The sequence below is a fragment of the Pygocentrus nattereri genome, chromosome 19 (assembly GCF_015220715.1).
Source record: "Pygocentrus nattereri isolate fPygNat1 chromosome 19, fPygNat1.pri, whole genome shotgun sequence".
Classification (NCBI taxonomy): Eukaryota; Metazoa; Chordata; class Actinopteri; order Characiformes; family Serrasalmidae; genus Pygocentrus; species Pygocentrus nattereri.
The window spans coordinates 30009636-30081724 of NC_051229.1; positions in this window are offsets into that span (position 1 = coordinate 30009636).

Genomic DNA, 72089 nt, shown 5'->3' on the forward strand with positions numbered 1-72089 from the left:
TTGTGTGGCAACAGATGGACAACAGTTCGTAACTGTAAACTTACAGTTTAAGTGCTGATAGAATGACCAGTGTCCTAATTTAGTTAGTGTGGGTATTGTGTTTTGAGTGGGAAATATGGGAAGGCAATAGAAGAGTATATACAAACTGAAGAGATGTTATATAATAAGAATTCATTAGACTGAAAAAAAAAGTAGTTTTTTTTACACTATCTATGCTTTTTTTTTTTTTTATCTATACTGTAAACTGTCAAAAATAATAAAATGTATTTCTATGTATCCCCACTTCTATATAAAGAAAAAAGGGAACAGGATGCTAATAGTCATTAACAAACAAAAGATCCCCAGTTTAGCCATCATTACTTAGATCCTCCAGGAGCAGTGAACAGATTTTACTGAAACGTGCACTGCTAGAGGGTCACTGGCCATTTTTATTTATTTTTTTTAGAATTTAGGGTATTTGGACGGTCCACTGTAGATGCTTTGTAAATGCTCAGTTTGTTTTTAAGTGTGCCCCATCCAAACCCACCCCAGTGCCCCATCCCCACACACCCACCTCAGTGCCCCATCCCCACACCCACCCCAGTGCTTCCATCCCCATCCACCCACCCCAGTGCCCCATCCCCACACACCCACCTCAGTGACCCATCCCCATCCACCCACCCCAGTGTTCCATCCCCATCCACCCACCCCAGTGCTCCATCCCCATCCACCCACCTCAGTGCCCCATCCCCACACCCACCCCAGTATTCCAACCCCATCCACCCACCCCAGTGTCCCTCACACCCCAATCTTTACTAATTCTATACTAATTTAAGGATTTACCTAGATTCATTCTTTCAAACTAGGAACCATTAAGAGCGACTGAGACTTTGTTTGTTTTCTTTGTCTCTGAACCTCTGCCAAATATTACTTTTATTAATTAATGTTCCTGTTTTGCCAAATAGACTCTCTAATGACATCTGACAAATTTATTTTCCTCTCATTTTCATTGGCATGAAGCACAAAGATAGAAGAGCGAAAACTCTGATGTAAACAATCTGATGTAAAATAGTATTAATGCCACGTTGTACTGAACATGTTACACTGTCAGCAAGATATGCAATGACGGAGGACCAGAAGGTCCACCATGGTGTCTGTCTTGACATTAAAGCTCATATCATAGGCTTTAGGTATGTCGTGGCCTATATGGCTCACATGATTCGTTATTGGTTATTGGGATATGGTCTTGTTTCATGGAAAGAAAAAAAAAAACAATAATGACAATAGCATTAATTCTGAGCAGTAATGAGTGATCAAGGCCACATCTGTCACATTTACCATCAGTGGCTGAGCCTGCTTCGGTCTCATATCCATTCTCCTCTGAGATGTCAGCATTGTATCAATTTCCAATGTTAATATATTCAAAGCACGACAAAGCAGAGTCCACTGCCTTTCTGAGAGCCGCGTTCCCACCTGATGTGTTCAAGTATGTGAAACGCTTCGTTGTCAGCATTCCAAAAGTAGGCTTGACTGCAAGCACGGCTTTCAACAACCCATTACTGAAGATGATTTTCTCCAGACATGCCGTATAGCATAATAAGGGTGTAATGAATAGCAATTTTCTACTAAGGGACACCTGGTCGAGGCAATATACTCATAAATGTGGATGTAGATGCAAAATTAATAAGTCGCATGTTGCCGACTTTCACATGCATCAATTAACCATATGGGTGGCACGGACATCATTACTCAGCTTAAACAGATGACGCGAGGGGACCTTAATGATAACCTAATAATAGCATGACTTAATGGAGTCGAATAAAAAGTATTCCACTCTCCAATAATTCAGGCATTGATGCCTAGACTCTTAAAAACAATAAAGGCTTCAAATAATGTTTATTTAAAGAGTTTTAATTCATTACTTGTCATGTCGTACAGCACCTTGTAGTCTGTAGTATAGTGTTGTATCCTTCAACCTTATAACCTCAACAGAATTCACAGTTTTATATCATTCATGTTTTCGTTCATCATAACAATCGGATATCCCTGTGGTGTCAAGATATCCTGACAACCAGTCAAGCTGCTGACCTGCAGGCTGAAATATAGTGTGGTGGTGCCACCAGACTTAAGGTGTACATTAATTGAGAAAGCAAAAAGGAGCACATGGAGAACTCAGATAATGCTATGCACCTCTTTGCAGCCCTTATTTAGTTAACTCATGATATTCTTGGGCCATTTAGCCATTATTTAATAGTTTTGTTTTTATCTTTATATACCACATTAAAAAATGTATACCGGGTAAATGTGTAACGGGGAAGGTGGACGCGGACACATGTGCTGAGATAAGTGATGTTTATTATGGGCAAATCCAGGGTCATAGTCTAAACAGTCCAGGGTCATAGAGCCAACACGGATTGATCAGAGGACAGAGACCACAGAAACCAGAATCAAACAAGCAGAACCAACAACAGTACATAGACCAGTACAAAGACCAGTGACCAGACAGGGGAAAACACAGGCTTTAAATACATGAGGAACAGACGGGAACACAGGTGGAAACAATCAGGGGTGGAGTCATGAAAAGAGGGGGCTGGACTAAAAAAACAAAACAAAGAACATGTGGGCTGAACCAAAACACGACACGAGCACATGGACAAGACTGGGTGGGGCCAATCGCGACACCCTGCCAGTAATTGATATATTTTTTTGCCTATATGACCTGATCTTTTTTCATTTTAACATACTGTATCATACTGTATACTGGCCCCAAACACACACACACACACACACACCCCCACACACACACACACACACACACACACACACACACACACACACACACACACACACACACACACACACAGTCACAAAACACAGAAAATCAGATTTGGAAAAGTGATTCAGACATTCAGACGCTTCTTCATGTGGAAAAACAAAAGGTATTCAGACAAATGATAAATGCAAGACCAGCCCTAATCCCATATTGGATGTGCGTATAGATGCATAAATATTTTTGTTTGTTTGTTTGTTTGTTTTAACAAATGCATATTATTTTATCTCTTTTTTTACTTGGTCATTCAACACCAAACAAAAACTAACATTTCAAGCCAGCACTTTGGATGCAAGTTGACAGCACCTCTCAACTTGACTACTCTTTAATTTGACGTCTTGAATCAGCCACAGGATTTGATCACGCCGGTGTGATCAGCCAGTCATTAGTAAAAATCATGAGGTGAAGGCATTCGTTGTTTTGAATTGTGCTGTATCTATGATATGCACTGTGTATCTGTGTGCATGTGCTGACATTGTATTTTAGGCTGCCTATTTTTATGGTTCCCCCTGTATGGTCACGTTTGTCACACCTGTTACTTGTCCTGTATGAGCGGTGCCTATTCTTGGCATCAGTCCAGCTATATAATTGTGTTAGCCCAATGTCTTGTGGGCTAGCTGGGTGTCTGTGGTCACGTGCAATGAATAAACTTCACTGCAACAGACAACAGGCCGGCTCCCTGGATCCCGAGGGTTTGATTTTCTACAGGGGGCATCTATAGTTTAACGCTGAGCTTTTGGGGTCATCTTGTTTGAACTGTACTACTTTTTTTTCTTCTTTTTTTTTTCAGAATAAAACACTAACTTTAATTAAAAACACGTATTTTTAAAGAAAGGAAAGAAACTGATGCCGTATGTTAACATTGGTACATGTTCTAAATTGTTCTCCATCCATACAATCCATTTCACGCTGCAAAAGCAAGCCGTTCTGGATTTGTTGTTTTTGTGATGTCACAGAAACACATTAACACACGCTCACATATCCAGACGGTTTACGTGTCCAGGCATTTCAGCCCAGGCTGCTTTTAAATTACGCACAATGATGACAGTCAGAAAAAAATCAATAAATAAAAAAAATCAATAAATAATTTACAAAAATCAGACTAAAAGACAGCCAAAAAACAGTTGTTTAGTCCTAAGGGATGAAGAGTGGCTGGATAATGATCACAGAAATGAGAATTCTGGCTGTGTTTGGTTCGCTCAGGTGCTGAAAGTGGTTTAAACATGTCATAACAAAGGAATAAACAAGTGGTCTTTGCTACTATTGCCAAGGTAGCACTGTCACTAAGACTGTCACATCTGTTTACCAATAATTGTAATAATGTTGGCTTCAATGTAAACTTGCTTGGTCTGTATCCTTTACAATCGTTTACACATTGCAGGCATCATCAACAATAACACACACGTGATGTAATTAAGTGTTATTTACTTCTCACTAATAGCTCACTGGAAAAGGCACAGTTCTGTGGAAAGTATGGATTCTAAACCTTCAAGCCATATTATTTATTTATTTATTTATTTATTTATTTATTTATTTATTTATTAATGTGTTCTGTACATTTGATCCACTCTTTGAGCCATAAACTGATGATTACATATATTTTTGTAGTGGTTTTCTAGCTCAGTAGACATATTATTATAGTATAGTCATTATGTAATAATTTAATATTGTTCCCAATGTACTTGAAAAACTGACTAAACATACCTTCTGGAGTCTATAAAAAAAAAAAACCACAAATCTATATTGTATAAAATATTTTAGAACATATAAGCAGTGGTTCCAAACTTTCCAACTGTGGAAATGTGTATGTAAATAAAGAGCCACCAGGTAGTCTTTATTAAGTTAAGTGATACTTTTTTAATCCCACAAACGGGGAAATTCCACCTCCGCATTTAACCCATCCGTGAAGTGAAACACCACATACACACTAGTGAATACACACACACTAGGGGGCAGTGAGCACACTTGCCCGGAGCGGTGGGCAGCCCTATCCATGGTGCCCGGGGAGCAGTTGGGGGTTAGGTGTCTTGCTCAAGGACACCTCAGTCATGTGCTGTCAGCTTTGGGGATCGAACCAGCAACCTTCCGATCACAGGGCCGGTTCCCTAACCTCCAGCCCACGACTGCCCCCATATTCAAACATATTACAGTGTTATTACAGAACAGTTTACATGTTATTTCAATCTATTATTTAATTTCATGATCTTGTTCGCCAAATTAACTTCTAAACAAAATAATCTTCACAGTCTCCAAATAAGGCAACTAATGAAGAATTCCCACACTTTGTGCTACATTTGCGATGCCCACACTTCCAACAGCACGTTGCTGATTAGAAAGAATGGCTCTGACTGTTACTTCTAAAGATGAAAGTGAAAGAAATCCACATTTACCATGTTTTACCATGTACGGACAAAAGAACACCACTGTATAAGAGAGAATGTGACCAGTGTTCTTTAACCAAACCTCTGATCCAAACCTCAGATATGGTTTGTGGGAAAATGCATAGCCGTCCTCAAACCCAGCCATCAACAAACGACTGTTTCATTTCAGAGGAAGGGTAAGGGTCTTAGTGCCACAAAGTCAGAGAACATCCAGACTATAGGGAATATCCTATCTTCTGTAGGGGGGCTGAGTAAGTGCCCCACTATGAAGTTCCTTCGGGAAGAAAAGTTCCTGACACTGGGTCGATTTTGCTCATATAAACAGTAAAGTAGAAGAACAAGGGTTCCACATTCATGCATCCAGAGGACACTGCCTATCAAAGGTCTGGGGATGCCTTTGTTCTCGAAGTCGTTTTAATACTAGACGTGTTCTCTTTGTCAGTTAATGGTAACTTATTAACTCTTAGACATCTAGATTTATATACTATTTAACTGTGTTTAAATAATTGCATAACCAATGTAGTCACATTTAAACTTCACTTGCATTCTGTATCCACAAGTTCAAGCCTGCATTTTTCTATAGTTTTTTTTTTTTTTTTTTGGTGAGAAATAAAAAAATATATATATAAAAAATTAATAAATAAATACATATTTTTCATATTCTACTCTCCCTAACAATTATATTTCTGTTTAAAAGCAAAAGTTGTGACAATAAAATGTATCTCTATTTTATAAAGAAAATAAAGAGTGTATTCAATTGGTCAAGTTGCTCAGATCGTGTAAACTGGACACTAGTTTTAATGGTTTTTTATTTATAGTTTTTGTTTATTTTATTTTATTTATTGTATACAGACTGTTTTTGTTACTAGATCTTCTTGTAAAGTGTAAAATGTACTGTAAAAAGTGTCAAATGTACTGTAAAAAGTGTCAAATGTACTGTAAAAAGACTTCTTTACGAGCACGGACGTTCACGCTAAAGCCTGAGTAGACTGATAAATCACTGGGAAGAGTGAGTGATTCGGAATTTTAGTGAACTCTCTTGAGGGATGACTGAACCGAAGTCTCCTCAGTAGTGGACCCCGACCGATAAGCTTTGGTACTGTTCTGGACACTGTGCATGCGTTTCCTGGCAGGTAACATACATCAACATAACATTAACTAGAAATCACACAGCTACAATAATAAGGATAATAAGGATATGGCAAATTGTTGGTTTAGGTCATGAAAGGGCAGTGGGCCTATATGAGCATCAGTGGGCTGGAACAGGCCTTGAGAGCCAAAACAATGATGAGAATTTTGTAGTCATTTTTTCATTCATGCGAGTCATTGAAATTTTTGCATATCTTGGCCATAATATATGATCCATCAAAGGCTGTCATGTGGTGAAACTGGCTGAGAAGATGGTTTCTCTCTTGCTGGAACCGAAGTGCTAAATCACAGCTGTCCATGTCTGAGAGTTCACTAAAGCACAACGGCCCAAGCTATTCTCCTTGGATGGAACAGATGGCTTAGTATCTCTCTTCTTGTTGATATAGAGTGATGTTTGCCAATTGTGGTCATCTGTTAGGTCAGGTGTACAGACCTGAACAGTGCCTGTTTCCCTCCAAGCACATCAACTACAGCATTGAGCAAGCATCAGCTTGAAAAGATGCTGTAATTGGCTGCCAGAGAAACATGTTCTAGCCCTGAACCTCCAAGGTTGGCAGCTATTAAGTTATAGGTGAGACCTATAGTGAGTGGAAACAATTGGCAACAGCTGACATGGGGGAGATATCTCGGCAATGAAAACGCACGTACAATCAATCTACTTTACAATATAATCCGTTTTCTTAAAGAAAAAAAAAGAAAAAGGGTAGAAAATCAATTTATTCATTTAAGGGGACAAAGACTATGGAATGTCATTGATTTATTTCTTTACAAAAAAAGAAAAGGAATATTTGTTGAGTTAACTGTTTATTTATTTATTTTACAAACCATTCCATACATTTGTCTGGCACTGGGAACACAGACATAAACCAGATAGAACCATCAGATAGATGCATTCACTAAAACATAGTTTGATAAATACATGTATAACTGTAGTGCCATTACAGTACAGTTGATATGTTATTACAGTATATTAATCGATTCATAATTGAATGTTGTTTCAATAAACTTAAGGTGCTGACTACAAGCACCTATGGTAATTAATGTTGATAATTATTATGAAGTAGTGAAAATAAGAGCATAAAAAAGATCTATTAAGTAGATTTTCTTTCTGTTAACCATCGCAATAATTACATGTTTACTACAGTGTTATTACAGAATATTTGTTTTATATATGTTACCAAAAATATTACCAGAATATATGTTACCAAACATACTTTTTGAAGCCTATTTTGTAGAAATTTAGTCTCTCTCTCTCTCTCTCTCTCTCTCTCTCTCTCTCTCTTTCTATGCACACACACACACACACATATATATATATATATATATATATGTGTGTGTGTGTGTGTGTGTGTGTGTGTGTGTCTTATATAAGTTAAACATATCTCACACACACACACACACACACACACACACACACACACACACACACACACACACCTTCTAAGCCGCTTCTCCTTCTGGGTCTATCCCAGTGGTCATCGGGCAGAAGGCAGGATACACCCTGGACAGGATTAAAAATATCAAATCCAGCATTTTCTTTTTTCACCTCACCTTTGATTAACATGACGTGATTCTAAACATCTGATCAGTAGGGTAATGTTTATATCCTTCATTATAAAAGGGATAAAGAATAGAAGGACAAAAGTGCTAGCCATAAAACACAATATTTGACTGCTTTATTTCAGTACTGTATAAATTACTACAGCATATTTATCATTGAGTATCTTGACAATGTTCCAAACACAGTTAAAACCTTCTGTAAACGCATTCTGTGGAGTATTATTACTACATCGCTCCTTGCTTTCACATTGTGTTTCAACACTGGATGAATTGCTTTTTATAATATTAAAAATAATGTAAATAAAGTTAACAACCGTTGTCATTAATAGACGTTTAGAAAATCATACATTAGTTGTTATTTTTATAACAATATAATACACATGTTATCATTGTTTGTGTGTATATATATATCGTTGCATCGTTGCTGTGGGAAGAAAACCTCGTATGTCCATTTTTGACGTTTTTCAGTTTTTGACGGAATTTGGAGACGCCTGTTGCTCTTTACACTGTGTGTAAATTTCATGATGAATGGACCAAAAGAAACGGCCCAAAATGACTTGGAAAAAATTCTGGTTCCATTGACTTACATTAAAAGTAAAGTAGGTTTTTTCCTTCTCCTGTAAAATTACCGTTTTGGAGATACAAGGTTTTCTTCCAAGAACAGTGACATATATATGTGTGTGTTTAAAAATTAAATAATTTGATGTTCCTTAAGGAATATATTGGACTACTGAATACTGAATAACATGACAAGGGACTCCTAACTTTTGAACGGTAGAGTAAATAAATAAGTAAATAAAAATCATCATCTAGATGTCTTTTTGGCTTCCCTCTCTCTCCACAGCAGACCTTTCTGGCTGTCCAGCCACGTTCATTTCTATAGCGGTAAGGCGGCAGCGAGGTGACAGGAAGCAGACGTGTTTTTCAGAGCCTCTGTGCAGGATGTGCCATAGCCAGGGCTCGGCGAGAGACACCAGAGGAAGCACCGCACGCTGACTATCCACAACAGGCCCAGCTGTGACCCCTATATCTGTCAGTGCCCACCTTTTGTGTTCTAAAAACTCGGAGCCAGCTCCCTTTGGCAGTGACTGCAGAGCAGACACAGTCAGAGGACACAGCTTTCTCTAGGGATAATGGCTAGTCATAAGACATCCAGCTTGACAATGCTCGGACACATTGCATCACATTTTTAGTTACTGTGAATCAGTGGGAGGCCGTATTCCACTCGGTGTACGGTGACTCATGTAGCATCGCTGTGGGAGAAGCTAGATGCTGCTGATTGTCACAGAAATTACAACAGAATGGACTCATATTGAACACATTCAAGTGCGATTAGAGAACAAACTGGAATGAGTTTGTGCCCAGACTGTTATCTCGCTGAGGTCAGTGCAGCAACATTAAATCATGCAGGCTGAAATGACAGCGCATTGTTTGGTGGTTTGTGAGGACATTTTCAGTGATGAACAATGCGTCAAAAACTTCAAACTTCCACTTTTTACAGCTTTGGTTACCTCCTATGCAAGAGTGCCATTTTATTGCGCCAGCATTTTATGATGCATTGAAAAAGACATGGAATAAGATCTTAGTGTTTTAATATAAATTAAAATTGGAACTGCTTCTTTCTTCTTTATAGCTACTTATAAATACTTGCCCCCTTCCAAGTCCCTTTCCAATCCACTTATATTTGAGGATGAAGTACATTGTCGTTTGACTGTACTTGACCTCGTGGATCACTAATGAAGTTCTAGCTCTGGTCCCTTTTCTTGCAAGTCCATTGTAGCTGATCCAAGTTCAGTTCTAAAAAAAAAAAACAGAGCGACATGGTGGGTCTAAATGGATCGATGGAAAGCTACAGGATGGAAAATTACAAGACATAATGCTTACTTACACCAAGTGGGACCATTACTGTAGACTCCTACAAGAAAAGAAAACCTCCAGGCAGCTCCACTTTGGAGTTCTTCAGCTTATAATATTGAACAACTGACCCTGTTAGTTCATGTCTCTGTTCTGGATTCATCATATTGTACTCGTCTTATTTGTGATGAAATAAATTACCTTGATGTCTTGACTTGGGGAACATTTTACTATAGGACGATGTTCATAAGCCAATGACACCTGCATGAGCTCTTCATGAAAGGTGACATAGACCTGCATTCAGTTTTGAAAACTAGACATCATTGGCTAACTTTTGATGACAAATTTGCATATCATCTATGTCACATGGCACTGATTTTTTTTTCTAAAAATAGGTTGTTATGATCACATTTAATTGGGTTTAATTTTACCATTTATTAGATTTATAAGATCGTCATACTATGTCAAACTAAGCTACAAAGTCAGCTGTTAGAATGTAATATTATTTCACTAAAAAAGTGTCACAACAAGAAAACATGGGTCACCTGGCACTGTTATAATATCAACTTGACGACAAAGTTGACAAAAATGGCCTTTATGAAAGAAGATGTCTGTTGAAATAAGCCTTCATGAAGGTTTCTTAAAAACGTATTAGGTCTTTAGCTAACAGAGCGGTATTTAGAACTTGCACAGAACTGTTCGCCTGCATAAATTGTTCTTTGTGTGGAGGAATGGTTTGTCAAATTGATGGAGAAATGTGTTGTACATCATTCTAAATGGTGCTGTAAAGAACCTTCTGAAAAATGGTTCTGTATAACACCAAAATGGTTCTGCAGGTTTTATGATGTCAAGCTTGTAAGAACCATTTTTGGTGCTGTACAGACCCACACACAACACACGCTCCATCAATCTGAAGAACCATTTCATTTAAGCAAAGTGTTCCTTCAGTGTTCATGGTTTCATATAGAACCAGTACTTACTAAGAAAACCCTTGAAGAAAAATCTTGGAACCAGACCAATCCGAGTCATCTTGGGCTGTTTCTTTATGTCCATTTGTCATGAAATTTGCACATAATGTGCATACGTGTGTGTGTGTGTGTGTGTGTGTGTGTGTGTGTGTGTGTGTGTGTGTGATATCGCTGTAACTTGTACAGCAGAAGGAAAAAAATCTACTTTACTTTTAATGTAAGTAAATGGAACCAGAATGTTTTTACAAATATGTTTGGGCCGTTACTTTTGGTCCATTCATGATATTTAAACATAATGTAAAGGGCAGGAGGCAGAGTCTGGGGACACGGGAATAGGCTTGTCCATTACTGAGGCCGAAGTCGCTAAGGTAGTTAAAAAGCTCCTTGGCGGGAGGGCTCCAGGGGTGGATGAGATCCGTCCCGAGTTCCTCAAGGCTCTGGATGTTGTGGGGCTTTCTTGGCTGACACGCCTTTTCAACATTGCGTGGACATCGGGGGCGGTGCCACTGGATTGGCAGACTGGGGTGGTGGTGCCTCTTTTTAAAAAGGGGGACCGGAGGGTGTGTTCCAACTATAGGGGAATCACACTCCTCAGCCTCCCTGGCAAGGTCTATGCAGGGGTACTGGAGAAGAGAGTCCGGCTCATAGTCGAACCTCGGATTCAGGAAGAGCAGTGCGGGTTCCGCCCTGGTCGTGGAACACTGGACCAACTCTTTACCCTCTCCAGGATTCTGGAGGGTTCATGGGAGTTTGCCCAACCAGTCCACATGTGCTTTGTGGATTTGGAGAAGACATTCGACTGTGTTCCCCGGGGTATTCTGTGGGAGGTGCTTCGGGAGTACGGGGTACATGGCTCTTTGCTATGAGCCATTCAGGCCCTGTACAAACAAAGCAGGAGTTTGGTTCGCATGGCCGGCAGTAAGTCAGACTTGTTCCCAGTGAGAGTTGGACTCCATCAGGGCTGCCCTTTGTCACCGATTCTATTAATAATTTTTATGGATAGAATTTCTAGGCGCAGTCAGGGGATGGAGGGTGTCCGGTTTGGTGACCTCAGGGTCACATCGCTGCTGTTTGCAGATGATGTGGTCCTATTGGGGACATCAGGCCGTGAACTTCAGCTTTCACTGGATCGGTTTGCAGCCGAGTGTGAAGCGGCCGGGATGAGCATCAGTACCTCCAAATCCGAGGCCATGGTTCTCACGCGGGAAAGGGTGGAGAGTCCTCTCTGGGTCGGGGATGAGCTTTTGCCTCAAGTGGAGGAGTTTAAGTATCTCGGGGTCTTGTTCACGAGTGATGGTACAAGGGAGCGGGAGATTGACAGGCGGATTGGTGCTGGGTCAGCAGTGATGCGGGCTCTTTACCGGTCTGTTGTGGTAAAGAAAGAGCTGAGCCATAAGGCAAGGCTCTCAATTTACTGGTCGATCTACGTTCCCACCCTCACCTATGGTCATGAGCTTTGGGCAATGACCGAAAGAACGAGATCGCGAATACAAGCGGCCGAAATGAGTTTCCTCCGCAGGGTGGCTGGACTCTCCCTTAGAGATAGGGTGAGACGTTCGGTCATCCGGGAGGGACTCAAAGTAGAGCCACTGCTTCTCCACGTCGAGAGGAGCCAGTTGAGGTGGTTTGGGCATCTGGTTAGGATGCCTCCTGGACGCCTCCCTTGGGAGGTGTCGCAGGCAAGTCCACCGGGGGGGAGACCCCGGGGAAGACCCAGGACACGCTGGCGTGACTATATCGCCCAGCTGGCCTGGGAGCGCCTCAGAATCCCTCCCAGGGAGCTAGTGGAAGTGGCTGGGGAAAGGGAGGTCTGGGCCTCATTGCTCAGGATGCTGCCCCCGCGACCCGAACCCCAGAGAAGCGGAAGATGATTGATGGATGGATGGATGGATGGATGGATGGATGGATGGATGGATGGATGGATGGATGGATGGATGGATGGATGGATGGATGGATGGATGGATGGATGGATGGATGGATGTAAAGGGCAACAGGAGGGTGGTGCGGTGGGTAGCGTGGTCACCTCACAGAGAGAAGGGCCTGGGTTTGATTCCCTGGCCGGGTGACTGGGGGCCTCTCTGTGTGGAGTTTGCATGTTCTCCCTGTGTCTGTGTGGGTTTACTCCAGGTTCTCTGGTTTCCTCCCACAGTCCAAAGACATGCTCCAATAGGCTCCAGCACCCCCCATGACCCTGAGGGAGAAGCGGCTTAGAAGATGGATGGATGGATAAAGGGCAACAGGTATTTTCTAATTATGTCAAAAACTGAAAAACAACAAAAATAGAGAGGTCTATATATACAACATATTTTTTAATGCTTATGTATGTATGTATATATATATATATATATATATATATATACTTGCCCCAGCAGCTGATGGTACGGTTCTACACAGCCATCATAGAGGCTGTCATCACCACGTCCATCACAGTGTGGGGCAGCTCAGTCACCAAGCATGACCTCCACAGTCTGCAGCGCATCATCAGGTCTGCAGAGAGGACAACTGGGGGTAAGTTGCCTACCATGCTGGAACTGCATGCCTCCAGAACTAGGAAGCGTGCAGAGAAGATCTCCACAGACCCCTCTCACCCCGGGCACCACCTGCTCCAGCTCCTTCCCTCAGGCCAGCGCTTCAGCCAGATGAGGATCAGGACATCCAAGCTACAACGGAGCTTCTTCCCACAAGCTATCACTCTTGAACAGTTTAAAATACTTCATATAAACAATATTCCAGCTTCAACTGCACTTCAATACTGGTATATAGTATCAAACTCAACTCCATCCTCTGGAACTGCCGTCTCAAACCAATGTTTATTCCAGCATCTTACCCACCTGCCATATTACTCCACCTATCTGATTGTCTCCTCATTGATCCCTTTCACTGCCACTCTACACCATTTAACTGCTGCTGCACTCAGCACTCAGTACTATGCACATTGTAAGGTTTACAGGTATGAATGTGTGTGTGTGTGTGTGTGTGTGTGTGTGTGTGAGGGATGGTAGGAATGCATGTTTAATTTAATTTTTTTTGTTATATTTTATATTTCGACCTGTCCAGGATGTATCCTGCCTTCCGCCCGAAGACTGCTAGGACAGGCTCCAGCATCCCCCCGCGACCTTGACGGAGAAACGGCTTAGAAAATGGATGGATATTTTATATTTATTTTATTTTATTTACTACATGGAAATGTAACCAAAACCAAATTCCTTGTATTCATAAGCTGCCTGGCCAATAAAGCTTGACGTAATGGGGAGCGAGGAGGCGGACGCATGTCCTGAGATAAGCGAGTTTTATTTTGGGCAAATCCAGGGTCGTAGCCATAATAGTCCAGGTTCATGCAGCCAATACGGAGAGATCGCAGGACAGACATGACGAACAGAACACAGGATACAATCAAACACTAGAAAGTCAAACATCGAACAATCAAAACATCCAGCAAACAAAGACCAACAAACACAAGGGGCAAACACAGGGCTTAAATACAAAACAAGGATAACGAGGGACAGGTGGAAAACAGGTGGCAATGATCGGGGTGGAGTCAGACAACAAGGGGGCAGGACTTAGACTCAAAACAAAGACGAAAAAAGTAAACAAAAAGCACATGGATGAGAGGGAGGAGCCAAGTGTGACACTTGATTCTGATTCTGATTCTGCTATATGTGTATATTTATATCTAAATATATATACAACCAAATTTCCAAAAAGATTGGGACACTCTTCGGATGACAATAAGGAGAAAATGCAATAATGTGCAAATCGCGTGAACCATACTGTTAAAGGTAAACTGAGAAACAACACATTCCAAAAAGTTGGGATGGGGGTCGTGTTTACCACTGTGTTTCATCATCTTCTTTTATCAACACTCTGCAAGCATTTGGGAACTCCTGTAGTGTTGAAAGTGAAATATTCTTCCATTCTTGCTTGATATAATATTTCAGCTGCTCAATAAACGAGGCAAAAATTCAGTTATTTGTGACATAAACCCGACAAGCCCAGCACAGGCCCCCGAAAAACGAAAGCTGCTCCTTTAAATCTGCCTCCAGAGGAGTTACATCATAAGAACGTCCTGCAGGAATAAGAGAAATGGGGTGCTGAAGGAGCAACATCCCCCCAGATTCAAGCACTGTTTAAATGCAACTGCTAAAAATAATAAAGCAGATTTGGACTTGAAGCCAATTTGACATGGTAAAGACCTATAGCTGCTTGTGCTGAAGTGGAGTCTGTGCATGTTTTATGTGTTACTCAGATGTTTCATTGTTCATTTGAAAAGCCTGCAGGAGCCATGCAGTATTCACGTTAACAATGTATTTCCACTAAAGCGAGCTAAATCGCTTCCCTCGCCCACCGCTGGCCGCTTTGGTGGCACGTCGTTAAACCACATGTAGGTTGAGATGCAAAGAAGGAGAGCGAATGCAGAGCTGTGGGCATTTCTGAACCTCAGAGAGACCTGATATCAAAAAAACGATAATGATGTCCCAATATATTCCTCTTATCAAGCGTTATATCTCCCACTCAGATTGTGTGTGTGACTGTGGGTATAACACAATCAGGTACTGGACATGACATGCACCACACTGTCACCTGCATAATATTTATGTGATTTCACTTACTTATTTCTGTAGTGCACATTATATTTTATGGTTGTTTTAGTGTGTCTAATGATATGGCAACACTTTTGCTCTTGTTTTGCCCTTTATTGAACTCTGTGCTGCTGTAATGGACAACTTTTCCTCAGGGATTAATAAAGTGATCTATTTATCTATTTTGCCAGGCCATACATGAGCAATCTGATTGGACATCACTTGACTCATTTGCATAAGGTACATCCAAAGACATTGAGTGTGCATTAGCGGTTTAATGTGTCAGCTATGTGGATATATTGTCATCTTTGTTGTATCCTGGCACGTCAGGCGTAACATCCTGACCACCTCCTTGTTTCTACGCTCATTGTCCATTTTGTCAGCTCCACTTACTGTATAGCTGCACTCTGTAAATTTCCTAAATTTCCTTCGGGATCAATAAAGTATCTATCTATCTATCTATCTATCTATCTATCTATCTATCTATCTATCTATCTATCTATCTATATTATCTATCTATCTATCTATCTATCTATCTATCTATCTATCTATCTATCTGTAGTTCTACAGTTACAGACTGTAGTCCATCTGTTTCTCTGATACTCTGTTACCCTGTTCTTCAGTGGTCAGGACCCCCATGGACCCTCACAGAACAGGTATTACTTTGGGTGGTGGATCATTCTCAGCATTGTGGTAACACTGACGTGGTGGTGGTGTATTAGTGTGTGTTGCGCTGGTGCGAGTGGATCAGACACAGCAGTGCTGCTAGAGTTTTTAAACACTGTGTCCACTCACTGTCCACTTTATTAGACGTTCCTACCTTGTCGGTCCACCTTTTAGATGTAAAGTCAGAGACAGTAGCTCATCTGATGCTGCCCACAGGACGCTGTTGGCTGAATAGTTTTGGTTGGTGGACTGTTCTCAGTCCAGCGATGACACTGAGGCATTTAAAAACTCCAACAGTACTGCTGTGTCTGATCCACTCAGACCAGTGCAACACACACTATTGCTGAGAATTATCCACCACACACATAGTCCCTGCTCTGTGAGGGTCCATGGGGGTCCTGACCACTGAAGAACAGGGTAAAAGGGGGCTAAAAAAGTATGCAGTATCCAGCGCAACACACACTGACAAACCACCACCACGTCAGTGTTACTGCAGTGGTGAGAATGATCTACCACCCAAACAGGACCTGCTCTGTGATTTTGTTCTTAGGTAAAAGAAGAATTTACACACACTCAAGAGCACAAAGGTGTGAATCCATCATCAATCTGGCGTAGACTATTTTTAAGACCTTTCTCAAGAACTAATTTAAGAACGTAGGAACCTAGGAAGACACTGAGGTGCGTTGATTTTGGCTATAAAATATAGTTTTGTACATTTTTAATATACAACAGTATGCAGTGTCAAACAGTGTCAGAACCCACAAAAGAGAATACACACACACACACACACACACATTTTCTAAGCCGATTCTCCCTCAGGGTCGCAGGGGATGCTGGAGCCTATCCCAGCGGTCATTGGGCGGAAGGCAGGATACACCCTGGACAGGTAAAAGAGAATACAGTGCAATATTAAAGAGACCTGGCTGATCAGGTGTGTTTAGGGTGATGTAGGAAATATACAACTTAGATTTTTATTTTATTTTTTGCTTCAAGACAAACAGAAGAAGAAGGAGAGGACTTCATGCAAATTCAGTAAGGAGCCACGTTTTTCTTTGGTGTGCCACTAAAAGACTTGAGGCTACATGCTTGTGAATCACTGTGCCTAGAACTGTGTCAGTTCTATGACTTGTGAACAAAGCTTTAGGAATTCTTGACATATTGTTGCAACGACTAAGCAAGCATGAGTCAGAGGGAAACCTTCTGAAGGCTATCGGTGCGTAATATTCCTTTATGAGCCCCTTTTAAGGCTGTAAGGGGATTTTGTGAAAGAGCTATTTATTGTTTATTAGGCAGATTGTGCAGATGTCACATAGGTATTGTATAGGGCCCTAAAGCCCTGGGCTGCCAGCAGGAATGGAGCTTGTTTAAACTACACCAGTCTCTGGGGCTTCATGTGGATGTGTCTGCTCTGTGTCCTTGGTTTGACAAACCATCAGATAAGAGGATCATAACATTCACGTTTCCTGGTCCAAATGCAGTGGTCTGGACTAAAACTGCGAAAGGAAATGACCTCTTCTCCCTGAACCTCACGTCAGAATGCTCCAACCTGTGCCGGCTGATATTGCTAAAGACAACAAAGAACTCACATGAGGTATGACACAGATGGACGTTGATGCTTAATTGTCAGTTATATAGAGATAAATAGATTTAAACAGGGTTTAGAAAGTACTCAAAGCTAAAGAATGAACCTTTAAATAAAGTGACCAAAGGATAAAGAGAGTGTAGCCTCAAAAGAATGAACTGCTCGATTGAAAGTAAGAGTGAGCAGTTGAAATAAGGAACTTTTAAAATAAAAATAGAGTGAATTTTTGAAAGAATGAACTTTTTTTTTTTTTTTTTTAAACTGTAAAAATTCAAAATAATGAACTAAAATAGAGGTAATCTTTGGGCTATGAACTTATGAATATTTATGAGAACAAAAAAAAAAACACGAATAGTCAAAACAATGACTTTTAAAATAAATGCAGACTTGATCTTCAAAACAAAGTACTTTTGAAATAAAAAAAAAAAAAACAGGAATAATTGTCAAAGCAGTATTTTGTTGTGTTTTTAAATTAGAAAAGGTTTCCTCAAAAGGTGATCATTTTAAAATGAAAAACCTCAGGAACAGTCAAAACATTAAAACAGGAAAGTCAATACCTTTATTGGTATTTTCTCAATAAACCAGGGAATTTTGAAAACAATCAAAAAAGATTTAGCTTTAAAAGAAAAAAAAAATATATATAGATATTACATATTATATAAAGAAAAATAACTATATTGTTACTATAAGGCAGCATAGTCCACCAAGAATCTTTGAAAATAAAATTAAGTTAAAAAAATTAAATAAAACAACAGTTAAATACAACAATACCTTTTAAAATGAAAAAGAGTGAGTTGTCAAAACATTCAACTTTTAAAATGGAAATAGTATCACCAAAATAGCTCTGTAAACATGCTTATAAAGTGAAAGTAAATGAAATACATGTGTGTATAGCATGAAGGGTCAAATCACTGAACTTCAAATTTAAAAGTAGAATCAATTTTTAAAAGACAGAAATTTTAACAAAATATAGAGTGAATAGCCACTGAATCAGCAATAAGCTTTCACAATAATTTGAGAGTGGACAGACAAAACTTATGAACTGAACAACAAAATGTAAAAAAGTATAAACTTTCAAAATAAAAACAGTATAAATCTATAAAATCAGAGGAGCTGTTTAGACTTTCAAACTTTCAAACTTTCAAAATAAAAGCAGAGAAAAGTTTTTTCTTGACCTTTGAACATGAACATAAATAGTAAAAAAAACGTTCAAAATGAATTTTCAAAAGAATTACTGAAGACTTTTAAAACATCATAATTAGTCAAAATTGCAAACGTTCAAATGAAAAGCTGGAGACTTCTAAAGAAGAGAGAAATAATAAACCCTGTTATCAAAGAAAGCAGGGTCTTATGGAAAATGCTCACAATGTTCAATAATGGATTATTAACGTGGAGATAATTGTCTGAGAACAGTATCAATCAACTATTAAAAGTAATAAAGAAATAAACCATCAGCCAGTTTTAAAATCTTTAAAAGCCCAGTGATAAATATTCATTGTGATACTGTGGCTTAAGTGTGTTTGACTGTTGACCTATAAAAGTGGATTCGCTGAGCTTCAGTGAGCGTTTGGCGTTTACTGAGGTTCTTCCTCCAACTTTCAGTCGACTCCACTCGCAACGAAAGCACTCAAGCAAGCGGAATATTCACACTGGCACAACTTGACCCCACCACAGCTGAAATGCTAATGCTACAGACCACATGGAAAGGGTGGGTAATTTCACCGAGGGTCTGCTTACATTATCTCCCATGGAACCAGACATTTGTGGACACAGTTGAGGTGCTGATTTTTCACAGGCAGCAAAGCTAACATAAGTATATTGTGCTTTGCTGAGGAGCTATATTTAGCCCACCATATCTGCCTAATGAAAATATGTTATGATGGCTTGCTGGATCAGGTAATTGTGAAATTTGTCAAGGCTTTAAATGAGGCAACATTATAAACCCATGAACCAAGAATAGCTGCTTCACTGCCATTGGAAAGCACACTGTAGGAAACATGAACTTGCACATACTAAAAAGGCCAATAACACAATGATTTATGTTTGCAAATTATGTTAATAACACTACTGAAAGATTACTGTATGTTTCTGTAGTGACAACTTTAGCTTATTTTGTGCAGAACTCCAAAATTATAGCTAGTAAAAGACTAACAAACACAGGTTTGAACAGTTGTACACAAAAAAGTTACATATTGGGCTAAAACAAGGCTCCGCCTATAGACTAAAATTCTTTATATTACCATAAAGATATAAACATCTGACTTTTTTTTTTCTTCAAATCTTTTGTTAAAAAAATAAGCTATTAATAAATCACAATCATTTCAACCTCACTATAAAAGAAATTTCAAAAATTTGAAATAAAACTAGAAAGGAAAAGTTTGTGAATGAACTTTAAGTTAGTTTGAAAAAGCCAGCAAATTGCATTAAAACGTTCAAATGTTAAAGTGTTGCTAAAATGCTGCCGAGCTAATGCTGCTGTATCTTTCCAGTGTGTTGCTAGGTGCTACCCTAAATGCAGTTCTACCTTAAATTTAGTTCCACCTAAAATTCGGTGTCACCTTAATTTTAATGCTACCTTAAGTTGAGTTCCAATATAATTTTAGCATTAAATTCATTGCAACCTTAAATTTAGTGCTAACTTAAATGTGGTTCCACCTTAATTTCGATTCCATTTTAAATCATGTGCCACCTTAAATATAGTATTATGATAATTGCAGTTCCACTTTAAAATGACTGTCACCTTAAATTCATTATTTGCACTGATATTGCCGTGCATTAGGCTGTAAGTGTGTGAGCCTGTGTTAATTTGAATGTCCAGAACATTCTGCCCATTCATCTCCTAAGGGAAAAATTATCGTCTTTGAACGATACTTTTACAAAAAAATGTACACTGGATTCCTTAAAAAAGCACAACTAGCCTAATCAGGTATGGGCCCTATGATCCCGCAAAGCCTGAAACTGTGAAAAATAAAAATGTTATTTTTTGAGCATATAATAACAATAATGATTATAATAATAAGATTACAAAGAAAAAGCAAGTTGGCTTTTTTCAAACCATTTTAATTTCATTTCATTGAATTTAAAATACGAGAAATTTAGAGGCTAGGGTTTGGGACAGCCAAAAGAATGTACCTAAAAAATGTTGATTTTGTATATATTCAGTTTTTAGATATTTTACTATCTCTAAATAGATAATACTTGTAAATGTCTGAAGTATGAATATTTGTTTACTTTTTTTTTTTCAAATTAACATGGGACTGAAATTTGAGCTAATTCAGTAAATTAGTAATTTAGGTCAATCCATTGATGTGGAGTGTTTTAGCCTGAATAGAGGCTCAATATGGTGAAATGAATAAGATCTGAAGTAATTTATAAATAGCTGCATGAAAAAATTCTAGCATCCCTGGCCAAATTAAGTAAACACATCCTCTGCAGAGATTATACTTAAATATGACATTTTCTAACTAATTTAAATGTTTGTTGTATTTAACATAATGTAAAAATAAAGCATGACATATGTGCCATAACTTTTGCACAGGCCACATTTTATTTATGTTGTTTATAATGCAAATATACAGTAAATGTGCACTAAATTGTGTAGAAATATGTGTTACTTTAATTATTTTTACTTTAAACAAACAATTTGACCGGGGTGCCCACACTTTTGCAAACAGCTCTGGACCTTCAAATCACAGCCTGTTAAATTCTTTGGGATACAGAGAGGGAAGGAAATGGTGATTTAAAAAATGCATCATGATTGTCTGGTACATAAACTTGTAATAAGCTGATTCCAAAGTAATACAAACAAATAAATAACCACAAAAAACACAAAATAAACAATTAAGTAAATAAATACCATTATGATATGATTGTTTTAGCACAAATTGAATACATTTTCAGTTCATATGACTCTTTTACTGCAATCATCAATGTAGATTTCCTCTCGACATATGAATATTTGTTGGATGTGTTTATGATTTTTACAGTCCACCATGCCAAATTACGCATGCATGTGTTTTCATACTGGATGCTGTCTTAAACACTGCCAAAGGGAGTAAAAAATTTAGCTTGGCTCTTCCAACCTCTGCTACAAAGGGAATTTGCTGATGGAACTAGAACAAACAATACAAGCATCGTTCAGAAATAATTATTTTGGCAAATCAAAATGAAATAAATATACAGAATTAACAAAGTAGGTCAAAGCTTTTAGATCGTATACTGCATGTATTTTCTCAAAGGCTGACGAGCTTTACTTTGCATGTAGGAACAATGTTTGCAAGTTCATTCAATATATTGCTTTTGTCGGAAGAAAACCTTAAAAATGTCCAAAATGTTAAATTTACAGGAGAAGTAAAAAAAAAACATGCTTCACTTTTTATGTAAATCAATGGAACAAGATTTTTTACAAGTCATTGCGGGCTGTTTCCTTTCGTCAGTTCTTTATGAAATAAAGAATTGAAATAAAAAATATGAAATGTTATGTACAACATAATTCTAAAATGCCTGTTGTCCTTTATGTCAAAAACTAATGTATATATATATATATATATATATATATATATATATATATATATATATATATATATATAGCACTGTGCAAAAGTTTTTGCCATCTAAGCACATTTTTAAACAGTTGACCTCAGCGGTGAATTTATCACAACATACATTAGAATAAAGTCATATTCATAATTCAAATAAAAACAAGAAAAACTAGCAAGAATTTCTTGGATCCATATTTTTCCTTGATACCTTCACAGCCGCCACAGAGACTAATATCAGAGATTAATATCATCAGTTACATCATGAGCTCAATTTACTGAAGCACTGATTGGTCAAACCAGGAGCTGCTTTTTAACTACATATAATACAAATAAACTACACAAATAAATAGATTTTGAAAATGTGTCTTGGGTGCCTAAGACTTTCGCACAGTACTGTATACACTGTTAGAAATAAAGGTACCATGCAGACACATGATCCGTTCATCAAGGTACAAACAATGTAAGTGAACCTTCAGAGGTGCAACAGTGGTTTTAAGGTCCAATTTTGTACCTTAAATACGTTTCTCCTAGTGAAAAAGTAGACATTTGTATCTTTACATAAATTAATGTTTTAAAACGGAACAAGTCGGGGTGTGTGGATTCAGTACTGTCCATAATTATATAATATAATTTCAATGGATTATGGTTCAGTTATGTTTCCTGACTAAAGGTACTGAGATGTACCCCTGAGGGAACCACCACAGTGACAAAAAGGGTACTGCCCCAGTATATTCCAATGAATTCCAGTGAAGTTGGGACGTTGTGTAAAACATAAATAAAAACAGAATACGATGATTTGCAAATCCTTTTCAACCTATATTCCATTGAATACACTACAAAGACGAGATATGTAATGTTCAAATGGATAAATTTGATTGTTTTTTGCAAATATTCACTCATTTTGAATTTGATGCCTGTGACATGTTCCAAAGAAGTTGTTTACCACTGTATTACATCACCTTTCCTTTTAACAACACTCAATAAGCGTTTGGGAACTGAGGACACTAATTGTTGAAGCTTTGTAGGTGGAATTCTTTCCCATTCTTGCTTGATGTACAACTTCATCTGCTCAGCAGTCCGGGGTGTCGGTTGTCGTATTTTGTGCTTCATAATGTGCCACACATTTTCAATGGGAGACAGGTCTGGACTACAGGCAGGCGAGTCTAGTATGTGCAATAACAACAATTGTGTGTGTAGAGTACTTAAATCTGGTGTACATACTGTAAATTCTATATATTGTCTTAAATTATTAGTAAAGTGTTTATTTTTACATAAATGGCTGCAACTGTAACAACTGCAATTTCCCCCTGGGATCAATAAAGGAATCTGAATCTGAATATCCGCACTCTTTTACTATGAAGCCACACTGTTGTAACACGTGCAGAATGTGGCTTGGCATTGTCTTGCTGAAATAAGCAGGACGTCCCTGTAAAAGACGTTGCTTGGATGGCAGCAGATGTTGCTCCAAACCCTGTATGTATCTTTCAGCATTAATGGTGCCTTCACAGATGTGCAGGTTACCCCTTACCTGTTTCCAATTAACCTGTTCACCTGTGGAATGTTCCAAACAGGTGTTTTTTGAGCATTCCTCAACTTTCCCAGTCTTTTGCTGCCCCTGTCCCAACTTCTTTGGAATGTGTTGCAGGCATCAAATTCAAAATGAGTGAATATTTACAAAAATCAATAAAGTTTATCTGTTTGAACATTAAATATCTTGTCTTTGTAGTGTATTGAATTGAATATAGGTTGAAAAGTATTTGCAAATCATCGTATTCTGTTTTTATGTTTTACATAATGTCCCAACTTCACTGGAATTGGGGTAGTATATATATATATATATATATACATAATGTAAAGGGAAGGGTTCTGTTTAAAATCATGAGTTCATTAAATTATTCTTTGCAAGATTCTATATAGCACCAAGAAGGGTTCTTGTAATGAAGCCTGACACTGTGACAAATGCAGTGCATATGTCAAGTTGTTATTAAGAACAGGAAACGGGCGTAATAAAACAAATAAGCTGTTGGTGTTCTCATAACAGTGGACTGTCCACCCCAGTGTCCAACACCACTGAAGGTGTATGAGATTAATTGTGAGAAGCAGAAAATCATCCTTATAGATTTCTTTGAAAAAAATGAAAACAGTCTCCAAAAAGAAAATCACCTGTAATAAAGATAAATGCAGTGGGCACCCCCAGTCCTCTCTTGGGTCTATGTCTGCAGCGCCATGGCTCCTGAGTGTACCCTGCTCCATTTGTGCTGTCCTCCTCTGGTCCTGGCGGGCAGTCAAACACCAGCTCCCGTGGTATCCTTTCCATTGGCATGCCAGAACAGTGAGTGGGAATTGGGGCATGTGCATTCAGCTCCTGTGACAGGGCACAATCATGGCTAGCAACTGATCATGTGGGCACCTTTCAAGCTTCAAGACTGTGATGCTCTTGAAGATGCAAACTCATCATCATTTTCTTTTATTGTCACATAAACAGAGCGAAAATGAATTGACTGAATTGTCCCACTTCTGACACCAGTTGTAGCATTCACCACTATAATAAAAAACATAGCTTTTCCACAAGTCATGGTACTTTATTTTCTAGCTGTTGTGAGTCACAGCTATGCCATATATAAGCAAAGCTTTTCTCTAAATATTTGCTTTCTTACTCAGCTCAAGTTTTACTTTCACACATTCCTAGTTCCACCCTCTACAATAAGAGTCCTTAGCAAAAAAAAAAAAAAACTGGTGCAGTACATGTTAGAGAATACACAAGGTAAAACTTACATGGCAAAAACATTTATTGAACACATTCCAATATATTTTATCTTGATCTTTTCTGAAAAAGTGTATTACTTGTATTTGCTGTTTTAACTAGTATTGTGTTAAATGAAGGTTCTCACTACCTTATTAGACACACTTTTGCACAGGTAGACAGTAAGTGTACACAGTGTGACCTTACACAATACTGTACCTTACTGGAATATGTTGTAGATGTATGGTTATGCACTGTGTCACTCAACCTGTAATTCTTCATCAGTTGTTAGTTTCTGACAGTGAGGTATTGAAAAAGCCCCAGCAACACCACACCAATGCAATGTACCGCCACCAGGTCAGTGTCACTGATGTGCTGAGAATGGTCCACTACTGAAATAAAAGCTGGTCATTGGTGATCCTACACACTGAAGAAAGGTTTTTAAGGGCTCTTTAGTAAAGAAAATGGTTCTATATAGAACCATGAATGCTCAAAAACCCTTTGCCTATATTAAACTTTTCATAGTGAAAGGGTTTTCAAATTGATGGAAAATGTGTTGCAAATGGTTCTACATAGCACCAAAAAGTGTTGTTCTATTGGTACAAGCAACAGCAGAACCAGTCTTGGTGCTATAAGGAACCACAAAAAGGTTCTGTGTAGAAGCACAGTACATTCCTGATCAATCTGAAGAACCATTTCATGATGCAAAAAACTCTTTTTTATTGTTCTATATAGAACCATTGGTACCCCTTTAGAATAAGATTACACTTACAAAGGCTTTACAACTGGTTTGAAAATAGTTTATTGATGGTTATTAATCAGTTCATGCCCAAAAAAATAATTAAAAAAGCAGTAACAGCACATAAATTAAAAGGGAAACACTGATTTGTTGCTTGGTGAATAGTAAAGACATATTCAACTATGCTGAAACTCAGATGTTAAAGCTGTCAGCTTTCTCATATTCATGTTGATCAAATATCACAGTTCATTTTTGCCCTTTTTAACTGTTTATTCATGCTTCTCAAGGTGTTTGTGAACTAATAACCATTAATAAACTCATTTTAAACCATTCATGAATGCCTCATAAGGGTAGTCTTATTCGGAAGTGGTACCAAACCACTTTTTTTTATTAAAGAACCCTTGAAGAACAACATTTTTAAGAGTGGACGGTGTCTCTCTCCTATTCCTCACTTCTGCAGGTGTAGTAACTGTAAACCTAACTGTGCACCTATACAGTGTTTTTGATAAAATGTCCAATAAGTGTGAATATTTTTATATGGTCTTTCCGTATTTTATACTTCAGGAAAATTGACCATTACCATGCTACAGCACCCATAGGATGAATCTATGAGCTCTCACTGTACTTATTCTCATATATTGCTGTAAATCTATAATGAAATCATATTTTTAAACTGTGCATTAATGTAAGTGCTCCTCTCTGATTTCTTTAGATAGCTTGGGGGGAACTCTTGGGAGATTATGGTCTGCCCGGGTTCGCTTTGTGCATATTTCATTTCAGACATGGGCTTCTCCTGAGATGACTTTGAATTTACGCTCTTCGAAATAATTGAAACGAACACAAATATAATTTCATTCTGGTGCGGTTGAGCAAATGTGTCGGCTTTTGAAAAAGTACATCCATGTGACTAATTGAAATTATGCCACGTGCTTCACCAAATATAGCAGCACGAGAAGACAGAACGCCTCTTACTGACGTTTCTCTCGGAAAGCAGTGTCACTCTAACTAAATAAACCTTTAGAATGATTTCTGCATAGAAACACGTTTGTAAACTCTCAGTGGTCCACATCAGTTTGAGGGGGGAAAAAAAATGTCAAATCTGCATTTTTTTATTTAATTTGTCATCAAACCAATTCACAGTTAGAGCTGCTGGAGTTCCCATTGTGTGTTCTTTAGCCTGACACTTTGATGGTCTCACCTAAGCTGTGAGATGTGACACCTGCAAATGACAAAACATACATTTATCTGAGCTTCCGGAGAAAGATTTGACCCCAAAAGCCTTGATGTAGTGGAATGAGAGATTTAAATCTCAGTGCTTATGCACTGAAGATGAGTTCCACCAAATTTAGATAAGATGTTAATGTAGGGCAATGTCTGTACAGCTGCATGATGCTTATGGAAGATCAGCATGACTATAAATTAAACCTGTGCAAACTTTGTTTTTTAGTTTTCTACATAATTTGAACACAGAGTTTGCCCCTTAAATTGTGTATGAATTTCAAGGCAACTGGACCAGCAAAAATGTATCAAAATTTCTTGGAATAAAATCATGTTGCATTAGCCTTTTTCTGTAATTTTACCATTTTGGAGATATTTGTTTTTATTTGGACAGCAATGACGTCTAAAGGTTTATTGCAACAAGCATTGTTCTGCCATAAAGACTGCAGTAACACATTCTATAAATGTCACCTTTGTAAGCATCTATAAACACATTCATAACATGTTATAATGCAATACATTTGTTATGAACAGTACTTATAATGCATTGTGTTAAGAATTTGTAATGCATAATTAGCATGGCTATAACATATATATAGCCATGTTTATAATGCCATACGGAAGCATTATAACATATTATGAATGTGCTTATAGATGCTTACGAACATGACATTCATAGAAAGTGTTACCCATGGATGGATGGAGGACACATTGGTCAGCCTATATAACAAATTAATCTGTCATTCTAAAATTCCATGGCACATTTGGTCTTATTTCATGGCACATCAATTGAGAAGCACAGGTCTGATTGCTGGCAAACGACTTAGCTGAGGCCAAAAAACAGGCAACAGTGTCAACAATAGCATGCAAATTTCATTGGAGTAGCTCACTTGATGAGAATAAAACAGAATAAAACAGGCCTACAAATTTACAGTAACTGTTTATAAACTGCACCATCCTGTGAGGTAAACAAGACAAATGTAGCTTGTTTACTCTAGTTCTCCTCTTGCAGGGACTCTCTCAACAATATAACAATCCTATGTAAAGTCCAGAAGTAGTTGTCAAATGCAAACACTAGGTACCGTAAATGATGTAATGTAGCCTATTTAAATTTTCGGTAACACTTCATTTGAAGGCTACCTACATAAGGGCTTCATGACGCATTCATAAGCATGAATAATGTGTTTATGAAGCACTACTTGAACATTTATTAAGTGCTTATGTCAGTTCTCGCAACCTGACATAACATGTTTTATGAAATAAATGACATTGTACTGATAATATGAATAAATGTTGAACATATTTACAGCACTAAACATATTTAAAACACTATACATAACTATATATGTCAGCATTCTTAAGATGACATTGTATTAATATCAGGGGAAATATGCCTGGAAACCACCCCCTCTTCCCTCCATGGCATAGATTGATGCAATTATGTATAGGGTTTAAATATGTTTAATGCTGTAAATATGTTCAACATTTATTCATATTATGTCAGTACAATGTCATTTATTTCATAAAACATCTTATGTCAGGTTGCGAGAACCGACATAAGCACTTAATAAATGTTCAAGTAGTGCTTCATAAATGCATTATTCAGTGCTTATGAATGTGTTATGAAGCCCTTCAAATAAAGTGTTACCAAATTTTCTTATGCATCAGCTAATGGGACAGCGAATGAGGTGGGGCTTCAATCAGTCACTGTTTATGTTGAACAAAATAGAGACACCAATCACTGCCCACATCCTGAGCTGTATGATTCAAACTAAGACTTCTATTTTGCTTCATTTTATGAAAAACAAATCCTGCTGCCAGCAGTGTTTACTCACATGCTTTCATGTTTGAATGAATTTCATACTTGCATCAGTCTCCATCCACAAACATGCGAATATCAAACTGGCAACATGTATCAGTGTGGTTTGTTGACAGATACCAAAATGTCTTGCGAATGCGGCCTTAAGCTTCAACTGTAGCTGAGGCATTCTCAGCTACACTATTAGACAAAACAGCTGACTAACATGGGGAAAAACAATCAATGTAAACATCCACCCCCAGCTACATAACACAGCTTCGATGACTTTTCAGAACTACTAAGTCATCTTCCACACTTACAACATGCCAAGGGACAATACCTTCCCATGCGCATGGAATACAGAAGTAAAGCAATTTAAATTGCTTTCATCTGGTATGAAAGTGCCAAGGGAATTCAATCACATGAAGTGGTTAAGAAAAAAGGACTTTCATTAAATCGTCTTTCATACAACGATGTAATCGGAACATAATCAAGACAGTGCGTTTCATTTAATACAACTTCAGTCTGTATAAAACACTCAATTATTCTTTGGCCACTTCTTATGTTGTTGTTTGAAAATCAATAGCAATTTTGAGCCAATGGCGTGCAAACTCATTGCAGAACACCATTTTCCTGGACTGTATCTGATCGCACAAATGATTACTGTTTGTAATTCAGAATAACACGTTTAATTTTATCCCACAATATCAACACACTTCAATTTATCTATTTAACTATAAACAGCACCAGCCTGTCAAGCATAGTAATGAACTCCTCCACATCTAAAGCTCACAAGCATGGTCAGAGTAAAAATTGCTGTTTGTATGTGTGCATGTTTGTGTGTACTTGTAATTTAGTTGTGATATATATATATATATATATATATATATATATATACATATATACGCTGCTCAAAAAAATAAAGGGAACACTCAAATAACACCTCCTAGATCTGAATGAATGAAATATTCTCATTGAATACTTTGTTCTGTACAAAGTTGAATGTGCTGACAACAAAATCACACAAAAATCATCAATGGAAATCAAATTTATTAATCAATGGAGGCCTGGATTTGGAGTCACACACAAAATTAAAGTGGAAAAACACAGTACAGGCTGATCCAACTTTGATGTAATGTCCTTAAAACAAGTCAAAATGAGGCTCAGTGTTGTGTGTGGCCTCCACGTGCCTGTATGACCTCCCTACAATGCCTGGGCATGCTCCTGATGAGGTGACGGATGGTCTCCTGAGGGATCTCCTCCCAGACCTGGACTAAAGCATCCGCCAACTCCTGGACAGTCTGTTGTGCAACGTGGCGTTGGTGGATGGAGTGAGACATGATGTCCCAGATGTGCTCAATCGGATTCAGGTCTTGCAGTAACTGCTGACACACTCCAGCCACATGAGGTCTAGCATTGTCCTGCATTAGGAGGAACCCAGGGCCAACCGCACCAGCATATGGTCTCACAAGGGGTCTGAGGATCTCATCTCGGTACCTAATGGCAGTCAGGCTACCTCTGGCGAGCACATGGAGGGCTGTGCGGCCCTCCAAAGAAATGCCACCCCACACCATTACTGACCCACTGCCAAACCGGTCATGCTGAAGGATGTTGCAGGCAGCAGATCGCTCTCCACGGCGTCTCCAGACTCTGTCACGTCTGTCACATGTGCTCAGAGTGAACCTGCTTTCATCTGTGAAGATCACAGGGCACCAGTGGCGAATTTGCCAATCCTGGTGTTCTCTGGCAAATGCCAAGCGTCCTGCACGGTGTTGGGCTGTGAGCACAACCCCCATCTGTGGATGTCGGGCCCTCATACCATCCTCATGGAGTCGGTTTCTAACCGTTTGTGCAGACACATGCACATTTGTGGCCTGCTGGAGGTCATTTTGCAGGGCTCTGGGAGTGCTCCTCATGTTCCTCCTTGCACAAAGGCGGAGGTAGCGGTCCTGCTGCTGGGTTGTTGCCCTCCTACGGCCTCCTCCACGTCTCCTGGTAGCGCCTCCAGCCTCTGGACACTACGCCGACAGACACAGCAAACCTTTTTGCCACGGCTCACATTGATGTGCCATCCTGGATGAGCTGCACTACCTGAGCCACTTGTGTGCAACAGAGTCCGTCTCATGCTACCACGAGTGTGAAAGCACCACCAACATTCAAAAGTGACCAAAACATCAGCCAGAAAGCAGAAAGGTACTGAGAAGTGGTCTGTGGTCCCCACCTGCAGAACTATTCCTTTATTGAGTGTGTCTTGCTAATTGCCAATAATTTCCACCTGTTGTCTGTTCCATTTGCACAACAGCTGTGAAACTGATTGTCAATCAGTGTTGCTTCCTAAGTGGACAGTTTGATTTCACAGAAGTTTGATTTACTTGGAGTTATATTGTGTTGTTTAAGTGTTCCCTTTATTTTTTTGAGCAGTGTATATATCACATTTTAAACTTGATGCCAACAACACATTTAAAAATAATTGGCATGGGGCAACAAAAGGCTGGCAAAGTTGTGTAATGCTAAAAAAATAAATAAATAAAGTGCATCTCAGAGTGGCTGAGTCTTTCAGAAGAAAAGATTAAGAGGGGTTCACCACTCAGTCAAAGACTGTCCAGTGCAATAATTTAAGAATAACATTTCACAACATAAAATAGCAAAGAGCTTTGGCTTTTCATCATCTATGGTATGTGATATCATTAAAATATTCAGAGAATCTGGAGAAATCTCTGTATGCTGGCCATGGTCTTCGGACCCTCACATGGCACTGCATTAAAAACAGACATGTTTCTGTAGTGGAAATCACTGCATGGGCTCAGAAACACTTCTTAAACCACTTTCTGTGAAAACAGTTCATCGCTGCATCCACAAATGCTCTAAAACACAAAGAAGAAACCAAATATAAAAAGGACCTAGAAACACTGCCACCTTCTCTGGGCCTGGGATCATTTAAAATGGTCTGAGAGAATCATTGTGGCAAAAGGGGATGTCATTGTGGCAGAAGCTGACAGATTCTGATGGTACTTTATTCCATTATGCTAACCCTAAATAAGTTCCCAGGGTCTTCAGAGTAAAAACAGACCCAATGCATGTGGGACATCCTTAAGCGGAAGGTGGAGGACCGCAAGATGTCTAATATCCACCAGCTCTGTGATGTCATCATGGAGGAATGGAAGAGGACTCCAGTAGCAACATGTTTAGCTCTGGTGAATTCCATGCCCAAGAGGGTTAAATCGGTGCTAGATAAAAAATGGTGGTCACACAAAATATTAACACATTGAGCACAATTTGGACACGTTCACTGTGAGGTGTATTCACTTGTGTTGCCACCAGTGACAGGGTTCTGGACACCCAAGTGTCACCAATGCATGAATTTAATGATGTAGCATCTAATTCAAACCAACAGAGAAACCACTGTGGTAGAAATTACAATTTTTTAATGATGCTTATAGGAAGAGCTGCCCACCATGTGGCCATGAGGGACAGGGATGTAGTTTCACTTCCTCCTCTAAAATGCAGGGGAGTGTCTAAAATAAGGCTCCGCCCATGAACTAAAACTCTTTGTGTTTCAGTAACGGCATAAAATAAGATCAAACAAAAAAGGCTATAACTGAATTTACCTCTACTAATGTAAATATTGTAGGATACACAATTATATATAAAGGGTTCTGTTTAATAAACAACTCGGTCCCTGAGTGGCTTGGTTGTCATCCATACATTTGATTTAGCAACTCAGTATAACAAGCTATCAGCAGGCTTTACTGCTGTTGTGCTAAGCCATCAGGCCTTAGCGCTGTTGCATTAGTGAAGGTGCCTGGTAATGGTGAGATGTGTTCAATCAACTTGACCAAAGATGAGCCATGTTCACTGTGAAGCTCACATTTAAATGGTGTTGTTTCTACCCGTTTTTGTATGCAATACAGTTTTGGGTGTAAACCCATGAGAACTCTCCTGGTAATACTGGGATACAGGGCAAAGTCCTTAGCATTCTGTGGTCATCTTGGATGTGTCAGCACCAAAGGCCAGAGTAGTATATATCTCTTGTACTCATTCTAATTCTGGGTGCACTAGCACGTTTTCGTCTGACGTGTAATGGCTTACATATTAAGGTATTCCACATTCTTTTGGAGAACAAGAAAAGCTGCTATCATAATAAAGGCTGGGCACTAATTCAACATCATCTGGGTTTAATAGCTCTAATCATCTCTCTGGCTCACTTATCAGCAGCAACAGAAGTAGACTTTAAGCAGAAAGAGTAGACTGGCTCGGCTTAAACTTCAGATATACGGGTCATTCTACAGAAACGTCCACTTTCCATCCTTCTATATGTCCATAGGTGTCATCGTCATTGGTGTTCCGCATAAGAAACATAAGGTAACACCGGTGACATTTTTAATGAACATGCATTTTACAAAACGGCTGCTACAGAGCACCAAACCACATGTTGTCCATCATGGAATATGTCATTTATTCCATTTGTTTTCTATCTTTTCACAATGAATGAAGAATAAAGCAGGTCACACCGGTGACGTCAGTTAAAAGCTTCATATGACATCATGAGCTAAATGCGAAGATTTCAGATAACTGAAAGACACCGTGGACTTACCATGTGCTTTTCTTCAACGATCCTCAGAATCCAGGTAAAAGGAAATCCAGTGATGTCATCAGTGTGATTTTTATTTCAACGTAAGAGATGTTTTGTTATGCAGTAACACCAGTGACACGACTCCCGGGGACCAGAGCTCTCATACTTTATCATATTTGTTTGGCATTTGTTTTCTTTATGTCATTTAATTCATATATTTAATAGCCATGTATAAATTATTTTAGTTAAAATTGCAGAAAAACATGTTTTTTTTTCCAAAATATGGCCTCAACCTTTACACATGACTGATTGTGAGGAAAAGCACTTCTGTCATGCTTGGAATTCTAAATTATTGATTTAAAAAACAAGAAGGTGGCTCAAGAAGGTGTAACTGTTAAAATAACAGTATATCTGTAAATGCTAGGGACATAAAAATGGATGCTTCTGTAGAATGACCCATATGGTCACCTTTCAATTTGGCTAAGCTTAAATTAAATTAAATCCCATTTGTCGGTAAGCTGATCATGGTCATATGCAACACTAATTTCAGGTCTCTAAAACACTCAAATAAATTTCTCTCTGAGATTCTGCCACATCTTCAGATTTAAGAAGGTGAAAGTTAACATGCATGAGAGCCTTGTACCACAACCGCGACCTGATTGCCAATCTGACCAGTATTTTATTTGCCTGACCCTTGTGCCACCCAAGATCACCTTAATTGCTCGGGTCCCTGTCGCCTGCTCAGGCAGAATAAGTTTCACACTATTTTTATACTGCACACCAGCTCCCATTTGGCACACCTCTGCATGCACCCAGACTCGTCTTCACAGAGTCCAAAGGGCGACCTGTTTTATCCATACACGCTGCAGCCGTGGTCCACAGGTCCCTGTAGGTACCGCTCGGCTCATAAACTTGTCATTAAGGGGTTAGCTATCCATCTGGACTGTTGAAAGGACACCAGACTGTGTGAATGCCCAGCAGTAAAGAAGACCACTGCTCTGGTGCAATGAGGCACTGGGATATAGGACAGAGAATTTCGCTTGCATGGTTTTCACTGCATTAGTTGTTATCTAGCATTCAGAAAGCCAACAAAGCATGCTCACCTCACCACAATGGATTTTGAGTGACCTTACTAGATTTTGTTGGTTTGGTTTTGGTATGCGTTTCACAGAGAAGTGGCAGTGTACAATAAAATGTATTTAGACTAATGTGCTATGAGTGACGTACATTAACTATGTTTATTTTATGAAAACAAAAAATTTTAAACATTCCAATTTGTCACTACCAAAGCAATCATAGTAAAACCAATTGACTGTCAATTTCAGCTCATTTTGAGCACAATTTAAACATGTAAGCAAATACATGACTAGCAAACACAGCTTTAACACACTAGGGCAGTCATGGGCTGGAGGTTAGGGAACAGCAAAGGCAGAAATCCCAGGCTACTGGGAATTTCCATTAGAATTGTGGCTTTAAGATAAAACTGAGAGACAGGGACCACCAGCATGTTTCACGGCTTGTAAATAAAGAACACTTTGCAAGAATTACTTCTAGAAGTCAACGCAGGTTCTACATACCAATTTCTGAAAGAACTGCAGGGAACTGCATACCATGAACATATGGAGCAGAGTGGCATGCAAGAGGCCTTTGCTCACTTCTGCTGTCAAAGTTGTTCGGTTAAAGCGGATGAAAAGACACAAAAATTGGACTGTTCGTGACCTGAGACGTGTTCTCTGGTCAGATGAATCCTGTTTCTGCCTGTATGTGAAGGATGTCAGGCGTTGTATTCATCGCAGACCTCAAGAAGCCTTTAATGAGGATTGTGGTTCAAGCTGGAGGAGCTCTGTGATGTTCTAGGGTGTTTAAATTACATGGAAATGGGTCCTTTGGTTGAGATGACATGGAATTTGAAGCGCAGTGTAGACACTGAGCCGCTGGACAACCAGGCTTTGCCATTTGCTCAATATCTGACCGAGGAAGATAACATTCCTGTACTTCAAGATGAGAATTCCCGGATTCACAAGCTGCAAATGAGGTTGATTGTCATGATAAACATTCAGAAGCAGTCACATATCTAGGCCGGTCTGCAAAATACCCAGATTTGAATCCTCTTGAAAATCTGTGGGACTACTTGGAATTGTGTAATTCTTTGATGCAAAAGTGGCTGAACATTGATGTCACCTACATCCAGAAACTTGTCCAGCCCATGACAAATTGAATCGCAGCTGTTATTCATGGTTTTGGAGGTATTACACACCATTAGGCATGTTTCATTTTTTGTCCAGTGAACTTAGTTCACTATCATAAAAAATATATATTTAGATTTTTAAAACAACTGAAGAATCTGCCAGGAAGAGGACATATGTCTGTACTGACCCAATGCTCAGTGATGAGGATGGTTCAATTGGATAGAATCTCCAAGAATCACAGATGGGGGAAAAACAGACCAGTTATATCTTGGGTGCACAACGTCTCCCAAACTACAATTAAACACCACCTATATTTGGGGGTTTTGCTAGAAGAAAGCCTCTGCTGTCAATGACCAAGAAATCCAAGCTCCTAAACTTTGCCAAACGTTACTGGGACTTTTAGTGGGACTGTGTTCTGTAGTCAGATTAGACCCAAACCGAGGTTTTTGGAACAAACACTAGAGGTCAGTTTGGCAAGGACATAAATTTCGCCATGCAGAAACGTACCTCATCCCTACTGTGAAGTATGGTGATGGATCGGTGACACTGTCTGGCTGTTTTTCTTCAAAAGGCCCAGGACAATTTGTTCAGATGCACAATATCACAGATTCCATTAAACAGCACCAGACACAAAATCAAAGCCTGTCTCCCTCAGCCAGGAAGCTTAAACTGGACCATAGTTTGGATCTTCCAGCAGGACAATGATACAAATCACACCTAAACAATCAACACAAAAATGGTTCAGAGTGCTAAGGTTTTGCCTTGGACACTCCACAGGCATGGACCTTGGAATCTGAAGGATCTGGACTGGTTCTGTATGGAGGAATGGTCTCAGATTCTTTGCCATGTGTTCTCCAGTCTCATTAACGCTCTACTGCACAGTGTTGTTATGGCAACGATTACTTTATCTTAATTTTACTAAAAAGCAGTGATACAAAATCTGTTTTTTATTTTACTGTGGAAAAAGGGTCTTCCATACATTCCAAAAATCAATTGAAATTGTATTAATTTCAAGTATTTGTATATACTGGGTCATATATTTCACTGAGGATCAGTTGGATTTGTTTGTTCTTGCTTTTAATAAAATGATAAAAAGGATGTTTTTAGAGAAAAATGACATTTTATTGTGCTTTTTTTCCAGATTTGATGGTGTTATGGTACAACTGTGCATTGTTGCCAAATGGCAAGAGTTTACAAAGTAATCCACTAAATTTTTTGAAAGAACTATCTACATTTTCTTCAAACATTTTCATCATTTAAGCAATTTCAAATAACAAAAAGACATTAAAACAATTGACCATGTTTAAGTAATAGTTCATGCAGGAGAGGGTTTGGTGTTACAGAAGAGAACTCAGGGTTTTGCAAAAGGAGGCCGCACAAAGTAACAAATGTAGGGGTGCCAGTAATTGTGGCGCACACAGATTTAAGACAAATCTTTGGTCTCACTTTATATAAGTCTCTCTAATAACTGTGTAGTTACATATGAACAACATATGCAACAACTATGTAACTACACAAGCGCATCTTAATAGTTGTAACAGCCTATTGCATCTCATGTAATTACACAAGGGTAATAATGTTAATATAATTATGTTTGTAATCAGACTGGAAGTGAAACTGTCTAGACGATACACTTGTGTAATTACATTAGGCAAAACTGAAGTTGATATGCATGTTTAATTACATAGGACCTACTGCTGTAATCCATCTGTAACGGTGACTAAATAATCAGTAGTTAAATTGTTGTTACATGTGTTATTCAAATAAAGGGAACACTTAAACAACACAATATAACTCAGAGTAAATCAAACTTCTGTGAAATCAAACTGTCCACTTAGGAAGCAACACTGGTTGACAAGCCATTTCACAGCTGTTGTGCAAATGGAACAGACAACAGGTGGAAATTATTGGCAATTAGCAAGACACACTCAATAAAGGAGTGGTTCTGCAGGTGGGGACCACAGACCACTTCTCAGTACCTTTCTGCTTTCTGGCTGATGTTTTGGTCACTTTTGAATGTTGGTGGTGCTTTCACACTCGTGGTAGCATGAGACGGACTCTGCAACCCACACAAGTGGCTCAAGTAGTGCAGCTCATCCAGGATGGCACATCAATGCAAGCTGTGGCAAGAAGGTTTGCTGTGTCTGTCAGTGTAGTGTCCAGAGCCTGGAGGCGCTACCAGGAGACAGGCCAGTACACCAGGAGATGTGGAGGAGGCCGTAGCAGGGCAACAACCCAGCAGCAGGACCGCTACCTCCGCCTTTGTGCAAGGAGGAACAGGAGGAGCACTGCCAGAGCCCTGCTAAATGACCTCCAGCAGTTCTGCAAGATGAAGGCATTGAAGCTATGAACCGGCCCGCCCGTTCCCCAGACCTGAATCTGATTGAGCCCATCTGGGACATCATGTCTCGCTCCATCCACAAACGCCACGTTGCACCACAGACTGTCCAGGAGATGGCGGATGCTTTAGTCCAGGTCTGGGAGGAGATCCCTCAGGAGACCATCCGCCACCTCATCAGGAGCATGCCCAGGTGTTGTAGGGAGGTCATACAGGCACGTGGAGGCCACACACAATACTGAGCCTCATTTTGACTTGTTTTAAGGACATCACATCAAGTTGGATCAGCCTGTAGTGTGTTTTTCCACTTTAATTTTGTGTGTGACTCCAAATCCAGGCCTCCATTGCTTAATAAATTTGATTTCCATTGATGATTTTTGTGTGATTTTGTTGTCAGCACATTCAACTTTGTACAGAACAAAGTATTCAATGAGAATATTTCATTCATTCAGATCTAGGATGTGTTATTTGATTATGCTTTTACAGCCTGTTTTGCTCATGTTTACCGGGGGTGCCAATATTCGTGGCAGGCGTCTACCTGCACGATATGAAGCTGTGTACAAAAAGGATTTCAATGTGACATCCGTGTCATTTCTTTAATATTTGCAGCTCCAAGGCAGACACGGACCCATATAGGCTACTTTATGGTGAGAAGAATGGAGTCTGTCTCAGAACCTTGCCCCAAACAATGCGTTCCAAATGAGATTCTCTCAGTTTTTCTTGCTTATATAATATCGCTTTCACACATCAATCTAAATACCACAATGCTATCTATTTTTAAACCATGCGGACAAAGCACTGCACTCAGTGTGGGGGATAAATAAATCTATTTCCTGCGGTATTCTCCTTTGGATAGCTGCTTCTTAGGCGAGCCATGGGAAGAGATGGGACATGGCCATATCTCCATATCTTATCATATCCCACTCAGCTCCAGAGGCAGGTAGGCAGAGCCCAGCAGTGGAGGGAAGGTCAAAATGTATAAAAGATGAGGACATGGGTCATTTAATGTGACCATCACCGGCTCTTCACACTGTCTGTAGCCATGAAATCCATTCATGTAGATAAAGAATGGAAGCCTCTGGAGAGGCTCGAGGCTCTAGGCAGCCCCGCATTATCCCCCCTTTCTCCTTCGTGAGCCTGTATAATGGAGGTGTACTACAAAATGTGACATCTCACTGTGAACGCTTAAGAATAATGGCTGGTCAAGAATGCATCGCTGAGAAGATAGGAAGAATGGCTTTGTTGGGAAATTATGACTAACGAGTGCAACGTGGTCTTTGTAATTTTTCACTCAGCCCGCTGATAAAGGGCAGGCAGCCACTAGCCGTAGATCATTCTTTATGACCGGGAGCTACATTGTGCATTTTTGATTTATCTCTTCACCCCTACTATGACCAGTGTGTGTATTTTTTTTGTTTTACTTTTTCTAAAGTTGCAATCTCCTTACCTAGTGTCTACTTTCATTTGTTTTCCCCGAGAGTCAGTAAAAGGAGATTGGGTGCTAATGTTCTCTTCCAGGAGAGCAGTAGCTTCAAACTCACTAATGACCCAATAACTCACTAATGGCTCCAAATGAAACATTCTAACATTCTTCTCAAGGCAGAGACACTGAAGCTCATCTGGTGTGTGTGTGTGTGTGCCCCCTGTGGGGAGTAGCAGGCCCTCTCACCCAAACACCCGTTCTCTGGCTGGCCCTCAAGGGCCCATCCTCCCCGTGAAGAGCCCCTGAAACCTCCACTCCAACCTGCCTAATGATCTCCGCAAGCAGCCCCATGCACTCTTAATTGGTCTACGGCACATATTCCTCTCTTAATAGAGATTTGGTGAATAGACCCTTCACCTACTCCTCCAGGGCAGGTTTGGAGTGGTTAACACTCTGGAAAGCGATTAATCTTTGCATCCATTAAATAAGAGAGTGAGCTGAATAGAGAGATCCTCATAAATGTTGGGGAAGATGGTGTCTGGAGGGCCGGCGGATTTACATCTGCTTGAAAATGCATGCCGTTTTTTTTGTTTTGTTTTTAAGCGATGCAGGTCAACATAGCCCAATATTCTGCAAAAGTCAGTGACCACTGGTCAAAAGTTAAACAGTTTGTCATTAACAGTGAAAAGCTACTTAAAGCTTTCGTCTTTGAGAGAGAGGAGGAAATCAAGCTGCTTTAGATCTGAAAACATCCACAGGTGTTTCTGTCCGTGCTTCCACCGTGAGACCACAAAGCGCTATGGGTCTGAAAGGACGTGTTGCTGTCAGGAAGCCTCACTGAGAAAAACAAACAGACAAAAAGGAAGAGCAAAGAAGACGCTGGTGTTCTCAGAACAGTGGAGTAGCCATAACAGAGACTAACTGAAAGCCATCCATCCATCCATTTTCCAAGCCGCTTCTCCGTCAGGGTCGTGGGGTGGGGGTGGGGGGTGCTGGAGCCTATTCCAGCAGTCATTGGGTGGAAGGCAGGATACACCCTGGACAGGTCGCCAGTACATCGCAGGGCAGACAGACAGAAACAGACAGTCACTCACACCCAGGAGCAATTTAGCATCTCCAATTGGCCTGACTGCATGTCTTTGGACAGTGGGAGGAAACTGGAGAACCCGGAGGAAACCCACGCAGACACGGGGAGAACATGCAAACTCCACACAGAGAGGACCCCGGTCACCTGGCCAGGGAATTGAACCCAGACGACAGCGCTATTTAAACACCTCAGTGTCGCTGCTGGACTGAGAATAGTCCACCAACCAAAAATATCCAGCCAACAGCGTCCTGTGACCACTGATGAAGGACTAGAGGATGACCAACACAAACTGTGCAGCAGCAGATGAGCTGTCGTTTCTGACTTTATATCTACAAGGTGGACTGACAAGGTAAGAGTGTCTAATAGAGTGGACAGTGAGTGGACACAGTGTTTAAAACTCCAGCACTGCTGCGGCGTCTGATCCACACACAAACACTCCACCACCATGTCAATGTCACTGCAGTGCTGAGAACGGTCCTGTGGTTGGTCATTGAAGCACAGGGTGAAATGGGGCTAATAGAGTATGCAGAGAAACAGATGACCTACAGTCTGTAATTGTAGAACTACAAAGTGCTCATATATGGTCAGTGGAGCTGATGAAATGGACAATAAGAGTAGATATGAAGAATGAATAATCTTAAAGCTGCTTTGACTGGAAATTAAAGAAGTGAAAGGGTGGTCTCTACAAACCTGAATGCTGAAGCTATATTAACTCCTCCGAAGATCATGTCACAAGCTGTTTCAATGATGGTGCTGGGGTTAAAATGATTTTGAAAGCAGTGCCTCGGAGCACCGGACACCCTCGAAAGAGATTCTCCCTTCCCCGACTTCTGGCCAACTCCGTTGCCTCGGGCTACTTTATTTCAATTTGATTTTGCCTTCTGGACTGGATTAAACACAAGAAATGGCCAATGAAATAAGACAAACTCCAGATTAAATCCATTCTGAAGGGCTGAATCTGATAAAAGACACTATGCCCTCCTCTACAGTGGAGTCCGTTTTTCCTTCAACTTGATCTCCTTCTCCTACTCAAGTATACTCTCCGGCCACTTTATTAGGTACACCTTGCTAGTAAAAGGTTGGACCCCTTTTGCCTTCAGAACTGTCTTAATTCTTCGTGGGAGACTTTCAACAAGGTGTTGGAAACGTTCCTCAGAGATTCTGGTTGGTTATTTGTATTACTGTTGTGTTTCTATCATCTGGAACCAGTCTGCCCATTCTCCTCTGACCTCTCACATCAACAAGGCATTTTCGTCCACACAACTGACCGCTCACTGGATGTTTCCTCTTTTTCGGACCGTTCTCTGTAAACCCTAGAGATGGTTGTGCGTGAAAATCCCAACAGATCAGCAGTTTCTGAAATACTGGTTGTAATGAACAACCACGCCATGTTCAAAGCCCCTTAAATCCCATTTCTTCCCCGTTCTCAGCAAGTTGTCTTGACCACCTCTACACGCCTGAATGCAGTGAGTTGCGGCCGTGTGATTGGCTGATTAGCTATTTGTGTTAACAAGCAATTGAACTTATTGTACCTAATAAAGTGGCCGGCAATTGTATACCTGCATATCGCTCTCATATCTCCATTTTTTGTTTTTCAGTTTTTGACATCATTTGAAAATACCTGGTACCCTTTACACTGTGTCTAAATTTAAAAAAAAACTGACCCAAAATGGCTTGGGAAAAATTCTGGTTCCATTGACTTACATTAAAAGTAAAGTAGGTTTTTTCCTTCTCCTGTAAAGTTACCATTTTGGAGATACGAGTGTTTTTTTCAGACAACAGCGATATGCACTAAAACTCTTGTCACTCAAAATGCATTCCTGTGTGTTCTTATATTCTTGCAGATCAATGACTAGCCAACAAGAATGACTTGAAAGTCTGACTCATTCATTACAACATCATTGCTGTCGGGGCACTTTCAAGAAGCAGCTTACTCACATGCTGCATCAGTGAAAAAACAAACTTTATTTCCTACTAGACATTGACTTCGTTATAGGTATGAATTATTATGATATAGTTATGAAAAACATCACATCATTTGTATGGTACCAAAGCATTCATGTGGTCCACGTACTATACACTGTGTGCAGAATTATTAGGCAAATGATTATTTTGATCACATCATCCTTTTTATACATGTTGTCCGACTCCAAGCTGTATAGGCTTGAAAGCCAACTACCAATTAAGTAAATCAGTTGATGTGCATCTCTGTAATGAGAAGGGGTGTGGTCTAATGACATCAACACCCTATATAAGGTGTGCTTAATTATTAGGCAACTTCCTTTCCTTTGGCAAAATGGGTCGGAAGAGAGATTTGATGGACTCTGAAAAGTCAAAAATGTTTCATGGCAAATAGCCAACAGGGTCGCAAGAAGCGTGTTGAAAAAAAAGGCGCAAAATAACTGCCCACGTATTGAGAAAACTCAAGCATGAAGCTGCCAAGATGCCATTTGACACCAGTTTTGCCATATTTCAGAGCTGCAACGTTACTGGAGTATAATAAAGCACAAGGTGCGTGATACTCAGGGACATGGCCAAGGCAAGGAAGGCTGAAAAACAACCACCTTTGAACAAGAAACATAAGATAAAACGTCAAGACTGGGCCAAGAAATATCTTTAGACTGATTTTTCTAAGGTTTGATGGACTGATGAAATGAGAGTGACTCTTGATGGGCCAGATGGATGGGCCCCTGGCTGGATCAGTAAAGGGCAGAGAGCTCCACTCCGACTCAGACGCCAGCAAGGTGGAGGTGGGGTACTGGTATGGGCTGGTATCATCAAAGATGAACTTGTGGGACCTTTTCGGGTTGAGGATGGAGTGAAGCTCAACTCCCAGACCTACTGCCAGTTTCTGAAAGACACCTTCTTCAAGCAGTGGTACAGGAAGAAGTCGGTATCGTTCAAGCAAAACATGATTTTCATGCAGGACAATGCTCCATCACACGGATCCAAATACTCCACAGCGTGGCTGACCAGTAAAGGTCTAAAAGAAGAAAAAATAATGACAAGGCCCCCTTGTTCACCTGATCTGAACCCCATAGAGAACCTGTGGTCCCTCATAAAATGTGAGATCTTCAGGGAGGGAAAACAGTACACCTCTCTGAACAGTGTCTGGGAGGCTGTGGTGGCTGCTGCAGAATCTATGGATGGAAGGCTTTTGGGTGTCATCGTAAAGAAAGGTGGCTATATTGGTCACTGCTTTGTTTTTGGTTTTTGAATGTCAGAAATGTTTATTTCTAAATGTTGTGCTGTTATATTGGTTTACCTGGTGAAATAAACAAGTGAGATGGGTATATATTTGGTTTTTATTAAGTTGCCTGTGAATTCTGTATAGTAATATCATCCTAAGATAGCCAAATCTAAAAAAAAACCCACTCCAACTTCCAATAATATTAAGCTTTGACATTTATGAGTCTTTTGGGTTGATTGAGAACATAGTTGTTGTTCAATAATAAACAGAATCCTCTCAAATACAATTTGCCTAATAATTCTGCACATACTGTAGTCTTTATGTTAGGTGACTAACTGTGAATTTATCACTGGTGAAATTAGCTGAGCACAGACCACTGTGCAGTAGCAAGTAAAGCACATCTCACACTCTTAGTCTCTTATGCATTCATTCTAGTAAGGTAACTAGACAAATATATTCTTTCCAAGAGCTGAAGTTTGTTGGTATTTATAGCCTTTCTCAAACTTTAGGTGTGCAATTTGCGGTTTTGCTTAAGTGTACACTAAGATCACACATTTCTGAATTATTCGAATGTTCACAAATCTGCCTGAGCACTGTGAAAATGCTAATATATATTATCAGAATTATAGGCATGAGTCACTGGGGTGGTATCCTCAAGGTTACATCTCAGTACCTTTAGTCAGGGAACATAACTGAGCCATAATCCATTGAAATGATATTTTCTAAGCTGTACTGACTCCACACACCTGCCTCGCCTCCGGGCTTTTATGTTACTGTTCTGTTTTAAAACATTAGATTATGAAAAGGTACAAATACCAACTTTTCACCTGGGGAAAATGTATTTAAGGTTCACAATTGGACCTTCTAACCACTGTTGTAGCTTTGAGGGAGCATTTTCTTTGTTTGTGCCTTGATGAACAAAAAGTGACCCTGCATAGAACCTTTATTTCTAACAAGGTACAGTAACATGCGGGAGTTAGAGAGCACCCTGCATTTATTTCATTTCCAGTCACAAGAGCCATTAAGCACCAAAAAGGGAGAAAATATGATAAACAAAAAACTGAGTGTTTCCAAGAAATCTGCAAGGATATTCTTCTACATCTCCACAGTCTTAAACGGTGATTGTATTTTCTGTTTCTCATGCTCCAGGTTACTCCAGCAGCTTCTTTCTTTGAAGAAAGAAGCATTTTCTTTTCTCAGTGAGGTTCTTCTTGAACAGCTACACATCCTTCCAGACCCACAGCGGTGAGTGGTCTTCTCACAGTGGAAGGATGGACAGAAACACCTGTGGGTGTTTTCAGATCTGAAGCAGCTTGATGTTCTCCTCTCTCTCAGAGATGAAAGCATTAAGTGCTGTTTATCTGATGGGACAGTTTGGTGGTCTACCAAGTCTTGCGTGGTTGTTAGAAGTTCCATTTTCGAATATTTTTTTAATTGAGTGTGTTTCACTTTGTCTTTAACTGTCTTCCTCATGCAGGTGGATTATTTTATAGCGAACCTTCTCAGAAATGTCTCCAGAAAAACTTGTACACAATGGCTGTTTTTACTGGAAATAAAATTGTTTCTTATAAGGTTCTTTAGTAAAGACAATAGTGCCATATAGGACCAGAACCACTTGCCTAAATGGTTCCTTGCCTGGTGAAATGTTGTTTCAGATTGATGGAAAATGTGTTTTATATATATGTGTGTGTGTGTGTGTGTGTGTGTGTGTGTGTGTGTGTGTGTGTGTAAATAATGTACAGGTTCTCGGAAAATGGTTCCATAAAGCACTAAAAAGGGTTCTACTATTGTCATGATGTCAAACCTGTGTTGTTACTATATAGAACCTTTTCAAAAGGATTCTATTCTATTTATCTTTATCTTTTCAATGATTCATTAGTAAACACAATGGTTCTGTTCAGAACCTATATAGAACTATTTTCATGGTTAAATTAGACTTTGCATGGTAGAACGGTTGCTCAGATTGATTGGGAATGTGTTGTCTATGGTTCTATGTGGTGCAATATAAAACATTTTGGAAAAACGGTTCTACATAGCAACAAAAAGAGTCCTGCAATTATTATGATATAGTGAACCACATACAACACATTCTCCATCAATCTGAAGAACTTTTCCATGATATTAAAACTTTTCCATCATGAAAAGGGTTTTATGAGTGTTCATGGTTCTATATAGATCAATGTTTTTTACTATAGTTCCATCTTTTCTTGACCCCTTTGTGGCGTTTATGTCTGTGGCACCAATGTTTAATGTTTAACAGAAAAAAATATATATATACAATTTATTATTATTTCAACCTTTCTTGGCCTTTGCTCATTTTCTGTGAAGAACATATAAAATAACACATTTTCAGTGTCTTCACTTGGGCTGAACCCACAGGGTGTAAAAGTGTGGAGGTACTGTGTTCTTCACTCTGTTCACTACATGGCCTGCTGTTAGTGTGTGTATGTGTGTGTGTGTGTGTGTGTGTGTGTGTGTGTGGGTGGACAACATGGATAGGCTGCTGACTGGCTACAGCTGCTAAAGGAGAACCCTTCACTGGCCACTTGTGATATTTTAAACATGTGGTCTATTTAACTGTTATGTTTGTATTGATATAAAGAAAACAATAATGTGGCGGGTCCACCAGACCAATGAGTAACAACATCAAGACCACTCAAGGGTTGAGTGTGTAATTGGTCTTAGTTGAGAACAGAGACTAACTTTGGCAAGACCAGTGGTCCGAGTCCAAATGTTATAGTCTAGGATGATAGAACAAATATCCACTCTCAAGCACCGCAACACTAGTTTGCTACTAAAAAACACACTCATGTCATCAACATGTCAATTTCGCTTTGTTGTGTATCCCAATGGTTCTCAAACTGGTCTTAAAGACCACCCAGATGGTGCGCGCTTTTGCTCCGACCTAGCTTACAATCCATAGAGATAAAAATATGGCTTGTTTTGGAAGCTCTGAGGGCCACTGATGTAGCTGATACGAACAGGCCTGTAGACTAGCTGTCCGCAAAATAAGAGCTTAGTAGAAAACATCCTCTGTTAAGACAGATTAAATAAACCTCCCCTGCATTCTAAGCAGCTACTTTGCCATTTCTGACTCATCTGAAGAAAGGGACAGACAAATGTCAGAAAAAATTTATGCCATGCGTTTGCCTTGGGCCAGCGGTCAGGCCAAGGGCAGAAATTAAGGATCCAGCTATATAAATAAATAAGCGGAGGAACGGTCAGAGGGCAGATGGAAAGTCATTGGGAAGACACTGTTGACTGAGCAGACGCTTGCATTGCCAGAGAACATCACTTGGCCGCCTGGGGTGATGTCAGCTGTCAGTTTAAAGCAGGCGCTGTGCACATGTCCACAAGGCTGATCGTCAAAACCCATCATTGGGTCAAGCAGATAGATATTTTGTCACCAGCGAGTGTGGCGAATCCCCCCGTGCACCGCACCAGATAAATGAAGATGAAAAAAAAAAAAATCAGCCATGCTAGCATGTGTTTCTCCGAGTTAACCAGTGAACCCAGAAGCTGTGAAATTCTCGTAGCGCTCGATTGAGACCCAAAGCCAGAAACAACTGGAAACACAACTCCTTCCTCCTGTTCAAAACAGCCTCCCTTTTCCTTTAAGCACCAGCGCCCGTTGGTGTAAAAGCACTGACCTGAATTGTTGGGATGACGTCCCGGTCTACCACCCTGCTCTGTAATTCATCGAGAGAGAGCGCGAGACAGAGAGCTATTTTTAAAGATCTGGAGATGCAAACCACCTCCTTCAAACCACCTCCTCCCTTAGTCATTGCATCCTTTGGAAGTGTGATTTTCTAGAAGTGAGTTCATCTTTTGTCCTGAATGGAAAAGACTGGACACACCTGACTTTTTGTCTTTCATAACAATAAAAGGATTTTTTTTTGTCCATATAATATCATTTCAGTATGTAATGTGCTCAAACTTTACCTTCATTACAGCTTCCATTCTTCCATTCTTTTCAGGAGACTTGCTATCACAAGGGATAAAAAAAGTCCTGTGAACAAAAACATTTCATTTCAGATCTACAGTAGATTTTTTTATTCAGATCTACAGTAGATCTTTTTATTCAGATCTACAGTAGATCTTTTTTCAGATCTAAAGTAGATCTTTTTATTCAGATCTACAGTAGATATTTTTCAGATCTAAAGTAGTTTTTTTAGATCTAAAGTAGATCTTTTTATTCAGATCTACAGTAGATATTTTTCAGATATAAAGTAGTTTTTTTAGATCTAAAGTAGATCTTTTTATTCAGATCTACAGTAGATATTTTTTCAGATCTAAACTAGATTTTTTCAGATCTAAAGTAGATCTTTTTATTCAGATCTACAGTAGATATTTTTTTCAGGTCTAAAGTAGATTTTTTTAGATCTAAAGTAGATCTTTTTATTCAGATCTACAGTAGATATTTTTTCAGATCTACAGTAGATCTTTTTTTTTAAGATCTAAAGTAGATCTTTTTATTCAGATCTACAGAAAATATTTTTTCAGCTCTAAAGTAGATTTTTTCAGATCTAAAGATATATAATTTTTTCAGATCTAAAGTAGATTTTTTTTCCACATCTAAAGTAGATCTTTTTTCCGATCTAAAGTAGATCTTTTTTTCAGATCTAAAGTAGATCTTTTTCAGATCTGAAGTAGATCTATTTTGTTCAGATCTAAAGTAGATCTTTTTTCAGATCAAAAGTAAATCTTTTTTTTTCAAATCTTTATTTTCTCTTCTCTCTTGAAGATAAAAGCTTTTAGTACTATTTATCTCCTCATGGCAAATTCAGTGGTCTGCAAGGACGTGCATTGTTAAAAGTCTCATTTTGTCCCTAATTTTATTAAGTTCACTTGTGAAATGAATAACTTGTACTTGGCAAGTTTGGTTCAAATTCAATAATGAAGTGCTTGATTTTTGCAGTAATTTAATGTGTTCAAAAATTAGACAGATTGCAATAGCTTAAGTAAAACAGACTAATATGATTGTAAGTTGTCAAACATAATTCCTACATTACTACATTTCTTAAACCCTCAGAGACCCTTTCTTGCAAAATTGTGACATCTTTTTAAAGCACTCTGTTTATGCTTTTCCCAATAAAACTCTGTCTTAGCAGCCAAACCTCTAAAGTGTATCATAGCATCATCTATGTTGAGCAAAATTTAATACTCACAGCATGCTGAAATCAACACCAACAAGAAGTCTGCTTCTTATTGACATCAAGACTAGACACACCTCACTTTGTCTTTCATAACAATAAAAGGAAATGTAACAATTTGTTTTCAATTTTCTGAATAACTAAATGACTGTACACAAAGGCATTCGTGGTGGCTTGATGTGAAGTAATGGATTTTATATATTTTTAAAACGCAATTGTTTACGGGCTCTTTAGCAAAGTGTATGAATATACAGAGAATGGTGACAAGTTAATTAACTGAATGCAAGAATGGTTCTGTATATAGTTAAATACTTCTTCAGTGTTTTGTTTCGTTTTATACAACCTTTATCTTTAAAAAAAAACCCTATTACATGCAAAACCCAGTACATATAATGAATAAATTATATATATTTTTAAATAATAATAATTGAAATACACAAACATTTACATATAGCTCATAACTATTTCATGTACTAACTTGTTTAGCTTATAGCATCAAATGTGATTCAGTAAATGTTTCATGTTTCATATGAAACCACTTGGAATTAATTATGCAAAAGTCTTTAAAAAAATGTCACCTTTAGAACTCTTCTGATCTAAAGACTTGCTTAGATGACTGAAATATAGTTCAAGTTGTATGTAGATAGATAGATAGATAGATAGATAGATAGATAGATAGATAGATAGATAGATAGATAGATAGATAGATAGATTCTAAATTGTGGAAAGTATTAAAATTAAAAAAAAATTCCAGTGGGTTGTGATGCCCAAACTTTTGATTCATATTGCATTTGTAACTTTTTAACAATTTTAGGCTTAGGTTTAGGGATAGATTTAATAAACTCCTTCACACTAGACTTTGTTCAGTTCAGTTCAGTTTACTGGAAATTTAGTTGAAGGTTACTTAAAGACCATGTGGACCATCCAAATAACACTTGAAGATATACTGAATATTTACAAAGCATCTCCATTGGACCATCAAAGTAAAGTGTTACTGAAAATTAAAAAATGTAAAAATGTTAAATGAATGAAAATCTAAAACAAATCAACGTCAGAATTCCTCCGTGTCAGTCGTAGCTCGCCTGTCGGTTAGTGAGGACTCCTCTAAGGCATGCATACCAATTAGATCCAGCACCAGGCGCGAATATCAGCACCATCTACTTCAGTGAGTGAAGCCACGGCTTCTAGAGCAGCTCCACAAAGGCCCATTGTCTCTGATCTATTAAGCCGAACGGTGCTGTGAAATCAAAGAGTAAGCAGCTTGGCAATGGAGCCACTGTGTTTTTTGTTGGATTTTTTGAGTCGTCACTTTTGTAAGCAGCGGGCCACTTATCTTTTTACACATCGTAAAACGAGGCCTGGTGAAAGGACACCATTCACTACCTCCCTACTCCACCCGCAACAATAAGGCATTGTCAGGATCACTCCATAAATTGGCAGCTCTAGAGCGCCTTATCTGGTTGAACCGCGCTCATGTCTTTCTATTAAAGATGGCCCATTTAGAATGTTTCAGCTGTAAAGCATGAAGCCTTCATGAAAGAAAAGAACCTTTTCTTCCAGATGAGGTTCACACATGTAAGTCCTCAAGTGGAATAAATCAGAGGGCACAGGGACTTGTTCGGAGAGGTCTGAGGATGAAGAGTGTAAATTGAATCACTGCACTATACAAAGTGTATGGGTTAGATTTCTTTCTTACAAAATCTGATACTTGTTAATATTGGCTGATATACAGGACCCAAAAACTCAGGGACTGCATACTAAGTCTTATTATTCAGTAACTACAGGGACTTCAGTGCAAACTGGTTGAACTACTCTTAGGTTATAAAAGTGCATAATTACACATGTAAGGTGTTAATTCCAGCCAAAATAGCCATTAAGTACAATTACATTAGTTTTACAGGGGATGGAAAAAATGTTCTTTACTTTTAATGGAAGTTAATGTAAGGAGATTTTATTCCAAGCTATGTTGGAAGGTTTGTACTGTTTTTTGTTTCTTTGTTTTGGTTTGTTTTGATGTTAACCAGAAATGTCTCTATAATCAAATATAAGCTCACTGGACAAAAATTGAATCACCTCTAACTGAAATGTACATAATAGGGTGTAATACCTCCACGGGCACAAAGAGCAGCTGTGATTTGATTTGGTGTGGACAGGACATGTTTCTCGATGAAGACGACATCAATGTTCAGCCGTACCTGCATCAAAGAACTGCACAGTTTGGCTAGATTTCGTTGTTCCAAGCAGTCCCACAGATTTTCAAGAGGATTCAAATCTGGGGATTTTGCAGGCCAATCCAGATGTGTTCATCGTGACACTCAGCCACATTTGCAGCTATGGGAACAAGAGAATTTTCATGTTGGAATACAGGGACATGACAGTTATGTTGGTAAGATGATGAGCAAAAGGCAAAACCTGGTTGTCCAGCAGCTCAATGTAGGCACTGTGGTTCAAATTTACTGCCAACCAAAGGACCCATTTCTGCATAATGAAAGCTCCACCAGAATATCACAGAGCTCCTCCAGGTTGAACCAGCCATTGAAGGCTTGCTGGGGTCTATGATGAACACAATGCCTAGTGTCATTGACACACAGGCAGAAATGAGATTCATCTGACTAGTTAACAGGTTTACAGTCATGAACAGTTACATGTTTGTGTCTCTTTGCCCACTTTAACCAGGCAACCCATTGAACAGAAGTGAGTAAAGGCCTCTTACATGCCAGTCTGCCCTATATGTTGATGGTATGCAGGAGTGTTCTTTCAGAAATTGGTTGTGAAGAACCTGCGTTGACTTCTAAAAGCAATTCTTGCCTGGAAATGAAGCGATTTTTATTCACACACTGGTGTTTCATCTTTTGGCCTTTAGTCTGATGAGAATTTCCTGTACACTGGGATTTTTGCCACTGCTGGTCGACCTGTATGACCATACATTACAATAGACCTACAAATTCAGCTACTTCCTCCATACAAATGTAATCATTCCTTTTCACAAATCATTAACATCTGCTTATTGACCCATTCTCCACACACTGAATGAAACGTTAATCGTGCCATCTTTTCTCAATCTATGAATCCGATATTTACAGCTTGATCAACCTCTTGCAGCAGCATCTGCTGGAACCTGACAGTACTAGCACCATAAGCATGCATTTTTTTGTCAAGGGAGCCTAATATCACCATATGGTATCATTTCAGTATGTAATGTGTTCAAACTTTACCTTCATTAAAGCTTCCATTCGTCCATTCTTCTAGGAGACTTGCTTTTATAAGGGATAAAAAACTCCTGTAGATGTTTTTTTTTTTTTTTCAGATATAAAGTAGAAAGAAAGCTTTAAATACTATTTATGGTATGTTATGGCATGGTTGTTAGGAATTTTATTTAAAAAAAATCACCTGTAAAATGAATAACATACTTGATGGCTAGTTTGATTCAAAATTCAATAATGAAGCGTGGTCTCTGATTTTTGCTGTAATTTAATGTGTTCAAAAACAAGACAGATTGCGATAGCTTAAGTAAAACAGACTAATAGGATTGTCAGTTGTCAAACACAATTCCTGACTCTTAATTACTACATTTCATAAATCCTCAGAGACCCTTTCTTGAAAAATTCTGAAAGCTGTTTAAAGCACTCTGTTTATGCTTTTCCCAATTAAACTCTATTTCTTAGCAGTAAGACCTTTAAAGTGTATCATAACATCATTTGTGTTGAACAAAATTTAATATTCAGAGTCTCACAACATGCCGACATCAACATCAAACAACAGGTCTGCTTCTTATGGACATCGTGACTGTGTTTTCAACAAAATGTGACAACTTTCCAAGTATTTGACCTGAGTTATTTTCCTACATTTAACATGTTTACTAGTTAAAAAATAAAAAATAAATGATAAATCATGTGCAAACACAAATGTGCTTTCCTTTTCAATGAATATGGCTTCATTTTTCAATGGGCTTCATCATTTTTTTTTAGAATTATTCACAACTACATTAGTTCCATTACATTACAACATTCCCACCCCCCCGCCCCCAACCCCCCCACCCCCCCCACCAATCTTTACGTGGTATTGATAATGCTGTTGGTGTGTTTGCTACCAAAATTAATAAAAAGAAATGTGTAACACCAGAATTTGGAGGGTTTTTTTATCATTATTATTCTGTTAATGATCTCTTATTTGTATTATTTTCTAACTCTAAACAGAAAATGTGTTCTTTTATTGTCATGCAGATGGCAATATTTGGATGAATGTGACATTTAACAAAGATCTAAGCACTTCAAGCATTTGTAGCACAAATTTGTAACACTAAATGCTAAACTTATCACTGCCAAGTATGTCCACTGCCGGACCACTGAGGAGATTATTAGCTTCGTCATCCATTAAAGGAATTTAATATCACATCAGATTAATAACTGTTCATCAGAGTGATTTATCAGAACTTCAGTGTTTGTAAAGGAGCTATTAATCGAGGTCTAATGAACATGAATTGTTTATATTATATATATATATATATCAATGTATAAGTAATTCAAGAAAACACTCCCCACACTATTACACCAGCACCTACAGGTTGAACTGTTGACATAAGTGAGGTTGTGTTTACGAATTCATGCTGTTTATTCCAAATTCTGACCCTTCCATCTGCATGTCGCAGTAGAAATCGACATTTCTCAGGCCAAGTGATGTTTTTCCATTTTCACTTTGTGTCCAATTTCAGAGAGCTTGTGCCTGGTGTCAGGGTTGGGACGTATTCGGAATACAAGTATTCAGAATATGTATTCAGAATACAGAAATTAAGTATCTGAATAAAGTCCAAGATACATTTTGTAAAGGTAGTTTTCTGAATGCAGTTACTTTATATGTCTCAAGGCCTAATGAACATTAAATTATACCAATGGAGCATCACCACAACCTGTCTGAGGGTTGGTGCCAACCACATATATCCCTTTAAGGTCACAATTTAACCATCTTCTAATCTTCTAATGCGTATTTTCCGGCATATGTCACAAAGCACAAGTGAACTCAAACTGGTTCCATGACCATGTCGATGAGTTACGGGCACATCGGTGGCCTCGTCTGTGATCATATTTGAATCTGACAGAGAATCTTTGGGATGCGGTAGGCTGGAAGATTCACAGCATGAATGTGCAGCTGACAAATCTGCAGCAATTATATGATGCAATCATGCCAACATGATCCAAAATCTCCAAGGAATGTTTTCAGCACTGTGGTCAATGCATGCCATGAAAAATTCAGGCAGTCCTGAGAACAAAGTAGGTCCTGCTCAATATTAGAATGGCACTCCTAATAAAGTGGATAGTGAGTGTATATCGGTCAGGCCCTAGCGTATTCTTGAGAATGTGTTCTCTTAGCAGAATAATGTCTCATATTCTCAGACAAAATATCATTTCTATCTCGGGATCATTTGCAATTTCATGAATGTGTGAAATACAATGCGATAATTCATAATCCACAATGCAGCAAGAATATTACTCATAGCCTTATCATCAGTCAAGTCAGGTGAGTGTGTCCATGTGTGTGTGTGTTCTGCGTGCGAAATAGGAGCATAGCTATGGGGGGGGCATGAAGAGGCTAGGCCTTCTCACTTGGAAGCCAGCCCTCCCTCAGATTTCTGACTACTCAGTAAGAAAAAGTTTTCAGAGACCAACAAAAATGTTACAAAATGGAATTCATTTCTTGTTTCCCTGCAGTGCAGGATGAATGCAAAGGCGCTGAGCTCTTTCATTCTTGGGCTTATATTTTCCCCCTAAACAAGCAAAAGTCACCATCAAAGCTCTGTTCAGTTTTCAGGGGACACGGTCACCGTGGCAGTGTTTACATTGCTGCATGTCAACATCATTGTTGTAATGTTGCAATTCTACAGTTAAGCATAGAATAATGCTTTCTTAACACCAACATGCAGCATTAAACACATCATCAGCCTGTTTGACCGTTTCTGTAGATGGTGGGAATTGCATTTGTCACATTGCCAGGCTTCACTTTAGCCTTGGGAAAAGTCTTGCATTACATTGTAGTAAAGAGAGAATGGATAGAACTGGGGGAGAAGAGGGCACAACCCAACACACTTTGTTTTTTGTGAAATAATTTTGAAAATATTTATGTTATAATTATCATATTTTTATACAAAAATTAGAGGAAGTGGAATGTTACAGTTCAGCCCATGGGTGGGGTTATCTGTAACAGACAGAGGGTTAGTTTAATAGTCTAACTTGGCAAAAAAAGAAAAGAAAAAAAAAAAATATATATATATATATATATATATTTTTTTTTTTTTTTTTTTTTTTTGCTTTGTTTTGTTTTTTGTTTTATTTGTTTGTTTGTTTTTTGTAGGACATAAAATATAGCAAATAAAAAACATCACACAACAGTAAAATATGGTATAAAATAAAATAAAAAAGATGCTGAGATTTTCGTTGGGAGTGACAAGGCTGGACAAGATTAGAAATGAGCAGATCAGAGGGACAGTGAAGGTGGAGCAGTTTGGAGATAAAGCCAGAGAGGCCAGGTTGAGATGGTTTGGACATGTGTTGAGGAGGAATAGTGGATATATTGGTCAAAGGATGTTGGAGATGGAGCTGCCGGGTAGAAGGAGAAGAGGTAGACCTCAGAGGAGGTTTATGGATGTAGTGAAGGTGGACATGGAGATGGTTGGTGTGAAAGTAGAGGAGGCAGTGGATAGGGCAAGATGGAGGCAGATGATCCGCTGTGGCGACCCCTAAAGGGACCAGCCGAAAGAAGAAGACACAACAGTAAAATATGGAACACTGTGTCATAAAATAACTACAGCTTTACCAGGTGTTCATGTACACGTTTAAAAAACCAAATTACTAACATCAGAAAGGTATTAACAAAAAAATACAGTCTTCAGATCTTTTCTCTTTTCATTTTAAAATCAGATTAAACATACGGAACTAACTTTACTTCATTTGTCTTATTTGTTTGTTTATTTGTGTGCTAAAGGTGTCTTAGCTGAAACGACTAACCCCGCAGTGAAGAGGCTGTACATAAGCCTAGCTGGCACATGCTGTGAGCTTATCAGCTGCTTTAAAACGGTGCTGCATTTTAGGCAGCAAGGCGGTGATTAAAGTAAGATAAAGTTGGATCCTGTGATTTGCATAAACAGCTGTAACTGATAAACTGCTTATATGCCCTGAAAACACTCTTAGAAACAGAACTCTTTAAAATGCTGATGAATCGCTCTGAATTTTGGTGGGAGCGTGTGGCTAGGAAATGTGGTAATGTGGCGAACAGCACATGCTTTAGACTTTATATAACAGCATAAAATGTCCATGTTAACCTGTGGCCTGCATTAGTTCTTTCCTATGCTCCCATGCCCTGTTAAATGCTCATCACACATTACTTGGATGGCCAACAGCATTATGGTTAGGTGAGGATTAGCTCTAAGGTTAGGGTTTAAATCCATTCTTTCACACTAAACCTGAAGTTCAGCTGAATTTAACGGACATTTAGTTGAATGTTACTTAACGGCCAGCTGAGAGCTTACAAAGCTCCTACGGTGGACCATCCACGTAACACTTAACTTTACAATGAATTGTACTTAATGGCTGTTTAATTGAATGACACTTGAAGATATACTGAACATTTACAAAGAATCTACAATGGACCATCCAAATAAAGTGTTACCAAATATCTTTATATCATATGGGATTTTTGTTTAGTTTACACACCGACTCTAAAAATCATGGATATATTCTCCTGCACAGCCAATCAACCTCATTTCAGGGTCTATTCATTTTGTAGGCAGCCAGCAGATGTAAAGAAAATAACATTGAACATTGTGAAAAATACACAGACTTCTATTACTAGTGCTGTAGAAGGTTAATTAGCCCACTTGAGATGGTGTGCTTTCAGCTGTGATAGTAATTAGATGGTAAAAAGAGATGTCAGGAAGCCTATGTTGGGCTTAAAATTCCAGTTTTTTTATGGTAGCTATGGTCAAGTAGGCTAGTTGGCTGGTTTGTGGTGGTGATCCTCACTACAGCCAGGTGATAGTGCTTTCTAGCACCCCCCCCGCAAAACTGTAACCAGGTCCCATCTTAATGTAAAATTCTGGTATGAAGGTGAGTGAGAGAAGAAGCTGTGTATAAAAGAGAGGAAGAGCATGAGAGTGGCATTGACAGCGCAAGAGCAGGTGAGAGAAAGAAACAGTGAAAGGGAGCGAGGACAAGAGAGAGAGAGAGAGAGAGAGAGAGAGAGAGAGAGAGGCAGAGATAAAGGGCGCAGACAGTTTGTCAGAGTGAGGGAGTGGCAGAGTAAAGCGCGTGTTAGATAGCTGATATCAGGTAGCCGACTGCACTTGGCTCTCAGCAGCCCCCAAATCCGTTAGGGCAGCTCCAGAGCTTTCTGCACTGCTGTCCCCTCAGTCCATCTGAATACACTCCCAGCACAGACTCAACTTTATCACAGCGATGTGAGGGGCGATGATAAATGCGCTTGCGGCAACTGGGCCCAGCTGATAAGCCATCCAATCCATTTAAATGAAATTTCATTCATTCCAGACATGACGGTACAGAAATAGACGCGCTGGGTTTTGGAATTAGGGGAGGGGGGGGAAAAACGGGGACGTCATCAAAAACTTAATGTGTCACACTTACACTTGCCATTCTGACTTTTTAGGCTCAAATTTTAGACCACTTCTCCGTCTGAATCCACAAACATGTGCAGGCATTGCGAAGAGACGTTGACAAAGATGTCTGCTAACACAATGATGCTCACATTGGTCCTCAGTGCCCCACATTTTTGCTCTGGTTAGGATCGAGTAAAAATGTGGACTCTGGGGGGCTCTCAGGACCAGTATGAAAACCGCTGGGCTTAGATACTCACACATATCATTAATTTGTGTACAAGAGGGCGGTGTCACGTTTACCGAACCAAAATTTACAGAAAACAAAGTAAAAACCTAGAAGCAGCAGCATGTTCAACCACCTCAGGAAAAACCATATGTTGCTTTGTAGTAGCAAGAGAATGGATTAAAGAACATTTTTTAATGATCTCAAGATCTTTTTATCATGCCGCATTTTGTTTAGTTCTTGTCCCGGCTGAAAACACTCTTCTGCACAACCAATCATCTTAGGGTGCGTTTGTACTTGTAATTCAGTTCACTGGCTATGGTCTTAAGTACAACCCCATTTAAAAAAAGTTGGGACACTGCAGACAAAATATATAACAGAATCCAGAAACACTGCCACCTTCTCTGGGCCTGAGCTCATTTAAAATGGACTGAGTCTTCAGTGGTCCGACAAATCAACAAATGAAAGTTTATTTTTGGAAATCATGGACACTGTGTCCTCCAGGCTAAAGACCACTCAGCTTGTTATCAGTGCACAGTTCAAAACCCAGTATTCATGATGGTATAGGGGTGCATTAGTGCACATGGCAGGGGTGACTGGCACATGTGTACAATACATATATATATATACAGGGTTTGGCAACATATGCTGCCATCCAGACAAAGTCTTTTTCAGGGAAGGTCTTGCTTATTTCTGCAAGACGATGCCAAACCACATTCTGCACACATTACAGCAGCACTGCTCTGTATTAGAAGAGTCCAGATGCTAAACTGTCCTGCCTGCAGTCCAGACCTGTCACCACTGAAAACATTTGGCAAATTATGAAATGGAAAATGACGAATGAGATAATGAACTGCCGAGCAGCTGAAATTCTATATCCAAAATGAATGGGAAAATAACTGCAATTGGTCTCCTCAGTTCCCAAATGCTTACAGAGTTTGCCCTGTCGCAACTTTTTTTGGGACATGTTGTAGGCATCAAATTCAAAATGTCAAATATTAAAAAAAAAAAACAATAAAATTAAAAGTTTCAATATTTGATATGTTGTGTTTGTAGTATTTCCCTTTGAAAACTAGTGATATATGATTGCCGTATCATTGCATTCTATTTTGATTTACCATCTGCACAGCGTCCCAATTTTTTGGAAATGGGATTGTTCTGCTTAGTGATCGCACGAACACATTTATAACACCAACATATTTAAACAAAAGTATTACACAACTGATTGGGCAGATTTTACGATGTACAATAACTGTGATAATGGCAAGTTGATTATTTTTATGTCATTGATCTGTCTTGTGATACTAGAGCAATAAGACACAGGACTCTAGTGGTTTTGCCCCATGCAAATCAGAGTGAAATCCCTGTGACAGCCTTGAGCGGCTTACAGCCTTCACAAAACAGAGAAACTTTAGCAACGTAATACAAAATCTAATTTATCTGGCCAGGCAAATGTGTATATTGTTATTTTTACTTTTCTTTTTCTAAAACTGCTTATTAAGAGCTTAGGGAGAAATCACAAAACACTTGCAGCATTCGAAACGCATCGTATCCACTTTCCAGAGAAGTTATTCATAGAGGAGACGATGGCTCATTCTGTTATTGGTACGTTTAGACATCTTTGGCCTGTATTGTATTCATACTTCAAAAGAATCACACCAGAGTTTGTTTTGAAGTGAACAGAGACCAGCCTGCTTTCCAGAGTTTGGATGGCAGCATTTTCACTTTCTCTCGTGAACCACAGTCACGGAGCAATTCCACCTGGGTTTATTTTAATCCAGTCAAATCAAATCAAACCTGCCAAGTTTCATTTCTGTATCTTATGTATTTCAGGACAGTATTTTAACATAATGACTTAGAAAGTAAACTTAGCATAACACTTTTGTATTATCACAGCATTTATGTAGCCAGCTAGATAATTCGTCCTGTCAGCCCTTAAACAGACTTACCGATATAATCATTCTTTCTTCATTTCATGATCCATTCTTTGTATTCTTTTTCTTTCATGATTTACAAAACCAAGATAAAGCAGTTAGTTAGCCACCTTTGCTTAGCTTTAGCTATAAACAGGTAGGGCAAGCAACTCTAACCACTAAGGCACAAACTAAAACTACAGGACACCCTCCATATATCAGTTCTATATGTTTCTATTTGAGTTTAAGAAGTACAGTTTCTATTAAGGAGAACTGTGGGGCTATGTGGCTGCAGACATTAACAGTTTTTCTTCTCTATAAGCAGGGGACAAGGATGCAAACTAATATCAGATGGCCCTCGGGCAGCTCTACATTAAAACAGATGTGATTCGGTAGTTGAAAATATCACATGGGCTCAGGAATACTTCTCAAAACCTCTGTCTGTGAACACAGTTCATTATTGCATCTACAAAAAAAAAAGTTAAAACTCTAAAACACAAAGAAGAAACCATATATAAACAGGGTCCAGAAACGCCGCCGCCTTCTCATTTAAAATCGACTGATGCAAAGTCCAACAAAACAAAATTTAAAATTCATTTTTTAGTTTGAAAGCCAGTATCTGTGATTGCATGGGTTTGCATGTCATGGGTGTCATTTTTCAGTTTTTGACATTGTTTAAAAATCCCGTTTTCCCTTTACATTTTGTGTAAATCTTGTGGTGAATGGACCAAAAGAAATGGCCCAAAATGACTTGGAAAAATGTCTGGTTCCATTGACTTACATTAAAAGTAAAGTAGGTTTTTTCCTTCTCCTGTAAAGTTACCGTTTTGGAGATACGTGGTTTTCTTCTGACAACAGCGATATGCTGAAATCAAGATGACATCTTTTTAGGGAAGGCCTTGATTGTTTCAGCAAGACAATGTCAAACCATATTCTGCAAGCGTTATTACAGCATGGGTCTGTAGTAAAAGAGTCCAAGGGCTAAACTGGCCTGCCTGCAGTCCAGACCTGCCGCTCATTAAAAACATTTGCTGTATTATGAAATGAAAAAATACTTATTTTTTAAACAAATAATCAAATTTCTCAGTTTCAACATTTGATATGTTGCCTTTGGATGGATATTTCCATCTTTCCTCAAGTACAGGATTAATGTATGGTAATATGCATATTCTTACAAATGGGCAGATATAAATTATATGAAAACCTGATCTCAAGGGCATCAGAATACTCCATAGAACTGATATTTAGTGTTATTAACTAGGTAGTCTTAGTTCCATTATCTTTGAATGATGCTTCATCGCAGTGTTATAAATGGAACAAATATCCATCACTTTATTTGGTAACAGTTTACTGTAGGATGCTGTTCATAAGGCTGAACACAACTGACATAACCCTACATAACTGTTTATAAATGCTTATTACAACAGGCGTCATCTGTCATAAAGGCTAACCTAGCTGACTTTGATCAAAACTTTGTAAATAATGACACTTACTGGAACAAGCATTTATGAACAGTTATGTCAGTTGTCATGACAAGCTTATGTAGGTGTCATGTCGCCTTATGAACAGCACTCTACAGTAAAGTGTTACCCTTTATTTTAGGCCCCTTGTGTCAACACAATGTCATAGTCGTCTCATGTTGTCATGTGATTACTGGGGTAAGCGTAAATATGCTTGTCAATGCTTATGCCTGTGTTACGAAGTCCCAATGTAGGTAGCCTTCAAATCAAGCGCTATGCGTGCATCTGCAGACACATAAATCAGCCTTAATTCTTCTGTACCGACAGCAGATGGACGGGTGTCTGCGCCACATTTAAAAGCACAAGCGGTTCCAGACCCAAGCGAAAGCTGTTCTACCTGAGCAACAGAGGTGCAGATCCGGCAGAACAAATGTCAGAGACCTGTCTGTGATTTGGCGGAGCCAGGGAGAAAGCGCTGATCTTTTGACAGCTCCCTACCTGTTGACATTCTCCCTGCTACCCTGAGGGCTGTCCGTACTCCCTGACCATCTGTGTGGATGTGGTAAGCCGAAGCACCGCGGGGGCCTCAGCGCATTAGCATTTCATTGTTCCTCTCTGCACATCTCTGTCTGTGCCTCGCAGACACACGTCCTCCATCCGCTCAGGTATTCGGAACCGGGCGCCATGCCCTGGGCAGCTAAAAGCTGCCTGTCACCTCTCGTCTCGCCCCTCGCGCCTCTTCCCATTCAAACGTCCACCTGGAGGGGCCTGTTCGGTGCTTGATATGCTTCAAAAGATTCATCGGCATGCGTTTGTAGGAGATCATCGAAATGAATTAACCTCGATGCAAAGAACCCCATGCTTGTGGATTAAACCGAACCAATAACATGACTCCTTGAAAACCTGGACACAAACACAGAAACCACAGAAACAAACAAACTAACAAACAAGTGTTCATGCCAAGGCTGTATACATATCTAATCGTATGTTTATCACATCCCAATACTGATTACTGTACTGTGTATAGTTTAATAATGTCAAACACAGGCTTCCAAGCGGCGCAACCATCTAATTGAAGTTGTAATTGACCCAAAATACCCAAAGAAACTCTCTAAAATTTTAGGCTTCTAAGGGTTAACAATAAAGTTTTACTGTGACAATAAAATGTGAAATACAGCGTGATGATTTGCATAAAAATATGCTAAAATTACAGACATAATTTTTGGCTCACAGCGAAAAAATCTCTCTGAAAAGCTCCTAGGGTTCCCCTCTGCTGTAATATCAATATATCCATAAGCTGAATCGTCTAGAACTGTATTGTCTTCTGAAAGCACTCCCACCCACACACATATCTCTAGGAAAGAGTAATACCTCTCAGACGGGACTTTATTACAGACGCGATCCATAACTCCATATCTGCTCCCTTTTTATCACTGTTAAATCAAAATGACTTTCAGCAGGCAGAGGAAATAATCTAAATAAATAAATCAGAACTCAGCTCTGTCCTCTCCTCCAGGCCGCATGTATCAGCAATGACAGGGAGGTTCAGGGGGGTCGAGCCATATTCCAGCCATAAATCTGCTGACATAACAGCAATATGAATCAAATGCATTATTGCACTCTAGAACAGTGCCCAAAAGGCTCTAACTCCCCAAGGCCAGGTGCAGGTCCGGGAGGATTTGCACATTCCAAGATGATGAGAGTGGACCGACTTTTTTATATGAGGAAGCAAATGGGAGGTTTATCAGGTCTGGACCGTCCCACAGATGAGAGGAGTTTTGGGGAATAAATATAAGCCCAGGGTGCCTGACAGCAGAACAAAAATAGAGTTCTCCATCATGACATTGAGCTCTTTGGCTAATGTGGACTGAAGCTGCCGATATGTGGGTCATTCTGCAGAAGGAAATGTTTGAATAGTCTAATTTCTTTTAAAATGTGTTGCCTTTATGTTACAAACTAAACATTTGAAATTCCAGAGCATAGAATAAAAGTGAAAGCACTCTAAATACCTTTACTTCATTAGGTGCATGGCTTTGGATATCCAAGTGATTTATTAAAACTACATGCAAAAACCAAACACTGATAACAACGTCGAATTTATGGATAAGGCAGGGGTCTCTTTCCCTGCCCTCATGCAGTTGAGAATTAGATTTTTAGGTCAAAATAAAACTAAATAATCCTCCTTTGCAGTAACATAAAGCTTTGCTTAACATTTTAACACACAGTTCCAACAGCAAATGGTCTGAAATGCTGGAGTTCGTTCATAATTGGTTTAAAATGCTATTGATTCACAATGTTGGGGACAAGTCTTGAGAACATGTAATGTTCAATAAGGAAAAGCAAAGTTTTATTATTATTCCCATTTAGGCACTTTTACACATATATTTATGGGGGTGGGGTTTCCAATGAGTTTAATCTGCCACGAGAAACTGTCAAACACTATAAAGTCGATGGATGAAGTCAGCTTCTTATTCTCCAGCTTCTTATTTGAATTTTCAGCTACACCTTAAATGGTGAAGCAGTTACATTCTAGCACCACAGGCACCGTTTAAGGTCGGAAAAGTTGAACAAGAAGCTGGTAAATGAGAAGACTTCTGTCTCATAAACACTTGAAGGTTGAGAGACATTTTACCCACTTTTGAGGAAAAGTTTCCTGTTGAAGATGCAAGAAAAGCAGCTGAAGTTTAGAGCAAAGTAATTCTGCGTTTCTTCATCTGTACCAGTATGTTAGCACATACTGAAACATATTTATAGCCAAGATGGTAAATGTTACTTCAATAAAATGGAAAAGGTGTGGGTTAGGGTTGTTAAAATGGTAATGGTGTTACTCCCAAGGTGGATTGATCTTTGTTGAAAGAACAGATTGGCTCTTCTTAACATTTGGGTTACCTCTAATCTAAGGTCACAAGGTTGAAATCTTAAAATTAGACCCTTGAGGACACTTATCTCATTATATGCCAATGGAATTGGCCTAAAATATACATTTTATCATTTAATATATAAAACAATCTCTTCTGATCTAAGCGTTCAAGCATTATTCATATTCATGAATATTCATATTCATTATTGTTCATTTAAAATGCCTAGCCATAGCGTACTATAGGGTAAAGCGTATCTAGTTTCAGACTGTCTACATTTGTCAATAACACAATTTCACAGCCCTTTACAGAAAGACAATAAATTTTAAATGTTTTTATCAAATATATTTATGCAATGTATGAAAATGGCCAAGAAATGTACTTCCTAAATATATTTTTTTAAAGTTTATTTTTTTAAATGTTCTCCAAATGTATTCATTACATTTATTTTGCAATGTAAAAATGGCCAAAATGCATCTGTTAAATATATGTTTAGTGTATTTATGTGTATTTGTTATAATATTCTTTCAATTTTATGTAGTTTTAACAAAGATTACAGAGCTAAATGTACATGAGCTGAATGAACGAAAGTGCTGTACCCATTAAATGTAGTGTTTAAAATTTATGGCAAAAACAATCAGGACAATGTGGTTATTTTGCAGTTTATTAGTATGCTGGCTGGTTAGCATAAATGCAAATCAATTTAAAGTTTTATTTAGTTTTAAAGAAATTCGATCTGTAACTTAAAAAACTTTGACTACATTAGCTAATCACTAAAGCTAAGTTAGTAAGTTCACTACAAGAACCTTAATGCAACACCCTCAAAGTCAACACTGTGAAAGACGGCAGTAAACCGATTTCAATCTTTTTTCTTTTCTTTTTCTAAATTTTTCTGGCTGAACTTCTGAAAGTCAGTCAGTTGTGCATCCAAGTCAAGTTGCCAGTTAGCATGCAACTCCAGTATAACAAGCTCTCATGATTTGACAGCTGAATGTCACTCCCAACACAACCAGGCCAGTAATTGGATGGATGGATGGATGGTTGTTACTGGCCTGGTTGTGTTGGGAGTGACATTTTCTAAGCCGCTTCTCTGTCAGGGTCACGGGGGGGGTGCTGGAGCCTATCCCAGCGGTCATCGGGCAGGATACACCTGGACAGGTCACCAGTCCATCGCAGGGCAGACACTCACACCCAGAGGCAATGTAGCATGTCCAATTGGCCTGAATGCATGTCTTTGGACTGTGGGAGGAAACTGGAGGAAACCCACGCAGACACAGGAAGAACATGCAAAACCAGCAGGGGAATCGAACCCAGGCGACAGCGTTACCCACCACACCACCGTGCCGCCCCCCAGGTCAGTAACATGTTGCTGTTATTTCTTAATGTACATAGAAAGAAACTGGTACAGGTAAGTTCAGAAAAAACACGTTCAATATTTTTTAAAAAAGTGACACTTTTTAAAGCATATCACTACTGATGGAACAAAACCTTGCATCTCCAAAATAGTAACCTTACAGGAGAAGGAAAAAACCTACTGTACTTTTAATGTAAGTCAACAGAACGAGACATTTTGGGCCGTTCCTTTTGGTCCATTCATCATGATAATTTACATCCAATCTAAAGGGCAACAGGCATTTTCAAATTCTGTCCAAAACTAAAAAAATGACTAAAATGGAGATATGAGGTTTTGTTCCAACAGCAGCGATATGAATTTTTAATGAGTGGACTTTAATTTAAAATGTTTTAAAATAAGACATTACTCACTGCAAGATCAAGAAATGGCAGTGGGTGGTTGATTATTTCTCTCTGAGGTATCCAGCTGAGGTATTGATCCCATTCAAAGAGATTATTTGTGCGTTTCTGCATAAATAGTGACATTAACTGTTTCATTTTTCAATGTAATTTTGAAGATTAGTCTTGGTAACATGTAATGCTCAATACCAAACAGCAAAGTTTCATCACAGGATTAAAATAGATGAGTTGTATTAAATTTGATGGGTGTAGATATGTTTAAAATTCCCATTTATGCACTTGTAAAAATATATTAACAGGGAGGGACAGTGTTTTGAACAACTTTTCTAGATTGACAAATGTACAGATGTCTCTCTTTTGAAACAAACGGAACATTTTCTTCTCTTCGTCACCAGAATATCAAGTTAAACTTCACTGATCCTTTATTGAAGCTTTAGTGCTGGGATCCAGATCCTGTGCATGAATTAATTATTGAGCTTTCTACATGCTTAAAGGAATCGTTTGACGTGCAGTTTTATCAAATGTAAGTCCATCAGCCAAGACACGTTTGCTTCTTCAGTTTTGCACTGGTGCTGTAAGACTATAAGTAGTATAAGCTTATACGATTAGTAATTAGCGATATGCAAACTGCTTGATTAAATCATCAGACACAAGTTTCAAACTGTGTCTAGGTTTTAAGTGACATAAAACAGGCTCGCTTGTGTGGTTTCTGGCACTGAACAACAATCTGTGGTATATAAAAATGGGCAAAACCAGTGGCTGTTGGCCCTGTACACGCATTACACATCTGTCTCACTAGCCTAGATGAGCAGTGTGTCTCTCTCCAGTCTGTCTGTGTCCTTAACCTAGCTGGTCAGTGCAGCTCTCTCCAGTCTGTCTGTGTCCTTAACCTAGCTGGGCGGTGCAGCTCTCTCCAGTCTGTCTGTGTCCTTAACTTAGCTGAGCAGTGCAGCTCTCTCCAGTCTGTCTGTGTCCTTAACCTAGCTGGTCAGTGCAGCTCCCTCCAGTCTTTCTGTGTCCTTAACTTAGCTGGGCAGTGCAGCTCTCTCCAGTCTGTCTGTGTCCTTAACATAGCTGGTCAGTGCAGCTCTCTCCAGTCTGTCTGTGTCCTTAACCTAGCTGGGCAGTGCAGCTCTCTCCAGTCTTTCTGTGTCCTTAACCTACCTGGTCAGTGCAGCTCTCTCCAGTCTGTCTGTGTCCTTAACCTAGCTGGTCAGTGCAGCTCCCTCCAGTCTTTCTGTGTCCTTAACTTAGCTGGGCAGTGCAGCTCTCTCCAGTCTGTCTGTGTCCTTAACATAGCTGGTCAGTGCAGCTCTCTCCAGTCTGTCTGTGTCCTTAACCTAGCTGGTCAGTGCAGCTCTCTCCAGTCTGTCTGTGTCCTTAACCTACCTGGTCAGTGCAGCTCTCTCCAGTCTGTCTGTGTCCTTAACCTAGCTGGTCAGTGCAGCTCTCTCCAGTCTGTCTGTGTCCTTAACCTAGCTGGGCGGTGCAGCTCTCTCCAGTCTGTCTGTGTCCTTAACTTAGCTGGGCAGTGCAGCTCTCTCCAGTCTGTCTGTGTCCTTAACCTAGCTGGTCAGTGCAGCTCCCTCCAGTCTTTCTGTGTCCTTAACTTAGCTGGGCAGTGCAGCTCTCTCCAGTCTGTCTGTGTCCTTAACATAGCTGGTCAGTGCAGCTCTCTCCAGTCTGTCTGTGTCCTTAACCTAGCTGGTCGGTGCAGCTCTCTCCAGTCTGTCTGTGTCCTTAACCTACCTGGTCGGTGCAGCTCTCTCCAGTCTGTCTGTGTCCTTAACCTAGCTGGGCAGTGCAGCTCTCTCCAGTCTGTCTGTGTCCTTAACCTAGCTGGGCAGTGCAGCTCTCTCCAGTCTGTCTGTGTCCTTAACTTAGCTGGTCAGTGCAGCTCTCTCCAGTCTGTCTGTGTCCTTAACCTAGCTGGCCAGTGCAGCTCTCTCCAGTCTGTCTGTGTCCTTAACCTAGCTGGGCAGTGCAGCTCTCTCCAGTCTGTCTGTGTCCTTAACCTAGCTGGGCAGTGCAGCTCTCTCCAGTCTGTCTCTCTCACTAACCTAGCTGGTCAGTATGTCTCTTCCTAATCTGTTTGTCTCACTTAACTATCTGGACAGTACATCTCCCTTTAATCTGTCTGTCTTGTTAACTTTTCTGCATAGATCTAATTCCTCTCAGATTGACAGATGGAGCTATATTAAAGGAGGAAAGATTATAGTGAGAGCACTAGATTTTCAGATGTGACTATGAGGCCATTACAAATGGTTTACATGGCTCATGGGTTGGGTAGAGTACAGGGGTGCAGCAGTGGAGGATTTTGTTAGAACTTTTGCCAACCGCACTATGGTAACTGCTAATGAAGTTTCTATTTTTCGGACTGTTTGGCTCTCTGTGATAAATCACATGGCATAAATCATGATAACCAAACTAGGAGCAAATAAAAGATGAATAATATAAAACGATATTTCATTGTCCTGGAATTTGTCTATTTGTGACTAAATTCATGTGGAAAAAGTTCTTTCAAAGAGTAAAGCAACAAATACAGATAAGCAGTTTTTAATGTGAAACAAATCACAAATAATCTTTTTGAGTCAATTAAATAAGGATGTTTCATTTATCATAGGGTTGTACTGAACAGTGGCGGAGAAAGCATAAAATTCTCACATTTAAATTTAGTGTAATTATTTAACCACCAGTGGTTCTAAAATGCACTTCGTCACGTTCTTTACTTCGCAACTTTCCTGTTTCCTAAGCTACTTTCGAAAGGTGGGAGTCAAATGAGGCTGTAACTGTCCAGTCAAATTGATGGATAAAGTAACTTTAAAACTTTAGAATAAATGTAGCTACTGAAAATTGACCCATTTTTCCACAAATCTGAGCTATAAACTCAGATGGTGTCTCTTTGTGACGGGGAGCGAGGAGATTTATTATGGGCAAATCCAGGGTCATAGTCATAACAGTCCAGGTTCAAGTAGCCAATACGGAGAGATCGTGGGGCGGACATGACGGACACCAGAATTCAACAGAGCACAGACAGAGATTCAAACAGTACATACACCAGTGCACCCAACACAGCATAGAACAAAGACCAGCAACCCGACAGGGGAAAACACAGGGCTTCAATACATAAGGGTAATGAGGGACAGGTGCAAACACAGGTGGAGACAATCGGGGCGGAGTCACAAAACGAGGGGGCTGTACCAATACAAACGCACATGGACAGGACTGGAAGGGGCCAATCGTAACACTCTTCAGTGATCTGCTCTGTAAAAATTATTTTTAATATAATATGCAAAGAGCATCTGAGATTTTTGGCTTTCAGCAGTAAATTGTAAGCATAGAGCAATATAGATAGATAGATAGATAGATAGATAGATAGATAGATAGATAGATAGATAGACAGACAGACAGACAGACAGACAGATAGATAGATAGATAGACAGACAGACAGACAGACAGACAGACAGATAGACAGATATAGATAGATAGACAGACAGACAGACAGATATAGATAGATAGATAGATAGATAGATAGATAGATAGATAGATAGATAGATAGATAGACAGACAGACAGATATAGATAGATAGATAGACAGACAGGCAGACAGACAGACAGACAGACAGACAGACAGATAGATAGATAGATAGATAGATAGATAGATAGATAGATAGATAGATAGATAGATAGATAGATAGATAGATAGATGGTTTATTGATCCCAAAGGAAATTATGTGTTATCATAAAACCACATGTTCTGTTCATTTGATGGAAACAAAAATGTACACGGCATGTGAATTCCATCGAAATACACCGGATTACACCCACGATAGACTTGAACTACATGTTATCTGATTACATTTCATATTTCATATACTTCAGTTTATGTTTACCACCTAAATGGTTTTCACACCTAAACATGTTTCAACTTTTTCTCTTTCCAAAATCTTTTCTTTTTCCAAGTCTTTTTCAATTATTTCTAAAAACACTTTTACACAAATTGCAGTTCTTGAGTTTTGCCCACATCAACAGATTGTAACCTTCAGGTTCACTCTTTGACAAACTCACTGTATGTTGGTCAAGAGGCCAATCATTTTAGATTAGATTTTTGGTAGTTCCCTTTGCAAACCCACAAGATGACACTCTGCCTTGCACCCCCATGCCAACCAATCCTATTTCCAACAATTTGCTCGCTACATTTGGCCTTGTAGCAAAACTAATGAAACAAACGTCCAGTGGCAAACATGTCTTGTGTGAATGACTGCATTGGAAAACTGAGTGAATTTGATTTTGCTCAAGCTAAGAACTTCTAAGCAATCAGGAATACACAAAGCACTCCACTCGTTTTTAATGTCTGTGCACGTTTGTTTGTTTTTTTTTTTTTTTTTTTTTTTTGCTTTTTTTTTTCTTGAAAGCATTGATTTTTCTTTATTTTTTTTCTAGAGCCTTATTAAATGGCATCAGCCACGCTCGTATTACAGAGCCCCTCTTCTGGGAGAATTCATTTGTTGGCGTTTTAAGTTTGTTGTTGAGCAGATCAATATTCGTGACCGATTTTCCAAGCACTTTCTGCTACTTTATGACTAAAAAGGAAGAAAGAGGGGCCAAAAGTGAAGGCCGTAAGCAAATGTGTTTCCTCTCCCCAGGTGGCAGTTATGGAATATTTCCCACAATGCCACAATTCAAGCCCACTCAGAGGGCTTTTCTTGTGGCCAAGCATGCCAAAATGTAGGACATGCCTATTTCCCCTCCCTAACCTTTCCCACACGTTCACAGATTGGTAAAAGAACATATTCTGAAGGCATTAAGAAACACGCCAACGGATCTTTTGAAAAAGGAATTGCATAAAAAGTACTTTCAGGCAATGTGAGGGAAAAAACAGAGTGCAAGACAGCACCAAAAAAAGCCCCCGCAGCCGTTGAACAACAGATCAAATAGGACTGTGTCATCGGATCAGCCGCGAAAAAGCCACGTATGTGGGTGGTCGCAGGTCTGCATGAAAAAGAGGGATGGGCAACAGAGGGGGGGCCCTCACGTCTTCAACCCGTATGTAACAAAATAACAGGTCTAAAGTAATTGCTGAGCCATTTTTCCTCCTGACTTTATCCTCAGAAGCGAATTTCATTATCTCCAAAGCGGGGTCTTGGTGTGGGGAATCTGTGTGTAACCAGCTGTGACTGCAGCGTGCCTGGGCACCCTGGTGAGGGACCGTCAGATAAAGTCCAAATGCGCTCCCCTCCCTTGGCCGATAAGGCCAGGAGCAGCGTCGCTGTGAAATAAACTATCGCTTATGGTCCAAGTGTAGAAGAGTGAGGGGGGTCAGGGAGGGGAGCGCAGGCCCAGATTGAGATCAGGAGTGGACGAGGGAAGAAATTGCTGATGATTATAGATAATACGACTGTGATGTTACCTGGATGGTGACGCTTAGCGCCTTGCTCAGGGCAGGGCCAGAGCTGGGCCTTGGTGGCTGCAGGACGGCCTTCAGGCCAAAAACATAATTCACGCACTCACTGGAAGTTTATGTTACTATGGCAGTTATACAGCCGTACCAATCTTCAGACAGATTACAAATCTGTAAAATATAAGGATGGAATATTTGCAAACATGTGCAGTCACCAATGCTGGAGCCGGGTAGTCAGAAGCGTCAGGAGAATTCCCAGAGGTTGGTGTGCACTAATGCATAAACTCACACATAATAGGACAAGAATGCTTAGACAACACACTTAGGGGTTAGACCAACACACCCTGCGATGGACTGGCGACCTGTCCAGGGCGTATCATGCCTTCTGCCCGATGACCGCTGGGATAGGCTCCAGCTATGGATGGATGGATGGACCACCATACCCCACCTTACGTGATGTAACCCTAGTTTGAGTCTCGTAAAGTAGATCACAACAGGCAGCACTTTCCAAGTTAATTATTATTTTTGCACTACTGATGTAGCAGTTGTCATATGTCAATCAAGTAAAGATGGACAGCAGAAGCAAGAAAACCAAGGTGGCACAGAAAAGGCAAAAATGAAAAAGCTACCTCAGGAGGATGAGGACATATCCGAGCAAGTGAGCAGTAAGAATGGCCTTAATTTACTTAGCTAGCATTAGTTTGTAGCAGATTCCCTCTCATGATTGTCACATTTAGGACAAAAGCTTTCGTCAGTTTTCAGGTTATCACTTGGCAGCCAGCTTGGTTATCTCAGGGTAGCATGAAATTAAAAAATAAATAGTACGAAAATGCTTTTGTAGTTTGAGTGCGTGGTCAGTACCGTGTAACTCATGTCAACTCTCCATGGAAGTCCTACACTGACGAAGACGTTCATATACCTAGGTGTCTCCTGACGTACCTTCTAATCTTAACATGTGGAATGGGGACAGTGCAGTCTTGTGTATGTGCAGATGGGGCTAGAGAATTATTCCAGTTTTGGGCCAGGTTTGGGCCAAAGCATGGCAGTAGAAAATAATATTTCTCCTCTATGTTCACTACTGCTCAAAGAAAAAATGTATTAGGGATGTCCATATTAGTGCCAGAACTGACTGTGACACAATTTAATGGTCTAATATTGGTAAAGACCAGATGCAGGGTGGACCACATCGGGTCTACACTAACATTTATAAAGCAGCCTTTAGCAGTAGCAGCAACAATATCAAGAAAAGGTAGCAGGAAAAAATGATTTTACAGCAGTGAAGAAAATTGACTGGACCACAAATCAATATTAAATGCACTACGGTGGTGGGGTGTTAGTAT